The sequence below is a fragment of the Zootoca vivipara genome, chromosome 7 (assembly GCF_965207765.1).
Source record: "Zootoca vivipara chromosome 7, rZooViv2.hap1.1, whole genome shotgun sequence".
NCBI lineage: Eukaryota > Metazoa > Chordata > Lepidosauria > Squamata > Lacertidae > Zootoca > Zootoca vivipara.
In genome coordinates, this window is record NC_142590.1 from 71712618 (window position 1) to 71784706 (window position 72089).

Sequence of the window (72089 nt, forward strand, 5' to 3'; positions counted from 1 at the left end):
TTTTTAATGTAAAGTACACTTGCCAATGTGTTTAATCCATAAAATATGAACTTTTAATGCATCTCTTACATAAAATACATAGTTTTGTTTGCTTTTTGTCCACCAAAAAGGCATTGCAAAATTCAGAGAAGTGTGTGATCCAAGTTGATTTCTGATCCACAGGCACACAGGAGTATCAGACCAAATTCAAAAGCAGACCAAATCCATTCTTCCCTGATTCTTAATCTTAACAGGCACAGCTAGGCAGCTGGGGGGAACCAACTGGGCTCTGTCCCCTTGCCTGATGATTCACACATAGCCTCTAGCCAGTAGCAGGCCACTCCAACCGTGCTCTGTCAGTGCAAGCCATTGAGCTTCCAGCTCAGAAACAGCATGATTCTGAATTCTAGAAGCCGACTTGAACAAGAGAAGACTACCATCTTCATGTTCTGCTTTTAGGTTTCTGAGGTGCTTTTGGCTATTGATACTTGGAAGTGAGGGCGCTAGTAGATGGCTCGAGACCGCAAAATGAGGACATGACAGAAGCCCAAATATCAAATCACCATTGACCCAGCATTTGCTACAGCAACATCTGTTTTTATGGAACACAAACTGGTGAGGTTCTCTCTGAGTAAGGGTGCTTCCAGGTCATGGTTACTTTCAGGTGGGATTCAATCACAAAACAGCAAATTGAAGAGGCACAATTATGAACGATTGGGAGGTCTTGCACAATAAACCCGCGTTCTCCAAAGATGTGACTTTTGCAATAGGGAAAATGATGGCTCGGGAAACCCCAGCCAAATTGGCGGGGTATAAATACTAAAGTTGTTGTTGTTGTTGTTGTTGTTGTTGTTTGTTGTTGAAAGCACTGGAAAGTGTGGTGTAGCACTGGCTTTCATACATCATCATAGCCTTCCTGCAATTGAAACAGAATGAATGCTCAACAAACAGGTAATCCAGAAGCACCTTAAAGGCAGGGAAAATTTGAAAATGCAGAGGCCTCTCATTTCTCTGATGTTCCTCAAGGAGGCCAAGAAAGATCACCTGTCCTCCTTAATATTTCAATCATCTGCAGAGTGCTTTCTTTGGGCAGGCCATCTGGATTCAACCTGACATCAGCCCCAAAAGAAACTTCTATTTTGTTTGCTTAAAAAGCAACACAGTTTGTTTGTTTATTTTTTTAAAAATGCCCAAAAGGAAATTGTAAAGATCTGGTGCATTTGCTCTGGGGAGTATCTTAAATGAGGTGGGGCCAAGTGGATCATCATGACACATGTACACAACTGGTTGCAGATCAAGAAAGTCTAAAGAAGAAGTGAAAGAATATTTTAAACATTGTTTCCCGCTTTCTTTCTTTTCATTCCATCCTTTTAACCCTGTTCTTCACCATATGGATGAAGATAAGATGTCAGAGTTGAGAACTGAATATTCCAGGGAAGTTGAGGCTTCTTTCATGAGATGTAGGGTGAAAATTCATAAACTACCAAGTGAAAGGTAGCCAGTCAGGTGATTGAAAGCACACCACCTCATTCTGGAAGTCCAGGCAGGCAGCAAAAGGAGATTTTCTACTGCCAGAGACATCATACCCCTGAATGCCAGATGCTGCTCTGTTGAACTCATGTCCAGCTTGCAGGCTCCCTACCGGCTTCTAGTTAACCACTGTGAGAATAGGATGCTGGCTTAGATGGGCCAATGGGCTGATCCAACAGGCTTGTCTATAGCATTTTGTTCATATGAGATTTATTACACACAGGGTTAACTCAAGACATTTTGGCACCTGAGGCACACTGCAAAATGATGTCCTGTTCCACCCCCCATCAGAGGACAAGGAGTAACCAAAGATGGACATCAGGCACAAGGAACATCAGTGCCTTCCATTCACTAAGAGGCATTGGGTGGGGGGCTGTTGTCGTGGTGGCAGTCTCCAAGGAGTGCACCACAGCTGTCAATGCCACCATGGCAGCAGCAGCAGTGGGCGATGCATTCATTAGAGGCATAGCCCTGCTGCCCCTGTGGATCCTGCCACCTCATACATTGGGGGGGGGGGTATGGCAGAAGCTGTGCAGAGATTACAGGACAAACAGCTTGATGGGAGCCACTTTACACAAGGAATATGGTGTGTTGAAAAGGGGTTTGCCCTCCTCTCCCAGTCTTTTGTTGTCAGCACAATTCTCCACTCCACTGGCTAGTTTTAAGAGAAAGTTAAAGTGAGTCTGAAGCTGGAGACGATCATTTTTCAAAGAGAAAGAGTTAATGGTTTAAAAAGGAATCACTCCTTGTGGTGGTGCACTCATTCCCTATGCTGGTCAGTTCCCCGGGTTTTTCACTGTCTTACTCTACAACTAGCTTAAAATCATTTTTGTTATTATGTTCAGTGGTTTGTTGTGTGAAAGAGCATAAGAATACTTCTGCTGAATCAGACCAATGGCCCTTCTAGTCCAACATCCTGTTCTCGCAGTGGCCAACTGGGTGCAAGCAGGATGGGACCACATCAGTACTCTTCCCTCCTACAATTTCCAGCAACTGTGCAGGAGGGTTCTCCCCCCCCCCCTACACACCCACACCCAGAATGCACTGTGAACAGACAAACAAGTGAAATATTTCAAACATTCATATGTTGGCTAGTCATGGAAGTGACTTTCGGAAGTGTTCCTGTGATTGAAAATTGTAATATGGCTCGAGCAGAGAGAAAGAAAAGAGGGGAAATTTTCACTTAATGTAGCTGGCTGGTAAAGACAGTCAACCTATCCCTTGATACTGCAGTTCCTGTTCTACCTCATTTACCACCACAATCCTCCATAAACCAAAGGGAGCACAACAAGCCTAATGTAGCATGAGGAGTGAGGCGGGGTTAACTCAGCTGAAGAGATTTACAACAACCCTTGAGAATGGTGGGGTTTAGTAAGTAACACCCCCCTCCTTTCACTGTCACAATCCTCCTCTGTTTTCTCTACTGTGCACGCACACACACACACACACACACACACACACTATTGAGGACACACTTTTAAGTCTTTTGTTTTTCCTCATTAAAAGTGCCAAGATGCATGTCAAATGCCTGAAGCAGTCTCTGGTTTTTATAGTTTTATTATGGTACTATTACGACTTGTCTAATTTCTTTTTATTTTTGTGGCTGGGGTGGGGGGGTGGGGTGGCAGACTTAATGCATCTAGTGCAAGTGTTTATGTCAATCAGAGCTAATCTCTTGGGCATCCATTGATGGGGTGAAATTTTAAAGGAGCATAGCTTAAATTCTCTTTCCCTGTTTCCCAGTGTGAAAAACAAAAATCCAATGTTGGGAGAATCAAACTAATTAATAACCCCTCCTTTATTTGTAACCTGATGCTGAATTGGGCATATATTTAGAGTTGAATTACTAAAATTGAAAAATATTGGTGCATATCTTTTTAATGCAGTTTAATGCTCAGGAGTTACGGGTGGTTTTTGTTTTGTTTTGTTATTGGAATAAGATATAGCATGAGAAGACTCCTGTTGAATCAGATGAGAAAACCATCTAATTCAGTATCGTGTTCCTAACTATGGCCAACCAGATTCATCTGAGAAATCATTGAGCAGGCAACTGAGGCAATAAACTCCCCACATTGCTTGTTCCCAAAGTTTAGTGTAAAGAGAAACTCTGAAAAGGTGGTTCTGTTAGCTATTATGCTTAGTAGACAATGAGAAACTTATCAAAGATGCAACTTGCTTTTTTCTGGATCATGACAAATTTCAGGCCACTCTCACAACTGATGCTTCTTGGAGAATGTTTCTTTCCTCCTCTTAATTAGAACTCCGTCCGTGTTCTTTCTGTATTTTTATTTCAAAATAAAATTCCATGTCACACACCCCAAATACTCATGTAGTGTTTCAACAGTTCAAAGTGTTTCTGGTTCGGGTTCAGAGTAACTGAGTGATTACTTTACTCCTTGCTATCCTGACTGTTGCAAAGAATCTGAGGGAGAGACCCTTCGTGTCACAACTAGACTGGAGGCATAGCTCATGGCAGCAAAAGATAGGGGAATTGATGTGGCTGACCCCTTCTCTGGTTATATTTTCCAGGTAATAAGGACATTTTCCTTTTGGCAAGCTTTTACCTGCTTAGTATCTTTTATCTGCAGTTTCCAACTGTTTTTACGGCCTTTTTTATTTTTGGATTTTGCATTCCTCGGAGCCATAGGATCACATGGATCTCCTTTTCCATGGGCAGAGAGAGAGAGGGCAGGGGATCCCCCCCTGTTAAGAGAGGGGTGAACACATGTCTGCTCCCCACTGTGTTCCAGTGGAGGGTGGCATGGTGGCATTCTAGGATGGACAGGGGAGATTAGGAGTAGAGCCCTCCTAATGCCCTGACACACCCCTGGAAAAGGGATCTCACTGCTCTTGGGACAGACATATGCATTTTCCTTCCCATGGGAACCAATGGGATAGAAAACCTTCGCTTGGTTTTTTAAAGGACGATAGGTGCTTCCTCCCACCCTCCTGACATGAGCTTTGGATCTAACATTTCAAATGCCCTCCTCCCGGGTCTAGTATGATTGCTTTGCTAATGCATTTTTACTTTAATGTGCTCATTATATTAAACTGTTGAAAGCCACTCTGAGCAGTGGATGGTGTTGAGGAGGGTGGAGCAGAAGTTTGTATGTAAATAAAAATAGAACATAAAATAAACAACTGTATATGGTAAAGTCAGTCTAGTTGCCCCTCTTATAGGAGATCGGGAGGGGACTGGGGCTGAGAGAGGAGCTTGATCAAGGCCACCTAGTAAGCTCAAGGCAGAGGTGACATTTGAACCTAATTCATAGTACAATTGACTGTGTTAGCAGGGAAAATGATGCTCAGGTTGATACACATGGGATAAATGTTTTTATAAAAGACCATTCTGAATTCTCCTCTGTCTTCCTTGTATTTGGGATTTAGCACAGTTCAGGCAGTTGAGATCCCCCGCAGTGGAATAATGCTCAGTGTAAGAGAGCTACAGTGTTTTTAAAAGCATTTCCTACATGCAGCGAAGCCAAACCAGGCCCAGTAGCGTGAATTTCCTTTCAAGCAACACTCATTCCTTTAGCACTTGATTATCATTGCCAGACTGAAAACCATAACAAGGAAATCGAGACAGACAGTACATGCAACAAGGCCGGGACCTCAGTTCTGTGACTCATCCTTTTGGAGAGCACTGGCTGCAAATAACAATGGAGCTGCGATGGTACCTCTCTGCACATGGCATGTGAGAGAGGTTCACAGCCAAGAGGCAAGAAGTCTTTCCACTTGGATGGGAACAAGGGAAATGGACCTCCCTGCAAAGCCGGACTGAAGGTCATTTCTCTATCCTTTTTCCGCTGAAGTTCCCTAAGCAGCTGCTCCTGTCCTTCCTTGGCTGACCTTTGGAACACAAAAATCAAGTTGCTTCCTGTTCTTAAAGTCTCAGCACTTGCTGAGTTAGTCAGTCTAGACTGGGTGTGTGCATAAGGTGAATCTGGACCTGGTTCAACCAGGAATATCACATTTTTTTGTTTCCATCAAAAAAAGAAAAAGAAAATAAAAGCTGTCAGTTTTTAAATGTTTAAATGTTCTCTCATGTGAATGCTCAACTACTGTGGCTAGAATATTGTTTTACATGCTAGAAGTGTGTGTGCGCGCGTGTGCATGTGCAGAGGTTATTTGTTTTTAATATCATGATTGAATATTCAAACATTTGTGTCCACATCTGCATTTTGAAGTGGTACAGTCCAGCAAGGGAGCATCATATTGGCCCCTGGCCATGTGCCTTAGCTCGCAGTCTCCATTGGCTAGATTTTTTTTTAAAAACCAACAACCTTGGGATACAGACATTAAGAGGTAAAAGGTAAAGGACCTCTGGACGGTTAAGTCCGGTCAAAGGTGACTATGGGGTTGCAGCACTTATCTCACTTTCAGGCCAAGGGAGCCGGCGTTTGTGTGGACAGGTGGAGTCCCCCAAACCCCAGGCGACCCCTGAGCGGAATAATGACTCAAGACAACTTGCTATGGGATTAAAATTGGCCACAGCTTTATTAAGATTCAGATGTAGTGAGACCTTGGCTCAGGCATTGGGCGTTTATCCTTCCCAGTCCCCAGTTGGGGATCTGGGAGACTTCAGGGTTATCCAGAATGTGTGGGGATTGGGCTGGCTCTGGAGAACATATGTTCAAGCAAAGAACCCGCCCCTCGTTCACTGCTGCTGGAGGGGAGAACAATGACAACCTCTCGGGTTATGGCCAATGCCTTCCCCCAAGACCCCTTTAATGGGGTACCCTGGTATCACCACTGCAAAGGGGGTGTGGGTCACCGCTTCACACCCTCCCCCCATTTAGGAAGATAGACTAAAGGATTCCGCCCAAGGCCTGAAACCGCCAAAGTTGTGATGTTTTGCTATGGGAAAGGCGAAACCTGCCAATGCAGGAAAATGCCTTTCTGGCCCTTCAACAGTGACCTTGACGTAGCAGTGCCTGCGTACTTGTGGAGAAGAGATTAACCTGAAAAAGAAGAATTAATTGAGGGAGTGGAGGGTGGGAGAAGCTCTGGAGCCGACTGCCACTTCCCAGGTAAGCTACACCTTCTGATATGTGGGCAGGGCGGTCCCTCCCCTTACCTGGCCAGTCCCCCTGGCAATGCCTCCCCAGGCAGGATTGGGCAGTTGACTGAGGTAGGTGGAGACCCCCAGATATCCTGCCTGGGGAGGATGAAGGGGAGGTAGCCAGCCTGAACTACCAGGAGCTGCGCTGGGATCCAGAGGACTGCGTGCGATGATGCAAAAGTTGCACCCCATTTGATGTGGGGAGCGGTCATTGTCCACAGACAGCTTTCTGGGTCATGTGGCCAGCATGACTAAACCACTTCTGGTGCAATGGGGCACCGTGATGGAAACCAGAGTGCACAGAAACGCCATTTACCTTCCTGCCAGAGCGGTACCTATTTATCTACTTGCACTTTTTTGGCGAGCTTTCGAACTGCTAGGTTGGCAGGAGCTAGGACAAAGCAATGGGAGCTCACCCCGTTGCAGGGATTCGAACTGCCGACCTTCTGATTTAGACCACAGCACCACCCACACCTATTTGATTGCCTTAATCACAGAAACTTGAAGGCCAATTTATATGATCAAACCAGTGCACTTAAAATGTGGGTCAATCTCACTGTGTCTGTGGGGATTCTTGTATTCAGTTCATGTGGTCATGCTTCACCAGGAGATAGATAGATATATGCTCACTCATCTCACATGTACAAAGTTACCACTTGATATATTCCTTGGGTAGCGTTATTGTGCTGTGGTGAATAAAGGTTGATGCTGGGCATATGGTGGATCAAGCACATGACCACTCAAAAATGTACTGCATTCCGCAGGGATCTTCTCAACCTACATTCTCAACATGCCCAACTTAATTGTGTGAACTGGCCTTTGAGAAATCTGCTTTTCTGTTTTCATTATTAGCGACTTGACAATACGTTGCGCTGCCGGTGTGGGATCCAATCCTCCAGGGCGCATTCCCGATCAAACAGTTCAGATAACACAAAGACTTGTGTGCCGTTGATTTCCCAGGGACACCCTTGAAGTCCTGAAACCTCAGAACTCTCTAAGTACAACACTGCTATGCATGGACACACTTTCTACTAATCTCAGCACATAAACACTCGGGGGCTCCAGACGCTTGGAGAAATAAACACACTGACTCAGTATTAATATTTTATTGCAACACACTAAAGTTAAACCTCGCTGATCCAGAGTGACCTGCAACCACTCAAGAAAATGTTTCTTTTCTTTTTTAAATAATTTAGCTCTTTATGAGGGAACAACATAAAGCGGAAATGGTCCCCTGCATGGCAGACATAATGCAGATAAGCGATGCAGTCTTAGCCCCAGCAAAGTCGCTTGTTTACGGGGATGCTACTTTTAGCGAGTTCATGGAGGACAGCTTGCAAATGTTGGGTTCAGGGATGCAGGGTGCTGTCTTGTATTGCCAAACAACGTGTTTTCTGATGAGTAAGGGGAGAGTATTGCTACACATTTAAAGGGTTTCGTTCAATCAAATATTGCCAGCTTGCCGTTATTAGGGCTAGCTTATAGCAAAAGGAAGTTGGATGCAAATTAATGACCAATATCATTCAAAAACAACACCAAGAATGTTCCTTTGCATGCTCCTTCCTTTCAGCTTGGAGCTGGATCAAAAAATGGGGTTCAGATTCCAAAGGTGCTTTCTCTGTGGCCCACATCCTCTGACCTCAGTGTCTTCCTCCTCCTTTAAGCATTGAGGGAGACTGTCCTTTCACAGATGAAAGGTTTGCTGTATGAACTGCCTTTTTCACAAGCACTGCAGCAGCAGAAGGTGGGTACCTGGTCCCAGAGGACACTGGCCCTCCTTTGACTAGTCACCCCTCCCTCTGAATTTTCACAGGTCCCAAACTGTATATGGCTGTTGACTTGTTCTATTTTTAGAACAATATATTCATATGCTCTCCCTTGTTCATTTTCTACTACCCTGGCTGTAGCTCCTTCTCCCCCTGCTTCCTCTGGTGTTTTTACAATTCCCTCGCTGTAATTGATGGCCTCTCGGTACTTTCCAGCTCTGTCATTCTGGAGCTCTTGCCTAACAAGACACACAACTGGCCATGCAGTGGAAAATATCTCATTTATGTTAATCTCCAGCAGGTTCATTTAGTGCAGCGAACAGCACCAGGGAAAAGAGCTGGATCCAGAGACGGCCCAAGGCATATACTGGCACCATAACAGATATATTAAATGTTACACACATACAAAACTACTGCTTCCCCCAGCACAGAAACTATTTTCCACCAGCTATTTTCCACCAGCAGCAGTCTTTTGCGTGGACAAATGTTTCCTAAGTACTGTGCTTGGATCTTTAATCACTTCTCCTTTACAGCTAAGTAACATCTTGACTTCAGGTTGGCTGGAGCAAAAGGTCAGTTCAATAACCCTCCTACATCATGGAATGTTCACACGGCAACTCTCCATGGTGCATGTGTGGGTTTTTACATTGTGGCATGCAACCAGAAGTGGGTGAAGTAGCTCTCCAAAAATTCAGGTACTCTCTACCCCTACCTCCAATATCTTGGGCCAATCAGATGGGCAGGCAGAAGGAGGCCATAGGTGATTTTAGGGTAGCACAATCACAGGCGACACTGCAACAATCATGTATAATGGAACATGAGAGTCAGGGGGCACCGGATGGAGTTCGTTTGGGCCTCAAGCTCAAAGCAGGTGTCCAATTTAGACAGTTATTTTTTTAGCACTATGCACATATCCCTGTTATTCATATCCCTGTTATTCATGGTGTCCCCAAGGATGGGTTGCATATTCTGGGTGTCTGTCCATATAGACTCTGGGGAATCAGAGACAATGAACAAATCTGAGCCAAAAATTAATGGCGTGGAGATTTGTTTTAACATTGGATTCTAACCTGCAATCTTCCTGTTCCATTGCCTCTTGCTTCTTGTGCTTGACATCTCAGTGAGCCCCAAGCGCTGATTGCTTCAGGCTTCCAGTGTGTTCGCATGAGGCAGTGTTTCCTCTGGTGCTGCCCATAGCAAAATGTATCTGAAGAAATGTGCATGCACACAAAAGCTCATGCCAATAACAAACTTAGTTGGTCTCTAAGGTGCTACTGGAAGGATTTTTTTAATTTTGTTTCACCCATAGCAAAATGTCATTGTAGGCAACCAACCACCTAGCTGGCCCGGAGTAAAAGAAACTGTGAACCTACAAAGAGGGGCATCTACATGGGTGGCTGAACATTTGGAAAAAAGGTGGTGGTCAAAATGTTTCCTATATCCTGTGTTTTGAATGTTCCACATGAAATCAGTGCTAGGCAAACAGTAGCATGAAGGGCATTCCATTATTTGGGGTAAGCAAGACCCCTCTGCCCCGAATTAAACCTCTGTAACTGAGTTTCAACCATTGCTTCATCTTTAAAAGTGAGCCAGTCCTATTCTGGCCCACAGAGAATTTAATGGAATTCAGTGCAAGAAAAAGCAACCAAGGTATGTACATTGTCCACAGCGAAGAACACATAGAAAATTAAAACGTAGGCTCTAGTTGTGATTCTGTGCCAAAGAGTACTTAGCATACGAGTTAATCCAGCCCTGGAGGAATGCAATCCCTTTCCTAAGAGTCTGCATCTGCAACGGTCAGTGGGGATTCTCCACACTGACTTCAGCTGGCATCACATCAGGCCTGAAATGAACTTTGCCTGTAGGAGTGTCTTTTTGAGTCATTCTGGATATAATCATATCACACAGAACACAGAGACATCAAATCTCTATTTGGCTGTGAAAGTACAGAAAGATGCCTCCCGAGTCCAGCTATGCCGGGAGAGTTCCCAACTGATTCTTAGAAATCCTCCAGTGTCTCACCAGTAGTTGGCAGACGCACCAGTTATTTGCACGAACAAATGTTTCCTAAGTAGTGTGGCTTTATCTCTTTAATCTCCTATCCTGTACAGCTAAGTAACATTTGGACATCAAGTTGGCCAAGGTGAAAGGTCAGTCCAATAACCTTTTTGCACCTTCGTGCATCCAGGAGATGAACCTGAAGGGTGAAAAAATGTAGCTTATTCCTGGTAACTGACCTTTGCCACCTCTGGCTTACCTTCCCAGTTTTCTTTGTTCATGTTTTAAATCAGCCCTTTAAATAATTATTTAAATTTCCATTCCTTTGTAATTCATGTTATTTTATTTTGTTTGGTTTTAATGACTGCTAAGCGCTCTGACATATGCACATGAAGAGAGCTACAGAAGTGTACAATACTGATTGATTGATTGATTGATTGATTGATTGATTGATTGCTGGCTGATTGGGGGGTAAGGAAGAAGAGGAAATAGCTTGTTCTAGACTGGGACTGTTCCTATAGTGATGCCACAAGGGGCAGCAGAGAGCACTCATAAGAAGTGTAATGGATAGCAGTAACCTTATTATCAGTACCAAAATTCTAACAGGGTGTTCTTACAACTAGGGAAGAAGAGTAAGTAGAATTTTAATGCAAACTTTTAGGAGTTAGCTAAAATCAGAATGGTGTGGCTTTGATTGTACTTTAGGTTCGTGTAGTGAACACTATTTACACATTGCTCATTTTGGACACAAAGTAAAGTTAAGAGCAGCTGTGCTTCTAAAATTGATTTCTGCTTCTTCATTCAAACCCAGGGAAGGCTCAAAGGAAACTGGATATTTTCATTAACAGTGGAAGCAATTACGGATCATACCACACCAGGCCACTGATATCTCCCAAATGATTTCTGGAAAGGGTAGCTTTTTCTTAAGGGGTGATATGATAGCCATGTTCAAATATATTAAAGGATGTCATATAGAGGAAGGAGAAAGGTTGTTTTCTGCTGCTCCAGAGAAGTGGACACAGAGCAATGGATTCAAACTACGAGAAAGAAGATTCCACCTAAACGTTAGGAAGAACTTCCTGACAGTAAGAGCTGTTCAGCAGTGGAATTTGCTACCAAGGAGTGTGGTGGAGTCTCCTTCTTTGGAGGTCTTTAAGCAGAGGCTTGACAGGCATATGTCAAGAATGCTTTGATGGTGTTTCCTGCTTGGCAAGGGGTTGGACTGGATGGCCCTTGTGGTCTCTTCCAACTCTATGATTCTATGATTCTCTTTTTTTAGATGGAGGATGATTTCACTCTTTCTGCAGTGCTGCTGCTAATTTTTCACTGCTGTCTGATACACAACTCTATCACACATGCAGTTTAGTAGGCCTTAATGGGATGGTGGGGCCTATCACCATATCCACAGCCCTGCAGGCAGATTGGTTTGGGTTCAATGCTTTCACGTGGCTGTAGCAGGCCTCCACTGTGTTCTCATTGAATAGCTACGCTGATTATCTCTGAACGTCTGCATTCACTTGTGATCCTTCCAGACCTGTTAAGCGTAACAGTATTTGCACCTTTCCCCAGAATGAGGTGTCTTTTTTTATAGGCATGCATGTAGATCTGAAATGAGGGTGAGGATTAGAATAATGGCTGTTAATGTCACAAAGACACAGATGTTTTCTTTAGGCAGGAGAAAGCTGGACTATAGTATTCTTTCAAGGAGGAAGGGTCTTCATTCCAGGAGAAAGCTTACTGATTATGATACTGAATCCGATGCTATCACTCCTGCCAGCACAAGTAAGGTAGTTCAGGAGAAACAGGAGGCAGACAGGCTAGCAGAAATGTGGGCCATTATTATACAATATGTGTGTGAGTCTGTTCCGTCCTTGTAACAACATGCCCTTTTTAACCCCAACCCTCACTAGCTCGCTGCCTTGCATGATTCTGCTGTTTCTATACAGCAGAAACGCACTGCAATGCAAATATTTCGAAGGGGAAATCATAGATGCCAAAGCAAGTAACCTCTCTTAGCATATGTCAGGTACACAAACCCAAGAAGGAGCACAGCATGTGTAAACCGGCGAGACAAAGCAGTGCAGCATCAGAACCAGAGCAGAAAAAGTAGCCAAGCAGCATAAGCGACAGAAACAAAGCCAACGCTTCAGCTTCAGCCAGTGTACATAACCAAGGGAGTACCTGCTATTCCCGCCCCCTCTTAACGTTTGAAGTCGGTGCACTTATTGCAGGGCTGGGAAACTCTGTCTCCCAAGGGCCACTCCCAAGGGCCACCTTCCCTTCTGGGGTGGTGGACAGATGAGAAAGTGGGCGGAGCGAGTAATGTAAATTTACCTTTGTATAACAGGCTAGTTTGTGCGCGCGCGCGCACACACACACACACACACACACACACACACACACAGAGATCCTAATCCTTCCAGGAGAGCCAGTGTGGTGTAGTGGTTAAGAGCGGTAGACCCGTAATCTGGGGAACCGGGTTCGTGTCTCTGCTCCTCCACATGCAGCTGCTGGGTGACCTTGCGCTAGTCACACTTCTTGGAAGTCTCTCAGCCCCACCCACCTCACAGAGTGTTTGTTGTGGGGGAGGAAGGGAAAGGAGAATGTTAACCGCTTTGAGACTACTTGGGGTAGTGATAAAACGGGATATTAAATCCAAACTCCTCTCCTCCTCCTCCTCCTCCTCCTCCTCCTCCTTCTTCTTCTTTTTCTGCTGCTTCCAGACAAGCAAGAGGAATTATCAGAATTAAAGGACAAACTCCAGCCAGGCTAAAGCATTCCAAAAGAGTGCAAAGCAGGGTCTGGAGAGGGGTGTGGTCTGGGGAGATGGGGTGTGGCTGGGAACAGTCCCAAAGGCCAGACGGAAAGGCCTCGAGGGCCACCCCCCTATCCTCCAAGCCTTGAGGTTTCCCATCCTTGATTTATTGTCTGTTTTCCGTGCAATGGATGACCTTATTTCCTTTGCCGTAAATGTACCCCTGAGAGTGCTAGTTTTTTGTGCAAGCAACAACCTAAGAAACCTATTGTCCTTGCCTCAATTGTAGCTGTGGTTCCCCCAGGCCCTCCACCCACTTACCCACCCACATGCCTTTGGGCCAACTGTAGCGTAGACCTTTGTTGCAAAGGCTGCACATGCCTTTGTGCCTGGAGAAAGCTGATTACATATACTCCAGTACGGTTGCCAGATTTTGCAAGCGGGTGGATGGGGGGAGCTTCTGCATTCCAGGCAGTAGGGAATGGAGTCCTCCTCCCACCAGCCCGATCCCTTTCCTGCTACTCCTCCACCCCAATTGCAGCTAAATGGTAGGCTTGTTCTTCTCACAGGGGTCCCCTCTCCCTTTGTAAACATAAAATTCCTTAAACAAATATGGCAAGAGACATATATTTTTAAAGGCCTGTGTTTATTAAAAGAGAGCAAGCCAATCCTTGTGTTTATGTGCAGTAGGGTGTGTCAACTTCAGAGCCAACCTCGCTAATGAAATTCATGTGTTTCCACCTTCCAGCTGTAAGGGGGAAGGAAGGGAGAAGGAGAAGAAGGAGAAGGAGAACCCCTAACAAACCCCCAACATTATGTGGTTATGTGACAAGCTGGAAGGTTTCTGTCGTCATTTTGCTCAGAAAGCATCAGGGGGAAGAGATGGAGAAGCGAAGCAGGGCTTGGAGAAGTAAGTGAACTAGAGCAACAGAGGGAAATATTCTCCTCTTCAATTAGAGTAATTAAAAAGTAGTAAAAATAAGCCACCCGAGAGGGAGTCTAGCCAAAACACAGCCTTAATGCACAGTTATGGTTTCGAAGAGTCTGCTGTGGGGCCTCCACCACGTGTTGGCACAAGTCCCTTGCGTCTGCCTCTGACATTAAACAGACACCACCGCAAGAATAAGGACGGGGCAGCGGTTGGATCTCGCGCAGGTATGCAGCCTAACCAAAAGCGGAGCAGCTGAGGCGTGCAGCGTTCATCGCAGAGGCCTGCCAAATGCCACTTACTTTACTGAGGCATTGTAGCGCCAAGCTGAAGTTGCAGCCACATCAAGTATTTTCAAGGAATGGTTTTGGAGGCCCTCTTCAACTCAGAGGAGCTGACTGCAGGAGAGTATGAAAACCCCTTTTGAGTGCCCCAGCACCCTCACCTCAAATATTTTGATAGCTAAGGCTTAGGGGTATAAGTGTATCTCCGTGGGGGTGAAAGAAGAATCCAGTCCTTGCTCATTTTCAGTCAAAGCATATGCTAGTTCGAAATTGCCCACTGCCCAGCACTGAGACACAGCTACAAATAAGTGCATGTGTGTGTAGCTGTGTAGTTTGTCTGTATATAATCAGCCAAGCTAGTTTCAAAGTTTCTGCTCTCCTGAATAGGCGCTAATTGCCACCTTTCCATGCTCGCTCTTACATCAGTGGGAATTTGTGAGAAGAAATAATTGTGAGTGAAATTCTGTCGATAAATGTCTCCAGGGTTCTGCTACCCACCAGAGTCTTGTGGGTTCCTCCATAAAGGCCTAGGACACACTATATTGTTCTGGATGATGTTGGTTCCATATAGAGAAACTATGTCACACACTGCCTAAATCACATGGTTTAAAAATCTCTAAATGCTACTGCTACACATAAAGCATTGGAGATATTCGGCCTCAAGTCAGTTTAATGATCCCAAGATCACTTGTGCAGCACTGCCAATGCAACCAGCACTGGCTCCAGATCTCAAGTTGAGGCCATGTGTCCCAATTTAACACACGGCAGTCCTCTTTTTGAAGGGCTGTCCAGTCCAAACCCAGTTTAAAAATAAACAACCATAAGCAGGGGGGAAAGGTACCCAGAAGTTTCTCATCAACTGTTAGCATGTGAATGGCAGACTGAACAGGCACAAAGACATGGTAAGAGGTATAGTGTTTCTATTTTAAGTTATAGTAATTATTTCTAGATTTGCATCTATCCATGTAAATTAGCACATGCCAAATTTTATGCAAACCTTTGACCTCTATTGTCTTCTTCTTTTGAAGATGTGTAAAGGGCTACTCTAATTTGAACCCGAGTTCAGTCTTGCAGTATATGAAGGGGAAATATAATGTCCAGTCTGAAGAGTGCTCTCTCCTTCCTTCTGAATATTGATCTATTACTTGCAAAACAGTAATTCCAAGTTACAGGCAGCACCTCCCAGACTTTGGTATCTTGTTTTAGAAAGTAAGGAATGGCTTAGTGCATGCTGAAATCCTGCATTTTTCTAATGGTTTACAAATACGCTAACAACATTGCTGGTTTCTTTTATAGGCAAGAAAAGGGCAGTTCCATTGACTGTAGATTTGCTGGGGAGGTGGGACATTACCCCGAACCTTATATGCCTGGACTTCTTTTAGTTCCCTCTTCTACACATGCACTTTCTCTCTTCACTTCCATTTGTTAGTCTTGCTCTTAAACTTTAGAACATCCTCTCTGAAGGATGTGCTATACACTGTGTAGTGCTACATATAGGCTACCATGAATTTTGAACATTTTCTGGAATAACTATCCATCTAGACTAGGTATCTAAGCAGGATACCAAAGCTATATGCTTCTGAATACCAGTTGCTGGAAACCACAGGAGGGGAGAGCACTTAGTGCTTGGTTCCTCCTTGCAGATTTCACACAGGCATCTTGGTGGACACTGTGACAGTATGCTGGACTAGATGGGCCATTGGCCTGATCCAGCAGGCTCTTCTTATGTCTGTCTGTCTGTCTGTCTGTCTGTCTGTCTGTCTGTCTGTCTATCACCTGTCTTCTTCTTCTTCTTTGGCAATCACTCATAGCTGAGTAAGATTGTCTTCCATAAACACGATTGTGGAGGCCAATTCTGGATCCACACGTCCTTTCACAGTGGGAACATTGGTTTCCAGGCGGGAGTTGATCACGGTGTGGATTTGCCAAGCGTGCCTTCCTCTTAGCATGTTTCTCCCTTGCGTCCTGAGATCGAGTTTCTTCAAAGCCCATGACAGCTTTGCTAAAGGCTGTTCTCCAACTGGAGCGCTCGCAGGCCAGGGTTTCCCAGTTGTCAGTGTTTATACTACAATTTTAAAGATTTGCCTTGAGACAGTCTTTAAACCTCTTTTGTTGACCATCTATATCTATCTATCTATCTATCTATCTATCTATCTATCTATCTATCTATCTATCATCTATCTATCATCTATCTATCTATCTATCTATCTATCTATCTATCTATCTATCATCATCTATCTATCTATCTCATCTAAAATTATGTTCAGGGGAGGGGGGAAACAAATTGATTCCCCACTGAATATCTGTCATATGCATAATTTTCTCTTTTCTTACCTAGTTCTCATTGAGACAAGGACATGAGATAAAATAAATATTAGCCTTGCATAGTTGACCTTTCCAATTTATTATTAGAGACTTTAAAATATACTAACTGTCTTATTTGTATTATTTGCAGCTTGGAAAATATGCAGGCCCCCCTAGACTCCTGCAAGAAGCTGAATGGCCATGCAGCCACTAAATATTAATTCTTGATTGCTTTATAAATAGATCACATTTGATGCTTGTTTAGCTTGAGCGAGAGCACAGAAGGGCAGCAGAGTTCAGAAGCAAGAGGTACAGAGCATGGTTCAGATGGAAAACTAACATGATCTCTTCAAGTGTTGTTACCTTTATTCGCTCTCTGTATTCAAACTTGCTAGGAAAACCGTAATTGTGGATGGGTCTATATTGTGTGCACATTACCCAGCATAGCTGCCAAGTTATCCCTTTTTTAAAGGGATTTTCCCTTATGCTGAATAGGCTTCCTCGCGAGAAAAGGGAAAACTTGGCAGCTATGTTACCCAGAGATATAAACATGCTCCATAAGTTTCAACGAATTATTATTGAGCTTAGTGGCTCAAGGTAGTTAGTTGTTAAAATGGCATCCCAAAATTCTCCATGCTATTTGTAGGTGGTGAAATTGTGTGATTGGGGTGGGGGTGGGGATTTAATTGAATATTCTTTAGAGCAGGCACCCCCAAACTGCGGCCCTCCAGATGTTTTGGCCTACAACTCCCATGATCCCTAGCTAACAGGACCGGTGGTCGGGGAAGATGGGAATTGTAGTCCAAAACATCTGAAGGGCCGAAGTTTGGGGATGCCTGCTTTAGAGGCAGAAATTTCCAACAGATTGCGTGAGGGTGAAAACAACAACAAAAAACCTCAGAACATTTACAGTATGTGACATCACAGCCCGGAGAGTCCTCCCCAGAGAAGAGCTAGGAGGATATGGTCTCACACCAGACCTGGGAAAGGCTCCGTCTATGGGCAAGGGTCCAGGATCATGTGACAAGGCTGAAAAAGGACTGTCCACACCCAAGGAAAGTTCAGCTTATGACATAGAGGCCAAATGGGTTCAAAGCCCCAGGGAAAGGTGTCACCGTAAATGCCTGATGGAAACCTGTCCCATCCAAAGAAGTGCCTGACTACAGGTAGAAGGGATGGGAGCCTGAATTTGGGGTGTGGTTCCAGAAGCGCCAACAAAAAGCCCCCCAGTACTTGGCTGGAATAGCTGCTGATGCAGCTCTGTACACTGTCTATGTACCAGCTCTGTGCCATGCCTATTATTGGATCCCCTGCCTATGCCAAATGTAGCCTTGAACTTATCTGACTTTGCTTCTCACCTGACTCTTTGTTATGGACTTTGCATGCTTGAACTGGCACTTGGACCAGCCCTGGGTACTGCTTTGGTTGTTTCCCCAATGGTGGTGCTCCTGACAAGGCTCCTGTTTACTCTGTGAGAATAATAGGACAGCAGAAGAGAAAATCCAATGAGTAACTTAATGGTTAATTCTGTTCTCAGTGTCAGTCAACTACCCAAGAGGGTGTGTGGGTGTGGGTGTTGCTTAGCATGAAGCTCATTGAGATAACACACGCTTCGATTGGCTGTGTAGTTCTGAGGGAGTTTTTCCTCTGTATGTTTGGTTAATTATCTCTGTGCTATGTGCAAGGCCTGTTCATTATTCACTGGATTGTTCAGCTTCTTCAGTAATCAAGGCATTTCCCTCTGGGCTCCATTTGTGTTTTGTAAGTAACTTTTTTTATTTAACAATGTGTGCAACAACACTCTTCTGCTCATGTTCCCCAGGAACTGGTATCCCAAGGCACATTGTCTCTGATGCTGCAGGTAATATATAGTCACAATGACTAGTAACCATTGAATTTGTCTAATCCCAAGAGCATATATATATATATATATATAGAGAGAGAGAGAGAGAGAGAGAGAGAGAGCAATATTATTGCTAAAGCAACCCTTTTTCTTTTTAAGGCAAGGAGATTTGTGCCTTTGGCATGTGAGTTAAAGCAATAGCTTTTCAAGGAACAATAAAACCTGTGAGTTGGCCAGAAATACAGCTGCTTCTGAAGCATTATCACATGTGTTCTGAGACATGGAAAGGAGAGGGAGAATGTTCTCTCTAAGTGCTCCCTTGCCTCCATTGATCTGTTTCAATTGTGTGACCACTCAAACTAACAATTTCACCTTTGGCTGGCTGAGTACTGTATTGGCTTCTGCTCTGTGCTCCGAATTCGCTGCCCACTGACCGGTGATGAGGGTGTGCATCTGGCGCTGGGAGAGGCTGCAGCGCATTAATTGCTGCAAACTCATTATAATGCATATTTATTTTATATCGGCTGTAGGGCTCTCTGCTTGGAAAGTGCAGCAGCAGTATGCCAAAGGCTGGCATGCGATCGTGGGATAATTGAGCAATTAACTTATGCCACCCCTTCAGTATAAACGTGGCCTTTCTCCATCGCTGTAGAAACAGCAGTCATCAAATCACTTATCCTGGAGCACCCTCTTCAACTGTGCCAGAGCAAGTGGTTTGAGGATTACAGCCAAGTTTCAAATATTTCCAAGCACTTCATGTTCAGTCTTAACAGGAGAGCTGCTCCCGCCTCTCCTTGGTGCTTTCTCCAACTTCCAAGTGCATTTAGCTGCTTAATAGCTATTAACACACAATGGTAGTGGGGGTGGGGTGGGGAGAAGACTATTGGTTTCTACGATGGGGGAGCTGTATCGGTGCATTTGATAAGGAGTCTAAATTAAACCAGAGGAGAAGAGCTATAATATTTAAAAATGGCAAGCAAAATAATATATAATTTACAGAAAATGACAGGGTAATGTCAAGGCTATTTTTAAATTGACAGTAAATTAGAATTCACAGAAACCCTCCAATAGGTTTAGCAGATGGCCTGGATCCTCAAATCCAAAACCCACACACTTCATTTCCTAGTACGCTAAGAACAAAATAATAGTAGGCAGCCTTTTGTAACTTGGGCTGAGATTTCAGAACATTTCGTGCTATTAAACTACACAGAAGTTAACTTTTTAGCTAGACTGCAGTGTGCTGGGTTTATAAAACTGGCTTCCAGTGTAGTCTAACTGGTTGGGAAAAGTAATGCGGTCTTTGGAACAACCATTAGTTACATCCATTGCATCAAAGGTTGAGAAGAAAGGTGGTAAAATTTAACTCTTTGAGACAATTGAATTTTTCATCATGATCATCAAGGCACTTCTACCAGAAAGAGCTGGTGTTGGTTTTAGAACTTATTATTGTAATATACTATGATATTTAATTTCAGAAGCACGTCTTTCCTGCATTTTTCAGCAAGAACCAAAAAATGGATATAAAGGGGGGGGGTGATCAAGGACTCAGCCAAGACCTGGTGGGATTGTTAAATTTTAGTCTTCAGTTTGAAGGTGGCAACAATTGTCTAAAAGAGCATGGCGGATGGAATATCCAACCTCTACTCTTCTCTTCTCCTGTCATGAGATCATCCTAAACACTTCACAGTATAAGACACCCTTTGGCAATCTCCAGTTTGCTATATTGAATGCTCAACAAGCATGTGGGTACCCCTGAAATGTTTAAGACATAAGCAGTAAGAGGTTAAAAATAGCCTTTCACTCTTGGCAGTGAAGGTTAAACTTTTTTTCTTCACCATAGGCACCAACTCTATGGGTCTGAGGACAGCTCAGCTCCCACCACAAGGTATGCAGGGGCGGGGCTGAGTTCTCCCAATCTTGAGGCGCCAGGCCCTGCTAGGCCTCACCGTGATGGCGGAGGCTTGCGGCTTCCTCCCTATGTCTCTGTGTTGCACATGTTATGTCACACACACACAACCCCCCACCCCCTTGTAACAGTGAACTCGGTACCACTGCTCTGCATGGAGATGGAGTAATGAGAAAAGCTTTATTTGGGTGACTATGATTGCTAGGCAAGCTTGACCTTGAAATCCTTGAAATGCATGCATACACACACACACACACACACACACACACACACACACACACACGTAAATTTTGAACATGAGCACTGAGGCAGCCTCTTAAGTGTTCACAGAAGTATGCATGAAGGAAACAAGCTTTGGTAGCTGTACCTCCATTGTGATACCACACATGCTGGCCACACGCTCAAGCCAACATGCAGTTGCCTGAGTCGGAAGGTGTTCACCTTCACTGCATGCAACATTCACATCCTCATCATGGAAACCATTCATGTGGTGATGAATGGACCTTTCAAACCCAGTTGGTTGTGCATTGGCTTAGGAGTGTGGCCAGTCTAAAGAGGGCAGAGCTAACTCCCACATGCCCCATTCACATGTAGTACCACAAATCCCTGAAGAAAGCATATGCCTATCGGCAATCAGACAGGAAAGTGTGCACCAGTGGTGGAAGCACTGCTTTTCTGGTAAGTCTTATATAAACAGTTTGGACCTAGAGTCCCATATGTGCATCTTACCTCCTCCCTGAAAGGGGGGACTGGGATTGTGTGTGCCTCTTCTCTGGAACTGGTTCCCTCGGGCTGCAGATGAAGGGAATGCAGCAAAAGGCAAAATGAAGCAGTGTGAGGGTAGATGTGGCAAAGGTGTGCCTGTATTAGAGCAGTGTTGGACAGCGGCAACCAACGGGGTGCATTCCAGATGTTGCTGGACTCCAGCTCCCACAAAATCCAGCCAGCATGGCCTTCTATTCCAACAACATCTGGTGGGCACCAGGTTGTCTCTTCCTGATGTAGATGTAAGCAATTTATAACTTGAGCAGGAACACGGAATATCTAGTTTAAAGCCTGGAGGAGGTGTGAGATTTCGCAAAAACCGAGAAACACTGCTCTGTGTTCATATTTCAAGGGAATTGTCCTATTCCAACTTCACTTGCAGTTATGATTCCCATTTGCAAAGAGATACATCCAATAAGCCACACACACATATGTGGGCTGCTTTGGATAGTGACAGAAACCTGGCTTCTCAGCATATGTGGGCTTCTCCATACTTTAGGAGGGCTGTAGCGAGAGTTGCCTGGAGAATGCTGATTCCACTCCTGCTTTATCCTTTTATTTTGGTTGGCTGGCTGGGATTGTTTTCACTCTCTGCCAGGTGCAGAGTTGAATGGCAGGCCACACTCAATAGCTTCTCTTTTGCAAATCCACCCACGGTACAGATTTCTGTGTTTATCACACTTGGTGACATGTAGCTTGAAGAATTCCCCACCACCACCCCAGTCTCCTTAGCTGAGTGTTTCTTTCAAAGTGAATGTGGTTGCAGTTGGGGGAATTTAGGTGGACGAGTTTGAAAGTAGAGGATGGAAAAGTCAAGAACAGTTATCCAGAACTTTGTAGACAGCAAGAAGGGGAGAGCTGCTTCCAAAATCCTGCGCTACAACGTATAATGTTATAGACCCAGGTGGCGCTGTGGGCTAAACCACAGAGTCTAGGGCTTGCTGATCAGAAGGTCGGCGGTTTGAATCCCTGCGATGGGGTGAGCTCCAGTTGCTCAGTCCCAGCTCCTGCCCACCTAGCAGTTCGAAAGCACAACAAGTGCAAGTAGATAAATAGGGACCGCTCCGGCGGGAAGGTAAACAGCATTTCCATGCGCTGCTCTGGATCGCCAGAAGCAGCTTTGTCATGCTGGCCACATGACCCGGAAGCTGTCTGCAGACAAACACTGGCTCCCTCGGCTTATAGAGCGAGATGAGCGCCGCAACCCCAGAGTTGGACACAACTGGACCTGATGGTCAGGGCCCCTTTTCCTTTACCTTTATGTAATAAGTGAAAAAAGAGGCATTTCACTGCATTGGCAAAGACAAAAAGAGTCTTGATTTTTTTGTATAAAATGAAAGCCACGTTAGTCTTCTCTAATAATGAGGTGTTTAATGACACCTTGACACTAACTGTTAATAATGTTGTGAGTTGGTGGTGGGGTCAGGGTGGGAGGGAAGGCTGTATTTCTGAGTTTTTCCCAATTCCTGGATCCAGAATTTCTGGAATAGCCAGTAAGTTTATTGGTAATAATTCATGTATGGCCGTTAAGATAAAACAGGAAGTGGTTCTGTGCCACTTCCTCAGTTGTCTGTTAGTTAGAAAGACCAACAGCTGAGGTGTGCAAACTAGAAGCTAGAAGCTACAGGCTGGGCAGCTGAGAGACAGAGCCATGCCTGATTTCTGCTTGAATCCAAGGCTGTGACTATGGGAGAAGCAAGAACTTATTGGAGTGTTAATGCTGTGAGCCCCTCCATCGTAGGCTCAGGTTGTTTATATGAGTAAATATATCATACAAGAAATACATCAGATATCATAAAGACACCAGTCTCTTATTCCAAGGAAACTGAACCCTGGGTAAGTGCCTGGAACTTCTTCAAGTTAGAACCTCTCACATATCAGACACTGGCCAGGTTCGAAGCATGTAACCAAGCCACATTCCTTGCACAAAAAAAGGCAGGCTCTATGGCCAAGGTCAGTGGTGTCCCCACAGTAACTCTATTCAAGAATATGTGGAGACATGGTGAGGCAATTGCTCTTTAAAGAGCAGGCGGAAGGCCTCCTCTCAGAATCTCAACAATGAGCACTGCAGTGCAGAGATTAGGGAGATAGAGCATTTCTTTTTAAAGATGAAGAGTAAAAGGCAGCATTTCCCTCCACCCTACTGCAGAGCTGGTATTGATATTAAATGATGTTTTCCCAACATTGCAATCATGTTTGCTTTGTTCCAGGAAACTCTGACTTCTTAATCTTCACAGATCATTCTGTGAAAAGTGAAAAGCAATGTTGCCCTTCCACCCCCCGCCATCCCAGCGGTGTGTCTTTGTAGAGCATGGAGAGACAGCAGCATGAGATAGCTGTGTGTGTGTGTGCCTGTGTGTGAGAGAGAATGGAAAAGAAGAATGGACATTGTGTTTCTGTGAGTGTGCCTCCATGTGATGGTGTGGAAGAGAGAGAGTTGTGTGCCTCCATATAAGATGGGTTTGGGGCATGTGGGGAGAGTGTGCATGGTATGTATGAATGGTAAATGTGTGTGTGTGTGTGTGTGTGTGTGTTGTCTGTGCCCTGGGTAAGCACATATTGGGCATGCCCGCCATTGCCATGTGGCCCTCAGTGGGGTGGCTGACCATCAATGTGGCCCTTTGTCACAAAGCTCCCAAATTATGGTTGTTGAGCCTAAAAAAGAAAAATGAGGAGGCTGATTAGTGTAATATTGGTTTATAACAGCATGGTATATATTACATAAAGGGTTACTTACATTTTTCCTAGTCCGGCCCTCCATTTACTGAGCAATATGATATAGTTCAGCAAAAGACTTTAATACACACAAACACAGAAACATTATGTCTCTAGCCCTCTGCTTTTGATTATGCATTGCATCACAGGTGAAATTTGGGTTAAAGATAATTGTAAATATGGTATTGATATTAAATGATGTTTTCCCAACATTGCAATAATGCTTGTTTTGTTTGCTGGAGAGTTTATTACTTTCTGATCAATAGTGTGTGAGATTTGTGAGGGAAATTAGCATGGTGAATATCAATTAGGAGGAAAATCAATGGCATTCAGACAAATAAGTGACTTGAAAAAGTCCCATAGGCATGCACATACTCTCAGAGATTCTTTAAAGCAAAATGCATTTCATTTTGAATTCCAGAATGGGGCGGGGAAGGGAAAAGAGAATGATATTGAATGGGAAGGGAACAGCCGCTGATGGAGCTACAAATGTACAGCTAGGGGAATGTATTACTACTTAGTGTTTCTAATTACTTCAATGCATGGCTCCTTTTCTCTCTCTACTTCAGGGATAGCTTCTCTGTTTCAGGGGGCTGATCTTGGGATCCAATCTCAGAGACCAGTGGTAGCCAATACAGCACCCTCCATGGTTGCTAGGGTATAATTCCCACCATCCCTGACCATTGGCCAAAGCTAAGGTTAGGGCTGATGAGAGCTGCTATCTAATACCACATGGAGGCATCACATTGGCTGCCCCCATCACAGAGACCCACTTTTTAACAGGGTGGTTGTTAAGTCACACCAATTGGTCTCTCCAGTTGGTCCATGCTGGCTGGGACTGATGCAATTTGGATTCCCAATAACAGCTGCAAGTTCTCCAGCTCTGCTCTAGGAATTGAAGCTTGAGACAGAGAAAAGTGTGCCTCCTGGTATGGCATACTGTCTTAAGACCTGCATGCCCCATAGTTCTTTAGGGCCTGCTGGACAGGAAGGAGGTGACAGCATGGTGTGGATTTTGATTGGTAGCAGGGAAAAACATAATAATAAATCAGGAACAATGAGATCTCATGGATATGACTTATAGGAGCCATTAAACAATTTAGGCCTCTGATAATCAAAACACTGATCCTGGACCATAAAGACTGAAGTCATTCTTCAAAATTTGCAGCTCTCTGAATTTTGTAGTTCATTTCTCCAGAAAAATATTGTGTATAAAAATGCACACACTAGTGTAAAGTGTGCAATAAGTGCATATATTAGTGAAAGCAACATACAAAAATGTATTATAGTAGAGAAACTTGCTGAACAGAAGTGTGTATATTAGAATAAATTCCATATAAAATGCTAGAGAATTTTGTACAGTACTAAAATGCTGATGAATTTTCATGACAACTTGTTTTAGTAAAAAAAAAAAAAAAGCAAAATGATCTCAAAATGTGAAGAACAGATCTTGATTGGAAAAATGAGAATCTGAGAAAAACCAAAATTGACAGATTCACCCATTACTAGTCTGAAAGACACTTTATATATGCAATTTATATATGCAATGTCATACTTTCTTGCCTATCTACAGATACAACTCAGCAAACCACAACGGTGCTGAAACAAAGGGAAGTAAAAACAGCTCAAGGATCCCAATCAATCCCAAATGTTTCAAAACAGAAACTATATTTGTGTGTGTGTCAGTTGTTCAAAAAAGGCAATGGTGTGTGTGTGTGTGTGTGTGTGTGTGTGTGTGTGTGTGTTGAAACAAATTTGTTGTGTGTTGAAACAAGTTTCTAATCACTAAGTAAGTTTATGGCTGTTTGTTTTTAATCTCTCAGTCTCAAGAACTGGTGCACTTCTAGACCTGCCTCTTTGACATAGTGACCAAGTTGGTTTTCCTTCTGTAGATCCATGCTGTAGTCCTAACAGCTTGGATGTTGGTTGTTAATAGTGAATTTTTCAATGTCTCTAATCTCACAGGTGTATCAGCTGGGCTTCACACTCAGCCAGCGGATGGGTCTCACACCCCTCAATGTGCAATGGTCCACATGCACCAATGTGTGACATCCCCCAGTACTCTGTTTGCCTCTGGTAGTCATCAAACTCAGAAATAGGCTGTGCATACACCATACATTGAATGTACATTTTAAACCCCACCCCCCCAAAAGAATCATAGTAACTGTATTTTATTCCTCACAGAGTTACAGTTCTTAGCACCCTTAAATACTACAGTTCCTGGGATTGGGTGTTGTTGTTGTTTAGTCGTGTCCAACTCTTCGTGACCCCAAGGACCAGAGCACGCCAGGCACTCCTGTCTTGCACTGCCTCCCGCAGTTTGGTCAAACCCATGTTCGTAGCTTCAAGAACACTGTCCAGCCATCTCGTCCTCTCTCGTCCCCTTCTCCTTGTGCCCTCCATCTTTCCCAACATCAGGGTCTTTTCCAGGGAGTCTTCTCTTCTCATGAGGTGACCAATGAGGATTGGGTACATGGACTTTTAATGTATGGTGGATACACAGCCAATGTTTCTTCAGTGTAGTTCCTGCAAAGCAGGGATGGGGAGCCTTTGACTCTCTGAATGTTGCTGGATTGCACCTCCCACCCTCCCTGACCATTGGCAATGCTGGCTGGGGCTGATGAGAGCTGGATGCTGACAGCACATGCTGTAGAAGAAAGAAGAAGCCCATCCTTTGCTTATAGCTCATATAGAGGTTTGTGTTCCGGTTATTCGTGGCATTTGAAAAGCTCTCCTGCAGTCCTGTTCTGGAATCAATGTTTAGAATAATAGCCCTGCTTGCCTCTGAATTGAGCTGGTTAATAACCATTGCTGGGGAAATCAATCAGTTCTATGATATCTTATTACTTACGCTAATTTAATCACAGGGAATGGATCATTGCCTCAGTTCAGAGGGCAGAATCTGTGTGGGTGGGTGGAAGGGTAAGGAGAAAGAGGAAGCAGGGGAGTGAAGACTCCATCAGTTGGAGGGCAATATTGACAAATGAAAGATAAAAGGAGTTGGCTGTGGGCAGAGGGGAGAGGCAGAGGGGCGGGGGAGAGAAGGATATTTCCCACCATTGCACTATATTGTTACAGTCAGATATTTCCCTCTTTTCTGTTTGTCTCAGCTTAGCTTTAGTTCTTGAAAAAAAAGCATTGGAAGATTATGAAAGATAATAGGCTGCTGAGGACTGAAGTTGCCCATTTTTCAATCAGCCACTGTAGCTGTGTCTCTAACAGCAGTTTGAGCAGGTGATCGTGTTTAGTTAGGAAAGCTTCACCTGCTGATTTCTGCTGGTGAAACCTTGGCTAAAGGGACAGAAGCAGAGCAGCAGGCTGTTGTTGTATGTTGGCTGGTTGGCAACCTTTTTGTGGGCTTGTCTCTTTGCACATGACACAATAGGAAGGATGGCGGGGAAGAGACTTTCATCATCACTACTGGTACTGAATTTAATATATGTATCTGTTCAATAGATACTAGCTAGTAGCCACAATCCAAAGAAACACATCTTGTGTTTCTGCTGCTGTTTTCACTGGTTAGTTTCATGGTTTTATTTTAATCTTCCATTGTACCTGTTTTAATTTTGTGACCTACCCTAGAACCATTTCATGATGCCTGGGCTCCAAGTATAAATAGTAAATATTTTACTTATATAACATAATTTATTATACTTAGAGTACAGTCATACCTCAGAAGTGGAACAGAATCCATTCCAGAAGTTAGTTCGACTTCCAAAATGCTCAGAAACCAAGGCGCAGCTTCCAGAAGCCACAGAACCCGCATCAGAGGTTCGGGTTCCAAAGAATATTTGCAAACTGGAACACTCACTTCTGGGTTTGTGGCATTCGGGAGCCAAAACATTTGACTCACAAGGTGTTTGACTGTGAACCTTTCTCAAACTAGATGGTTATTTTTAAAAACTTCAAAAACATTGCGAGAAGCATTGACAACTCATGAGTAAAAGTGGCCTGGCCTGTTATTGTGCATTGAATAGCATATTTGGCAATCACAGAGTGGCCAGATGCAAGAAAGGAGAGGACTCCCATACCTTTCAGAGCTGGGTAAAGGCAAAGGGACTCCTGACTGTTAGGTCCAGTCGCAGACGACTCTGGGGTTGCGGCACTCATCTCGCTTTACTGGCTGAGGGAGCCAGCGTACAGCTTCCAGGTCATGTGGCCAGCATGACTGAGCCGCTTCTGGCGAACGCCATTTACCTTCCCGCCAGAGTGGTACCTATTTATCTACTTGCACTTCCAGGGCCGGCTCTAGGCCCGGATCCGGTGGCACGGGGGCCTTGGGGCCAAGGGCTCCCTCCCTCCCTCCTCCTCCTCCCCCTTCCCTGGGCCACACGCTTGCTTGTTTGCTGGCCTGGCAGTAGGAACTCGGAGCAAGTCCTGCCACCGCTTCTTAGCTAGGAGGAGGATGCCGGTGTCGCTGCTGCTGCCGCAGCAGTAAGACGGCCACAGCCAGCAGTGAGCCCCCTTGGGCGCCTGCCTTGAGCGCGCCACTCTCCCTGGGCCCGGCGCAATCCGGAGGGAGGAGCGAGCAAGCGGCAGCCCGCAACACAGCCACCGCATCTCCGAGGACATGAGGGCAAGAGCCCGCGCCCAGGCAGGTGGGTTCGGGTGCCAAAGAAAAAGAACCTCGCCAGAGACAGAAGCGACCTCCCTTGGAAGGTGAAAGGCAGGGGGCTGCTTGGGGGATGGGGGCTAAACTGAAACCCCCACCCCCCAACCGCGCTGCCACCCTGGGCTCGAAGCACATGTTGCTGCTCCAGTCCCCACCCACACATCCCAAGAGACCACCAGTAAAATAAAATTTAAAAAGAGTCGCTGGGGATGGGGGTGCTTGGAAATGCGTGGAACCTCTTAGTTTGGCAATGAAGCCAAAGAAAACGTGTGCGCGCACACACACAAAAATAGGAAAGCGCTGCCTTCCCGGCAAGAAGCAGCCACCCCTCCGCCCCCAAAGACAGCCCTCTGACACAAACACCAGGCCGGCCAGGGCGGGGTGGGCTGTGTGCCTCATTCCTTTCAGGAGGACGCAGCAGGTGGTTGAGCGAGTCAGGGCTTTCGGGGCTGCTGGGCGGGCCGCGAAGGCATCCTCCGGGTGCAGAGGGTGGGGGGACCCCCGTGGGTGTGGGGGGCGCCCGAGGGATCCCTGCACCATGGCGCCACTGAAGCGTAAGATGGCCCTGTGCACTTCATGCTTTCAAACTGCTAGGTTGGCAGGAGCAGGGACCAAACAACAGGAGCTACCAAAAATCCCTCCTAACAACTGTGTAGAATTCTTTTCTAACCAACTCTGCATTACAAGGATGTCTGCAAATGTGACATGAAGATTGGCAACACTAACCCTACCATGTGGGACTCCCTTGCAGACCGCCGCTGTGCCTGGAGGCAGACAGCCAGGCTGTGTATCAGATAGAACAGGCATCCCCAAACTTTGGCCCTCCAGATGTTTTGGACTACAATTCCCATAATCCCTGACCACTGGTCCTGTTAGCTAGGGATCATGGGAGTTGTAGGCCAAAACATCTGAAGGGCCGCAGTTTGGGGATGCCTGAGATAGAATTATTATTATTATTATTATTATTATTATTATTATTATTATTATTATTTGTACCCCGCCCATCCGGCTGGATCTCCCCAGCCACTCTGGGCGGGGAAAATAAACACCACGATGCATCTGTAATAGCAAAACTGGGCGCCTTCATCTTCCCCAACTGCAACAAAACATGTCTCTCCCATATTGGTCTCTACAGTTACAGCTTTCCCACAGTTTGACTTTATCCCCAAAGGCACATTCTTCCATTGTCTCCTGAGGTCGACGGATGCCAACAAATGCAATTGGAGGAGGAAGCAGTAGCAAGGGCAGAGGGTGAAGAAAGAGCTGTGAGTAGATGGACCCTTTTTTTAATCCTTTGGACCCCTTGGAAAACTCAACAGCCCTGCTGCATCCGGAACTGGGGGGGGGGAGAGTGCAGCTGATTGGGACACAGGTGTGGGCAGCCTGAGGAAATACCAGCTACCTTGCAATTTTGCCAAAAAAGCTACCCTAATAGAGCGAACATTAGGGTGATGTCTGCTGTTTCCAAGAACTCTTCTTGTTGTGAGACTTTATGGGTTAGCTGAGAGTTTGTTTAGACACAGAGTCAGAACCCAGAGGCTGAGAGGGAGGAAAATGAATTGATATTGATTTGTATATTTTAGTAGCTTTGTATAAGTGTAGCGTTTTTATATGTCATTTTTGTTTTTGTTTTAAAAAAGTTGCCTGTTATTGCTTCAGTTTTCTGTACCCTGCTTAGAGATGTTTCTAATATACTAAGCAGGATAGAAATTACACAATTAATCAATCACCTACTGAAGATACAGGACCACCTGTCCTCTTCTGCATCTAGCCCCTGTACGGAATTAGCCCATGAAGTTTTTCATGGCATGAAGATAAATGAGAAGTTTAACCTGCTCATTGCTGCAAAGTGAGCAGCTACAAAGCCAGATTCAAAAGTTGGCAACCCTGTTGGGAGATGTTTGAGGAGTATTATCTGCTCAGCCATGAAATATGTTGGGTCCTATTGCTTGGCACAGGATTACAAACCCATTAAGCTTCTCTGAGTTTCAACCCCCCCCCCCAACACACCCTTGGACTGCAGCACATATGAAGGAGCAGACAGCACTGTTTTTAAAAAAATAAATCTTAGGACTTGGGACATCTTGCTGCAAGCAGATGCTATATGGAAGCTCCTCTGGAAGCTTCCATATAGCACCTGCAAATGCAAAGGAACAAGATCTCTCCTCCTTGGAGATGGGAGACATTGCGAATGGGAGCCGCTTCCCGCGCTAAGTAGGGGGGCGTGTTTTCGGCCCCCTGCTCCAGCCTATCACTTCTGCCGCGCCAAGCCTCTCAGCGGGCCAATAGGGCCAGCGGGGGTGGGGGTGGGTTTGACTACATTTAGGCCGGCGCAGCAGCGTTCAAATCCTCTTTCTGCTGCTGCACCACATCGGATCTCCTGCCCACCCTCCCTTTAGGTCTTCCCTTTGTGTTGTTTGCTTTGAGCTTGCTATGGACTTCGGTTGGTTGCCTTGGTTGCCCAAGGGGCCTGGTAGGAGTTTTTTTTATCCATTTGGCTAATTGGCACTGGCCTCTTGGTTTTTTCGCCTACCTCGTAGCAATTCGTCACAGTTTTTTGGGTATTGGCATTGGAATGTGTATTGGTCTTGTGTGTTTGGGGACTGGTTGTGGCCATCATTCAACCCTCCTCTTTTAGGGGTATCCCGTTAAAGGGATCCGGCGGTCGTGGATCCCGTCCAATGCCCTGCTGGTGGCTAGGGCCATGGCACGACCCCCGGTGACATCAGGGGAAGCTTCCAGTTGTGTTTGCATCAACAGGCTCCTCCCACTGGGTGTTAACCTTATATGACTCCCCGCTGAGCGGGGTGGATTCATGCTTGCTCGTGTGTCCAATGCCTAAGCCAATACCTCTCACTTGCTCTAACCAATAAAGTTGTGGCCTTATTTTACCCATTAACCTAAATTCATGTGTCACTGTGTCTTTTATTTCTCGCGGGGGGTAGGTCCTCAAATTGCAATTACTCTTAAGTCATTGTAGTCTCTAGACCCTATTAACTCCCCCTTTCAAAACAGAAAAAATTGATACCCCAAAGCTAAACAGCTGTGGAAAAATAAAACTGCTGCAAAAGGAGGAAGCAGAGAAAATCAATGAAGATAACTTGCTTAAGGAGTCCAACCTGCTCTGCATAGCTCAGAGTACTTCTCCAAAGGAAGTGGTTTTGAGAGGGGAGAGTGTCTTTCATTCGAATTCTGCTGCTGTTGTTTACCTCCTCCCGCCCATTGCAACCATCAAAGGAAACTTTTTCAAGAGTGATTCTACGGAGCTGAGCAAAGCATGTCCTTGTGCTCCTGTGCCTTGCCTGGGCTATAGGCCAGGACTCTTTGATCCCTCTCATTTGGTTGTTGTTTCTTTATTATTTTGCTGACACCTTGAAGCCTTTGTTTTCTCTGCTCCCCCTTTGCTTTGTACTGGTTTTGCAGTCATAAAGAGCTGTAACAACTTTGATGTCGTTAACCCTTGACTGATCTGCTTCTGTCTTACTCCTATAAAAGGCCTATCCTTTATTTTAGTGTGCTGCCAGGCATTTTGACTTCTCTCTCTTTGTAAATGTGGGCCTTTGAATGGCCTGAAAGCATAAAATACTTATTAGCTCATTTGCAAGGTTACCTCCCGGCTATGTTGCAAACTTAGATACAGTGGTACCTCGGTTTATGAACACAATTGGTTCCGGCAGTCTGTTCATAAACTGAAGCGTTCATAAACTGAAGCGTTCATAAACTGAAGCGAACTTTCCCATTGAAAGTAATGGAAAGTGGATTAATCTGTTCCAGACGGTCCGCGGAGTACTTAAACTGAAGCGTTCATAAACTGAAGCGAACTTTCCCATTGAAAGTAATGGAAAGTGGATTAATCCATTCCAGACGGGTCCGCGGAGTACTCAACCTGAATCGTACTTAACCCGAAGCATGGGTGTAATTGGTTCCGGAAGTCTGTTCATAAACTGAAGCGAACTTTCCCATTGAAAGTAATGGAAAGTGGATTAATCCATTCCAGACGGGTCCGCGGAGTACTCAACCCGAAGCGTACTTAACCCGATGCATGGGTGTAATTGGTTCCGGAAGTCTGTTCATAAACTGAAGCGAACTTTCCCATTGAAAGTAATGGAAAGTGAATTAATCTGTTCCAGATGGGTCCGCGGCGTTCGTAAACTGAAAATTCATAAACCAAGCTGTTCATAAACCGAGGTTCCACTGTACTTTATCTCCCCCTACAATGGCCCTTACACGAACATGTGGGGGCCTGGTGCATTAAGTTTTTTTATTTTTACATACTCTGAGGAAAAAGAAGCAGGACTAAACATTCATACTTGAGTGGGGGTACCTGTAGTGCTCCAGAAATTGTTGGGCTCCAGCTCCCATTAGCTCCAGGCGACGTGGTCAGGGGTGATGGGAACTGGAACCCAACAACATATTTAGCAATACAGTGGTACCTCAGTTTACGAACTTAATCCGTTGCAGAAGTCCGTTCTAAACCGAGGCACGCTTTCCCTAATGAGGCTTCCCACCACCAGTGCCCTTCCACTGTTCGGATTCCGTTCTTAGACTGAGGTAAAGTTCTCAAACCAAGACACTATTTCCGGTTTTGCGGAGTTTGTAAACCAAATCGTTCTTAAACCAGACTGTTCTTAAACTGAGGTACCAATGTATTGCTTTGCATAAATTTGCATATTAGGCAAAGATGCATATAACCAAATGCATATTAGAAGTTCACTGATGAATTGTCTTAAGACTTTTTAGAATAATTTTTCACAAACTGATGTGGTAATGTGGAAAACTGAATTTGAGATTCGAAAAATGAGAAACTGAGGGGAAACAAAATTTATAGATTCACCCACCTCTACCTCCAACCCTCCGGACTCTAGAGCAGATTTTCAGGGATCTGCAGGGGAAAGAATAAAGGGCAAGAAATGCCAATACAATTGTTTCCCATGAGTGGGACATTTTGTGAGCACATTCACATGACCTCTGGATCCAGTGCAGCCCATTGCATACATGTCAAATTTTATTTTGGTCAGTAGGAGCCCTGGAAAAATGGTATAGGAACTTTCCTGCTGTATCTTTTAAATATGCTGTGATGTTTCAAGTGGCAGGTCCTGCCCACTACCCAATCCGAAGTTGAAGAGAATAGACAGGGCTTCTTATTTGTGTTGGGCAACAACACTTTCTTCAGATATACCGTACTCTATTCAACTATAATAAGAGTTCAAAATAGCAAATGCTCAGATCTTTTCCTGCCTGTTTTTCCTTGGAAATTCTGTTTTTAAAAGCTGAAAGGATACTTTTGCATTTATTTTCTTAAAAAGGGTTTCACTGTGGTGAAAAAAAAATGCTCTACGTGTCCATGTACCACTTGGATAGGATATGAGAACAGGGGTGGGGGGGGGAGGCCTTGATGATAAAATTGCTCTATAGCACAACAGAAACAATAAAAGTAGTGCTAGTAAAACTCCATCAAAAATTCAGGATTCTGTAAGTCTCCAACAAGTAATCAATGGACTGATACAAATCAGCTTTCGGCAGCTCTGAATTGCTCTCCTAAATAGCCCTGTTATTAGGTATTCATTTTACATTTCCAATAAGCTTCCACTCTGCACTTAAAGCTGCCTCTACTCTCCCTAAAGGAAGGGAATTGAGGCTGTGTTGTTTGTGAGAAGGATTTGGAGTTGAGTTTTCAAAAGCAGAGAGCCTTGGGACAGTGTAAATCATATGCCAATTTTCTCCCAAAGAAATCAAGGGTCTTTGCCACCTGAGCTCCAATTGATCACTGGAGCTAGGCTTTTAAACCCTCCAAAAAGTTCCAAGAGAACACGTGGGCAGCTTGACTTTAATGCTAACTTATTAGCAAGTTTGTTAAGATCACAACACAACTAACAGAGGGCCTAGCGCTCTCTGACACTTGTGATTATCAACAGGATGGCGTCCCCAGGTTGTCCTACTTTTTACCAGCTGCTTTATTGCCAGCACAATTTCTTCTTTTAACTGAAGGCATTAGTCCTCCAGAAGATCTTCCCAACTCATTCATGTCCAGCCTTCCAATGTGCCATGTGCCAAACACAACTATGTGGTGTTGTTTTTCTCAGAGCTTTTTGGAACATCTTGACCCTAGATTCTCTCTCTACTAGAACCCAGTTAAAACTATGATACTGATTGATGTGAAATGTCCCAGAACCGGCAAGAGTGAGGTATACAAACACAGAGCTGAAGGACATCCCACTTGTAAAGTCTCCACAGGAGGACAAATGCTTGGAGTCTATTGTTGAAGAAGATTGCTTTTCATCAAGATGACAGGGTGCAGCTGCTTTGTCTTCTTGGAAGCTGTTCCATTTCCTCTTGGACACAAACTCCCCAGGGGGTTCCTGCACACTGATCTGACATCGATAGCTGTGCTGACTTAAGGCCAAGCAACATGCTTTCCAATTAATGGAGGTTCCCCCCCCCCGCCCCATAATTATGACAAATGTGTCTGTCTATTGTCAGTGACATCAACGAAGCCAGAGCAGTAAGAACCAGTCCGGCAGGAGACTGTCATTGTTAGCCAGAGTGATGGATGAGAATGACTTCTGGGTAGTAGCTAGCTACGGTATATTGCAAGCTCAGTAGGGCTAGGGCTAGTGCAGAGCCTAGGGAAAGAGGGGTGAGTGAGGAGGGAATGAGCCTGGCCTTTTTGTATTTGAAGAGCTGACACCTAGACAGAAAGCAGAATCTGTCAGTTTTGGGGTTGAGTAGGAGCTACATTTCCTATTCCTTTTTGATAAAGTGAGTTGATGTTTTACAGCAGTATTCCAGCTGCATGAAGTGGTGGGTTTCCATGGGTCTTTTTATTTAAAAAAATGTTGGGCTGTGTTCACACCCAATATACTTGAAGAATATACATGACATTTGGTCCCTTAAAATGCTCATACATGCATAGGTTGCTTAGACATGTGGTCACCCCCAGCCATAAACACAGCTTACAAGGAATAGCATGGGTTGGACAGCCCACAAGCATAGCTTTCCATGGTATGTGAAGGGATGTCCAGAGCAAAATAGGACATGTCCTACTTTACACAATCCTCTGTTTGAACTCTGCTTGAGGGTCTGCCCAGCCAAGGAAAGAGAACATATAGCTGCGGTCTATATCACTGAGCCTCTTGGGACTGCTGGTCAAAGGTTGGCAGTTCAAATTGGTGCAATGGGGTGAGCTCCCATGGCTCTGTCCCAGCTCCCGCCAACCTAGCAGTTCAAAAGCACACCAGTGCAAGTAGATAAATAAGTACCACTGTAGTGGGAAGGTAAATGGCATTTCCGTGTGCCCTGGGTGTGTGCACCAGTAGCGATTTATTCATGCTGGCCACATGACCCGGAAAGCTGTCCGTGGACAAATGCCAGCTCCCTTGGCCTGAAAAGTGAGATGAGCTCCACACCCCATTGTCGCCTTTGACTGGACTTAACTGTCCAGGAGTCCTTTACCTTTTTTACCTACTTAGAGAGCAAACTGAGCAGTCGCACAAGTCACCTGATTACTTTTACATCTCACCATTGTGTGAATTTCTATTTAAGATACAGTAATTCTTTCAAAAAATGAGCTGATCCCTAACAACAACAACAACAACAACAACAACAACAACAACAACAACAACAACAACAATTTATACCATGCCTATCTGGCTAGGTTTCCCCAGTCACTCTGGGCAGCTTCCAACAAAATATTAATAAACTACAATAAAACATCAGACATTAAAAACTTCCCTAAACAGGGCTGCCTTCAGATGACTTACAGGCTGAATGATGGGGGTGGAGACGCTCCTTCAGGAATACTGAATATAAATTAGAATATGCCAAGTTTATGTAAATACAGTATGTGACTTCCCTTGTCCTCTTTTTTGGTGTTGTATAAGTGGCCAGCCTTTCTCAGGAATATCTCTCACATTTACTAAATAAGGACCATGTGGGTATCTTACCTGTGCCTTTTCAAATTTTACTTGACTAGGCCTCCCATTTTACCCGATTGGAGTTGGAGTCCTCATAAAAAGCAACAACTGTAGGGCCACAGTTTAGATTCATCTGCCTTCCATCATGGTTTATATATTTTAAAACCAATATTAAACTATTGATTGTCATATAAAGTAACACACCACTTGGATAATGTTATAATAATCCCCCAATTGCTGATAATGCACAAATAAAACAAAACCAGACCAAAAAGTTCACTCTAAGGCTGGATCTATGAACACTTTAGCATTTAAAGACACTTAATAGTTAAAAAAACACACCAAACCACTATTTCTGACTTCCTGGTTTTGCCTGAGGAGAAGCAGGAAGTTCCATAAATCACAGAAAGATACTTCTGGCAAGATTACTAGGCTCCTTTTGCTTACGTTTGGCATTTGGATTGCCTGGAAAAGGTTCAGAGAAGAACCGGGAATTGTAACCTTCTCCAAGCCTAGTTTGAACTTTCAGCCACAAAAGGTTGAAACTGTAACTGCTATAAATGACTTGGAGGCCTCCTCTAGCTCCTTTTCACCCACGTATGAAGAACAAAATATGAGTGGTTTATATTTGAGTTGAACATAGTACAGTACTCCTGAAACAGTCCAGGAGAAGGGGGGGGGGAGGAAAGGCGGGGGGAGAACTAGGTAGACCCAAACAAAGCACAAACAGTTGTTGCAAGCTTCTTTAACATTCTGCCAACAAAACCCATATCTGACCTGTATCACTTTCTGGTTTTTGCAAGGCTAATGAATTGTTTTCTAACAGAGTTCATTGTTTGTGCACCAATAGTCTCCTGGGCTGAGATTGGCAACTATCAAGTTTTTGAAATATATAGTGTAACGTAAGCAAAGTTTCTAGATCCTCAGGGTGGATCCTTTGTTCTAGAAAATGTTTTATTGAAATACATGAGTTTACCCTAACAAAACTTTCTGAGTTAATGTAACACACACACAGAGAGAGAGAGAGAGAGAGAGAGAGAGAGAGACAGAGAGACAGAGAGAGAGAGACAGAGAGAGAGAGAGAGAGAGAGGAGCCATATATATGAAAATGATATTTTGTTATGGAAAATGCCAGATCAAATGTGTCTTTCAAATGAGCATGTAGAAAGGATAGGAACATTGCTTTTGCACCTCTCGTGCTGTCCTTCACTTATTGTTTTTAAAAAATGAAGTCAAGCTAGACTGCAACATCAATTTGAATTATATTTGTACCACTAGTTTTTGTTTCGGAATGATAAATATTTTTCCCGGTTTGAAACCAAAGCCCCGGGTTCTAGTTTCAACATTTCCAAATTCAATGTGAGAGCATTCCCCATGTTTCGGGTTTTAGAAGCCCCCATTTTTTCATTACAATTCAGATTGGAAAGCAATGGTGCTTTCCACGGGGTTCTGAACAGACTGCATGCATGGATTATGTGTGGATAGTTTAATCCAGAGGTGCGGAACCCTTTTCAGCCCGAGGGCAGCATTGTCCAATGACCTTTCAGGAGCTGCATTATAGAGGTCAGTGGGCCCAGAGGGAAAAGTAGACATAGCAACAAATTTGACTCTTCTCTTTGTTCAGCAGCACTCCCATCTCTCATATTCAAAAATTGCATCAAAATTTCACCGGTTTGCAAGTTAAACACACAAAGTGTGTGTGTGTGTGTGTGTGTGTGTGTGTGTGTGTGCATTTCAAGGATTTGCCATTTAAATGCTACTATCCAAACTGCAACCAATTCATCTTCCAGTCACATCTCCTCCTCTTCTAACTAGCAAAAATCAGGTTCCCCTCCCACTCTCCCTTCTGCTCTACACACAAACCACATCAAAATTTCAATGGTTTTAGTTGCTTCAAGTTACTTGTGCTTGTGGTGACGTTTTGTGCTGTTTGCTTGCCTGTGATGGTTTCTGTGAAGTTCCCCACTACTTCCTTGATTTGGAAGGGACGTGTGAGTGTCAATGGGATCCAAAGTGGTGATGATCAGTGTGTCTTCCAGAGGTGACAGATGTCCAAGGGAGCAGGAAGACTGGACAAGAATGCTTCACAGCAGCCATTAAAAATATGGTAGGAGGTTGGTGGGCCTGTTCTGCCCTTCAGGCTTCATGTCCGCTTTCCCAGTTTTAATCACTAGGTGGTACTGGACTTAATTACTAGGTGGTACTGGAGTAATGATTTTCTTGTTATATTCCTTCTGAAAGAAGACAATAACCCGATCTGCATATCTGAAGTCATGACATAGGTTGCTTTTCTCCTAGCAAAACTGAGTTCAAGTGCTACACCATGAGCACATATTGTACATGAGAACAAAGGAACATAGGAAGCTGCCTTATACTGAATCAAGCCATTAATCTATCTAGCCCAGCACTGGCTTTTCTGAGTTTCAGGTAGGAGTCTTTCCCAAGCCTACCTGGAGATGCTGGGGATTTTGAACCTGGGTCCTTTTGCATGCACAACAGATGCTCTACAATTGCCCTTGACTGGTTGAATGCAGAAGAGTGGGGCGGAGGTGGCACATCAGCGATGAAGGCTCAGAGTGAGGGGATTGGTGGTGGGATGAGAATGAGGGGTCAGCGGAAGGAGAGAGAGCAGACAGGGAGGAGGAGGTATTGGAAGCTGCAGAGGTAACATGGTTTAGTGAGCAGGAAGAGACTGTGGCAGAGAGCAGTCCAGAATCAGAGGCAGAAGTGGAGGCTGAAGAGGAGGGGGGCAGAGGCGCAGATGAGGCAGGCTGCTGATGAAGCCAGGGGTTCTCCCCCTCTTGCTGTGACCAACTCCCACCCACCCACCCACCCACCCCCGGTCACCCAGAACCCTCAAAGGTATGAAGACAGCAGAGCAGAGTCAGGCAAAATGAATGAACCTCAGATTGCTTGAGAAGGAACCAAAGAAGGAGGGCACTTAGAGAGCTGTGGGAAGGCAGGGGAATCCAGTCCTCACAACTGCCTCATTAGGGCAAGGTCCGTTGGGAATAGTTGCTGTGCTTACTAGGCCTGAGCTGTTTTGTTTCTTTGAATAAAGAGTTAACTTTGTTGACACCTTGTGGGTTATTGCTGACTTGCTCCTGACAGCAACAATACAGTCCATCTCCAGAATTTCCCAAGTTACACATCCACCCATTTGAAAGGGGTTCAAAAGCATGCTGGCTAAGCAGCAATCTTGAAGTATGGTGAAGAATTCAGAAGATTACTTTACCAGGGGCATGAATTGTCTACCCTAGATTTACTTGACCCACCTGATGTGCCACAAGTGGTTGTGTGAATCAGTCATTTCACTGGGACTAGCATAGCAACAACCCTCTCATAAGTAACACTGTACATAAAATTCTTGGCTAAGGAAGTAGACAGACAATAGGGTCTAGTACCTGTCACACACCTTGACTTGTTGAGTGCTAACACAGCCCGGGGGATCCGAAAGCTGTCATTACAAGACATTAGCATGAGAAAAGGAGCACCCCTTCTGTTTTGGCATGTCATACCCCGGTGACAGGGAGCACAAATACAGTCAGGAGCATAGAACAGTGTGACTCAGTGTTGCCTTTGACAGTGTTGGGCACCAAAACTGTCACTCTTTTGACATGGGCCCGCCCTCCCCACTACCCACGCTGGTGTTCGAAAAACAGCAGCTCGCCCACCACTTTCATTTCCACACAATGTGTCAATAATTACTTGTCAGGGCTTTTGCTCATAGACCTAGGAAAGGTGAATAAATGCTCATTATGCTGGGGGAAGTGGGGAGGGGGGAGAGAGAGAACTGTTGCGAGCTTTACTATAAATCTTGTGTTACAAATGCTCACAATAGGGGCTATTGACACAGCAGCAAACACTCGCATTAACTTGTAAAGTCATGCTGCCGTAAGAGGGTTTGACAAACTAACTTGCAGATGAGGAGTTTGCTGACCTGTTCCTTGCCTGCCTTGCCAACCAAACTAGGCCATGTCTGTAGTAAAATCCAGGAGGAAGTGGCTGCTGGTGACATCCTTATCTCCTGCTGTGTAGGAGCTTTGGAAAAAATTCTTCCCAAAATGTAATGGTGCAACAAGAACAAAGTAGAGGAACAACTCAGGACTGGTCTTCAAACTTAAGACAGGAGTAGAGAAATACATAAACTCAAGATAAGCTTCTTCCTTTTTTATGGAAGAGGCTGTCCTAGCAGAAATTTGGTGCTGAAATGGCCTTGGCAATCGCTTAATATCTGGCACTTATCTCATAAATTACAAGGTCACAATTCAGCACAGAGTAAAGCGGCCTTAAGCCCCTTCATTTTCTGCCCACAGAATTGACAGTGGAAGTTCCCCTCTCCAGGACTTCCCTGTGCCGCAGTGCCTCAGTGGCAACAAAAGTTCCCTATAATAACAGCAACTTATTGCTCTGGTGGTTGAGTTTGGAAATTGTTGGTTAAGGGAAAACATTTCACACGCGTCAAGATTTTCTCAGGAACCGTGAGAACAAAAAATGAAAACAGAACAACTTGGGCATCTGAGACACATCCTGGCTTCCGAGGGTCAAACTGGACATAGCTTGGTCAGCTGTGACTGTTGTTCATGTGTCTTTTCCATTCACATATATAGTGGGTTTCAAGGGGTCTAATTTTTTACATAAAAAGGGATATAAAGGTGAGGGGAATGGAACACATAACCTAGCACCTTAGCAGCCTCTGACACATCTCCCAAAGTACCACTCACCCACCTGGCTCTTACACCTGAAAACAGTTGGACTGGGAGAAAATGTTGTGAAGTGATGTGCTGTGGAAAAATAAGAGCAAGGAGGGTTGAGCTTGTGTCATCTGAGTATTCCCTTTTGACATAATAGTCAAACTCCACATCCTGTTTTAATAAGGGTGTTGGAGAATTCCAACACAATCAGAAATGGGAATGAAAATTGGAATGGAATAAATCCAGTGACTATAATTGACATTCACTGTTGTTGCTGCATTCAGTCTGCAAATGATATATAATTTATTATGGTCGCGTCTCTACCATTGGCATTGTGTTTCCTTTGCATTGAAATGAATGGAGTAGAATAATATAATGGCAGTTTAAATTATTTATTTTAAATATAAATATAAATTATTAATTAATTAATTAATTAATTACATAAAGTACATAAGTTCTGCCACAGCAGATAGCGAGAGAAATAACATAGCTGTTGGTGGAAGATGAACTGCAGTGGAACAGAACCAGTTCTGCATGAAATAAACACAAGGTGGAATGAAAAACTTTGTGTTTGTACATCCTTATGTGTGAAGGAGGAACTCTCATAATAAATGACAAACCTAGCCATCTAGTTTGGCTCTCAGAGCCAACTTTCAGTTTTCCAGGATGACTAGGTGTCTGCATATCTGTTAATATAACATTAACAGTCAAAGCCAAGATAAAACAAAGTAAACACAAAATATGACAGGAATGTGAGAAATTCAACAGCATGGAACTACCAATAGGAACAGCAAACCACAAATGCCAAATTCAGAGTCTCCAAAGCTGAAAAGCACTTCCTTTGCCCTGCATCTAAAGATCTGTAGAAAGGGGGTGGGAATGAACCTTCCTTAACACCTGCCCTACCACCGAGAAAACATGTCCTGGGTAGCCCTTTGCCATAACACTGATAAAAGACGGACCTCCAAGGATGCTAAAACTTATTCCTTCATCTTTTATGAATAGGCTCCTAACACCACAGTCCTGCATAATGTAAATGGGTGAGGAACCTCAGAGCCATGCAACCTTCCAGACCTCCCTATCTTGTAGACAGATTGAACTCTGCCCAGATCAGCAGCCCTCATTGGCCGTGCTTCGTAATTCAAGTGTTTCAACTGGCTGGAATGTGTCCATAAACTCTGAAAATGCCTCTTGCTTGTCTGGATGGAGGATAGAGAGCTCTCTCTCTCTCTCTCTCTCTCTCTCTCTCTCTCTCTCTCTCTCTCTCTCTCTCTCTCTCTCGTAACTAGCATACTTTACAAAGATGGAATTTACATTCATTACTCTATGCACTCCCCCCCCCCACTGGCATGTGGCCCTTGGAAGGTTGTCCAGAGTGGAATGTGGCCCTCATTCTGAAAAGGGTCCCCAACCCCCTGCTATGAATGTTTGTTCAGAAGTAAGTTTTTCTATGTTCATTGGGACTTACTCTCTGGTAACTGTGCATGGGGAAGCAACCGTAGTCTGCAATCCTATTTGCACACCATGGGTAATTAGTGGCACTTGCATCTGAGTAGACTGGGGTAGGCTTGGGCTATGTTTGTGGCTACAGGTGCCATTTTTTGCAAAAGTAATCAAATTTATTGAATAAGGCCGCACCAGTATAAAAGGTCATTTTGCTACCCCCAGCAACAATATTGAAGAGAGTGGCTACCATTTGGCTTTTGCTGTGTGTTACTGGCTCTTGTATTTTTTATATAGGCATATAGTCAATGACTGCACAGGGAATAAAAGGAAAGAGTTGAGTGATTTGCAACATTTAGTATCCACTTCTGGTTTTTAAAAACTTATTCTCTTTTGCCTATGGTTCTATTGCCTTTTCACAGTTCCTTGCTGTTGCCTTTTACTTGTTTAACTCACGCTGATTTACTTTTTGATTGCCATTTTGTAGGTATTCCCCAATGTTTGTTTTAAACCCCATCCTATTTTCTGGCTTGTTTTCTTTTCCCCATTCACATTAAACACACACACACGCCCTCCCTGCTTCAACTTTCATTCAGCCCAGCCAGTATAAACGTAGCAAATTTCACATTTCATGTTTGTCCTTAGCCAGTTTCCAATGCATTTCATTTTCCAGTGGTAATGTAATCCCTTAAACTCAAGCACTATTCATTATATATATATATATATATATATATATATATATATATATATATATATATATTGTTTAAATTGTAATTTGGGGTGCATATTCTGAATGTCCTTAAGTTTTGGAAACAGCTTATTTTAACAAAACCTAAACATTGGCCCCATATCACTGGATAATATTGCCTTAGCCAAGCCTAACACTGTTTGGCAAGTAAACCTCCCACTGTGTTGGCATAATAATGATTTATGTACAACATGCCATGGCTTAAGCTATGATTGTGTAAACTTGTGTGGAAACCACAAGTTTAAATCACACACATTTACAAGGTATTTGTTTTTGTAAATGTTCATTTAAACCGAACAGCAACATTATCAGAGGCAATGCACTGAAGCCACATATTCACAACTGCTGCTCTCTTTACCAGAGCCAATTTTGTACCCAAGATGTTGCCAAGCCACATCTGGATTGGATCTGGAGTCAAGCCATAGCTCTAGTCCATGTGTGTGCCATGTCCTGCCGTCTTTGCCATTTCTTCCTCCAACTGGCATTTCTTAGTGGAATGGCAACTGAAAAGAGTTATATAAATTGCAATTTTCCTGCAGCCCATTTGCCAGTGAGAATCTTGGTTCGAAGTAGTGAACACGTCTGCTCTTCTCTGTCGGTACTTAATTAAGCAGAGGATTGTGCAATCCAGAATATCGACACATGCATGTAGCTTATTTTCTGTGTTTTTATTTCAACAATTTGTATACTGCTTAAGCACAGTCATCTCAAAGTGGTGTATAGGAGACCCAATACAATGAGATCAAAAATAGGTAACATTATAAATTTAGAATTCAGTTAGAAAGGTTGCTGGAATAAATTTTTGTTGTTGAGAGCTGCCCAGAGTGGATGGGGCAATCCACTCAGATGGGCATCATCATCATCAATGAATCTATGGGGGGGGGGGAGTCTTCAGTAAGCACAGGAAATTCACCAGAGAGGGTCCTGTCTGACCTCAGCTAGAAGGGAGTTCTACAAAATTGGGTCCAGAATATTGACTGCATGGCTCCTTATAGAGATGAGCTGTGCATCTGAGGGGGCAACTAACAGTGACTCTCCCAAATACATCAGTCTATGGAATCAGGAAGAGCCTGAGATATCCTGGGCCCAAGTTCTTCAGGACATTGTTAATTAATACCAGAGACTTGAACCTGGCCTGATAGTATTGGAGTGCAAGTTTTTGAATTTTAAGCAGAAATATGGTAGATACAAAAGAGGAAAAATGATTTACCAGGGACAAGGACTAGAAAATAGGGACTGTCCCTAGTAATAATGAAATTTTCAACGTATGGAATCTTATTTACATGGAGACAAAATAATATTGTGAAAAGCATGTGGGCTGAGACTTGTTCAGAAGACCAACAATGAGAAGTGAATGCAGCTGGTTCCCCATGAATGGCATCTTGGAAGTCTTGCTTGAAGGCTGTAGACAGAGAGGTCATCCTGACTGTGAGGATTTGAAAAGCAATGGGAAACGATACCATAAGCACAAATGCTTCAAGGTGTTCCTTGAGCCTGTCAACAGTGTTAACTGCTGCTTTTCTTCACTGCAAACCGTTGGACATTTCCTGCAATGAGCAGTCATTTGTAAATGTTATGGCGAACAGAAACGGAAATGAAGACTCAATTTCCTACAAAGCTCAAATTCAGTTTAAACCATGGTGCGTCACTTCCATTTATACAGCGGAGGTTAACATGATACTATATGTAATAGAAGTAAATCAACTTGATGGATAAATGAATTAAATACAGCATTCAGACTGCTTTAATTATTTAAATGTTTGGGGTGGTCTTTAGCATTGTATCACACCATTATGGCATGCAGCATATCATTTATTACTAGAAGTGAACTCAAGAGTGGAGTTATGATTTGGTTATCTTTTATTAATATTTATTTAAAATATTTCTGGATCATTCTGGTTCCAGGACGATTCAAAACAATAAAATACATATTAAAAACCAGTTATAGTAATAATCACAATTAAATCACATCAAATTTCATCCCACTGAATGTTAACCTTACGTTTGGTATTAACTATTATTATTATTTACATTTATTTATTTATTTCTACAAAAAAGGTCTCAAATTGACCCATAAAACACAAACAGCATAAACAACCAGCTAAAACCCAGATACAAAAAGATACAAGATCCAATAAACAAAATCCCTGAAGTGCTCATCCAACAATACTATAAACAGGTCAATTCTTTTTCATACCATTTGAGCACCACAAAAAGTCTGAAAGCATACCAGTGTGTGATTCAGATAAGCTACCCAAAGCCTGGGCCAACAGAACATCTTAACATGCTACCTGAAAACTGACTGTGATGGTGCCCAGTGTGTTTTCCTGAGTAGAGTGCTCCACAAATGCTCTCCCCAGCAAATGATTGTGTGAACAAAAAGGTAGGGATGGGGGAGAAATTATATTCAGCTCACATTTAAAGGTGAACTCACCTGAATCATAGAATTGTACAGTTGGAAGTGACCCCAAGAGTCATCTAGTCCACCACACTGCAATGCGGGAATCTCAATTGAAACATCCATGACAGATGACCGACCAACCTTTGCTTAAAAACCTCCAAGGAAGGAGAATTCACCACCTTCGAGGGAGTCCATTCCCCTGTTGAACAGCTCTTATTGTCAGAAAGTTCTCCCTGATGTTTAGTCAGTACAGTCATACCTCATGTTCCGTCCGCTTCAGGTTGCATCTTTTCATCTTGTGAACGCAGCAAACCCAGAAGTGTTTACTTCCGGGTTTCGCCACGTGCACATGTGCAGAAGCGCTCCTCTGGTTGCGGACTTTTCGGGGTGCAAACGGCACCCTGGAATGGATTGTGTCCGCAACAAGAGGTACCACTGTATCTCCTTTCTTGTAACTTGAAGTCATTGATTCGAGTCCTTCCCTCCAGAGTTGGAGAAAACATCTTCCATGTGACAGCCCTTTCAATATTTGAACATGACTATCCTATCTCCTCTCAGTCTCCCCTTATACAGCCTAAACATCCAACTCTCTCAACCATTCTCCATAAGGCTTGTTTTCCAAACCCTTGAACACCTTGGCTGCCCTCCTCTGCACACGTTCCAACTTATCAATATCCTTCTTAAATTGTGGTGTCCAGAACTGGACACAGTACTCCAGGTGTGGTTTGATCAAGGCAGAATAAAGCAGTACTATTACTACCCTTGATCCAGGTTAGAATAACATTTGTGGTTGTTGTTTTCTGCTGCACCACACTGTTGACTTATGTTAAGCTTGAGGTATACTACGACCCCTAGGTGCTTTTCAGATTTATTATGGTCAAACCAGGTTTCCCCCATCTAATATTTGTGCAGCTAGTTCTTCCTGCCTATGTGCAGAACCTTACATTTGTCCCTGCTGAAATTCATTATATTAGTTTTTGTTCAGGTCTCCAATATGTTAAGGCCATTGTGAATCCTATTCCTGTCTTCTGTGGTACCATCTACCCTTCTCACTGTAGATTTGATGAGCATCCTCTCAATTCCTTCCCACCGAACAACACCACATCCAGAACAGAACCCTGTGGCACCCCACTTATCAATTTCCCCCCAAGATGATGAGGAACCATTAGTTCTTTGGGTTCAATCAGTCAACCAACTACAAATCATGCTTTCCAAAAGAAGATGTGAACCAAAACACACAAATCCTTTGAAATCTGCACTTCTCTGAATTTTGCAATACAGTTTTCCAGCCAAGTAAGGTGTAAAAAAAATTGTGTATACTAGGGTAAAGTGTGCATATTATTTAGATAAGATACAAAAATGCATTATAAGGAAATCCTTACATCTTACATGGGAATTTGGTTCCAAGGGCAACAATTATGCACAAATATTAGGTATACCAAAATTGTGTTACACTTGGAGCTACCCCATCACTAGCCAGCCTCCCTTCTATAAAGAGAGTGAGCATTCCTACCATGAGCAGAGCCAGCACGTTAAGCTGGCTTTGCCTGAGAAGCAAGGCTAAGAGCTTAAAAGGTCTTTTGTGCTGAATAACCTCAAGCAGACATGGCACGAAACCAGCTTTTAAGCTCTTGGCCTTGATTCCTGTGCAAAGTCTGCTGGGTGCACCCTACATGCAGCACAGTGGTGCTGGGAGTGGTTGGGATGCTCCAAGGAGATCTTGCACAAAGTCAGGCTGTCCCACAAGATCTTGCAAGGGCATCCCCACTACTGCTGTGGCCGACACACTATGTTTGTTTATTTGTTTGTTTGTTTGTTTGTAACTAGGAAAGTAGCTGTTATTGACACCACTTGCGACTTGGTCTGCCCTGTGCTAGGACTGCTTTTTAAATGAAGTGAGTGTATGCCGTGATCCTGTATGTGTGTGTTTAGGCTGACTTTCCCTTGTCTATCTGAATTAGATGTTGTCAATCCAAATCATGCTGTGGGCCTGAACTGGAGAAGGGCTGCAAAAGCACATCAAAGCTGCTGTCCTCCTGGTTCAATTTCAGGAGTGTTCCTCCATTGACTTCGATGGGAATAAGTGCATGTTGCTGGGAGCAGAACTCTGCGGTTATATAAATGCACATTGTTAACACTAATGGACATGTGTTTGAGAACTGGCAGAGTGAAAACATGTGGAAGCAGGGGGGCAGGGGAGCAGATCTCCAGTTCATCATGGATGTGTGAACTTGGCCCGAAGTTCCTAGATCTCCATGGTCATCAATCTAGTGCTGTTGCATGTGAATAAAAACAGGAAGAATAAAGAACAAGACTGGGAGAGATGGGCTGGAGGAGAACCATAATCCCCTCTTAGTTTTCATCAGCATTAGCATCCTATGAGTCAGTAGCACATGACTGAGTCCTTGGAGTCCATCTGCAGAACCAGGATGATAAGCAGAACATGTTGTTGCCCTGAGAAGGGGATGCTTTCAGCATCTTTCCTGCCCTTATCTCTTCTTATTTATGGCTCCACTGGGAGAAGAATGACCTTCTATCTTTTTCCATGGTGGGTAGATTTTGTTTTGAAAACACCCTCTTCAGAACTGACTCCACAGCCAATCTTGGTCTAGTTTATAGAGTCTTAACTTGTCAGAACTACAGCCGAATGTGCAATGCAAACTTGCTGTTGTTGTTTAACTTTCAAAGAGATGATGAGTCCCACAACCCTGAAAGAGTTGGTTAACCTCTCCATTGCTTGATATTTTATGTGTTTTGTTGTTCTGTGAACATGTTTGTCCAAGTTAGTTCTAACCACCATGGAAACAAAAACCACAAGTTTTTAAAGCACTGTCTTTGAGGCATGCCGTTGATTTAAGGAGCTGTGTGTGTTTATAAGGTTATTTCGGAACAAAGCTTTAGGCTGAAGGGGGATACACACACACACACACACACACACACACACACAGAGAGAGAGAGAGAGAGAGAGAGAGAGAGAGAGAGAGAGAGAGAGAGAGAGAGAGAATTTGTGCAGAAATGTGCAGAATTATCAACTGGTGCAACTGGTGCAATGCTGACATAAAGTGTGTTGGTTTGGAGAGAAAGAAAGAGAGATATTTGCCTAGACAAAGAGGGTCTGGGAAGGTTTCTATAAGTATGAACAGATACCCCAACATAAAAGTTAACAAGAGAATACAGTGTGTGAACCCTTCACCCCCTCTCTCAGTTCTTTCCCATCTACCGTCACCCAGGAATACCAATCATTTCTGACCTGAGAAGGGGGTTAAATGAAAATACGTGTGGAGGGATGGGTAGCAGCACTGTGGCTTGTAAAGCCAGGGTTCCCAATAGTATGGGATGAGTCTTCTGAGCACAATGGATCAGTGCACATTTTATTATGAGGCTGGACCAGCCATTGGGTGGGGTGAGGATGCCACCTCAAGCGGCAGAAACCCCCAAGGCAGCACTCCTGGTACCCTGCCTGCCTTGCCACCTCCACCAATGGCAGAGAAGCAGCACCAGCATTTGGGGTGAAATAGTGTCCATTTGGGCTGATATCCAACTCAAAATCAGCATGATCTCACCAAAAATCAGCACCTATGGCAGTGGCACTTCTTAGAGGTTTTTTTTTTTAATGTATTTGTGGAGTATGAATTGATTCAACAAAATAATAAATTTCTTTTTGCTTTTTTAAAAAAGGGCTTCTACTTAAGAGGATTGTTTTATTCCACTATGTAACTTTCCGTTTTTTTGTTGTTACTTGTTTTGCAGAAGGGAGTTCTATCTTGTCGGTGTCAGCTCTTATTCAAACTGTATGCAGCTAGGAAAAAGGCAGAGGTGATTATTCTGCACTTTGGGAACAATTGAGAGCAAATTGAAGCAAACCAAGATAATAGCTGGAACACATGGTGCTCCTTTCACCTGTGCTGCTCCATCGTCTCTCCCCCACCGCCAAATGGGACCCAAGAGCTTTGAAATCTCAATGCATTTTGCCTGATCAGACTCTTCACGTACATATATAAATGCATGTGGTTCAGTTTGTGTTCCACACAAAAGGAGGCAAGGTAGAAATGTTTCATTTAATTAAAATTGATTTTAAAATTCCCTTGATCAATATCAAGTTAAAATTCATCCCTGCAGCAACAGGAATGGCAAATCTCTGATGGAGATTTTAAGGGTGGCACTTTTGGTGTTTAGGAGTGAATTCAGGGGTTGGGTGGGCCCTTTTTCTTTGGCTCAAGGAGCCATGCTGTTTGGTAGGAATGCCACCAAAATTGTGCTTCACACACAATGTTATTCTGTAGGCTGTGCTGTTACGAGTAGAATTTCCTTATATTACCTAAGTAATTTTCCAGGGATTTATATGTTAAGCGCGTTCTCCAATAAGGGAGAGCGCGGGTTGCGGAAGGGTTAAAAGACATCTCCTGGGTTGGGGGTGGTGTCGGATGAGAGGGAGTGTGTGTGATAGGATCCTTTTGGGTTGCTGGGGTAAAAAGCATGTAGCCAATTTTGATTGACAGAAAGTAACCCTTAAAACCTCAACATCCAGCAGTTAGTTTCGCTTTTGCAAAGTGCTTTGGATCTCCCTCGCACCACCTTTTTCTAATGGTTTTTTAGCTTGACATTGCTTTGCCTTTCATGGGGCCGCTTGCTTTGCAAGGGCCCAGTAGGAATTTTGCCATTTGGCTGATTGGCTGTTGCCATTGGTTTTTGCCTACTGCTTAGCAAATCGTCACAACTTGTTAGGTTGGCGGTTAGGCATTGGTTAATAATTCTGGTTGGTGGAGGGGTTTGGCATGGAGGTGCCTTCCCCTCAGTAAAATGCTGCTCCACATAGAAGTATTCCGTTAAAGGAATCCTGGGGCTCCGGGGCTCTAGTCCATACACCCCCGCAACGGGCGGGGCTGGGGCCATTACAGAGCACGAGCCTTGGGGAACATTTCTGGTTGAGGGGAGAGTGCCTGGACACAGCTACCGGTACCTCCTCTCCCATGGGGTGTTTACTTGACTTCCCTATACGGCTAGGGAAGTTGGAGCTGATCTGTCCCAGGCGGGGGACATATGGATTAGCCTAAGCCAACACTCACATTTAATTGTATTTAAATAAAGTTGTGGCCAAATTAATGCCAAAACCCAAACTAAAATTCTGTGTGTGGTGTGAGTTATTCCGGGGGGGGGGGGGGTGTCTGGCAACCTCGATACGCAAACAACAAGACATTGAAATAGCATTTCTGCCTAGCAAACACAGCCCAGCGTGGAGCTTCTTCCTTACGGTGTAATCCTACATCACTCTATATATGTTTTCCCTTCCAGCAGGATGTAGACCACAAGGAAGTGACTCTGAGTGTGTGTGTGTGTGTGTGTGTGTGTGTAGCTGACATAATTGATTAATCTAACTGATTAATCTGTTTTCACCTTCACCGATTGCAAATGGTATTTGGATAGGACATTTTTTGGAAGGCTTTACCAGCATTTGAAAGGTTTCTTGTCTCACAGCAGCCATACAATGCAGGCAAGATGTCATTCTAATCCTGAAATAACAAATGAATAATTTTGAGTTTTGGCAAAGGCTAATATTTTTGCTTGCTTGGGGTGTTGCATCAGCTTGATAACCGTACCAGGAACAGAAGAGGATCCACCTGACTCCCTTGACGTAATCTGGCAGAGACGCTACAAATTCCTCGGGTGCGAAAGTGTTGCCATTACTCACAGTGCTACACATTTTTATTAGGCCCCGGCTAGAAGATATAACTGACACTCTTTTGATCATGAAGCTTCACAGTGTCGCCTGTTGGCCTGTCTCCTGTTCAGTCAAGCATGGATCCACTCCGCCAAGGATTTGTTCATAAATTGCTGCCCTCCATGTTTTACATAACTTACTTTCTTATTTCAGTACAGCTGAATGCAATTTATGGGGAAAGAAAAAGATACAAAGTGTTTGAATACAATGTGTAGTTCTGATCACAGTTACCTTGCATGATGTTGTTTTAACCTTTGCCACAGTCTCCTTAAATTAAAATGTATTAGTTTTTTTTAATTCCTTCTTTTCTTTTCTTTTCTTTTCTTTTCTTTTCTTTTCACCTTTCCAGTGGGAAATGGCTAATGAATGCACAGAAGGTTTTCACTTCATTCTACTTTAAATGTTGAAATAAGACATTTTTGTGCCAGAACAGTGGCTAGGCTATGGGCCCAAGAACTCAATGCAGAACCACTTGGTTTGTGCTGCATAGTTGTATATTTTATGGGGTTCTATTGTTGAACTTGTTTGTATTTCAATATAACTTTTTATTTTTACACTAGCTGGCCCTGCCATGTATTGCTGTGGCTCAGCCTTCAGACTCCCCTCACCTACAGAGTCCCTCTGTTTTACGTGTGTTATGTTTACACAGGCACATCGCTATGACTCCCCCCACCCTGTTCCAACCCATTACCTATCCCGCCCCCTCCTCCCCCCATCCCCCACGCAGGCAAGCCCCCACCTCCACTCAGCCTAGTCTGGAAAGTGGCCTAGTCTGCAAAGCCGAGCCGATATGCTGTGGAGAGGGAAGCTTTCTTAGGTGCAGTACCAGTGTAGCCATCGCTAGAGGGCGCTGGTTTGCAACCTCTCCTGTGCTCCCAACATGCACTTTTGTATGATTTGTGAGTTCTGAAACACAGGGTTTGGGAGTTTTTACCTGGTGTAGGTGACACATCTGTCTTAGCAAACATTCCTATAGCCTTCGGACATTCGCATGTGATGCTGTGTCAACATTTCACCTCAATCGGTCAAGCGGTTTTGGTGAAAAGTGGAAACACACCCACATGCCCAGTTTACATTTATATCTATATCTATATCATCTATATCTATATCATCTATATCATCTCTATCTCTATCTATCATCTATCTATCTATCTATCTATCTATCTATCTATCTATCTATCATCTATCGTGTGACGTTAACTTGTTCTAAGCTGCCCTGAGAAGTACATTGATGGGCTTGGACTTTTTATATACATTAATTTTAGAAAGATTCAAAAAATGCATGAGCAGACATTTGGGCTAGCCTCCCTGATGTGCCATCAACATCTCTGCCATCAACATCTCTGTGTTGCATGCTTGTGAAAATGAAGCTTAAGAGCTCACACACAGATGTGTGTATTTTCCATACAAAGGCGATCGTGTTTGGACCAGGGTCCAAACCTGCACAGAGAAGGGTATATTGGTATGCTCAGGTGCAACTTTCATGCAAACAGTGAGGGTGTGTTCAAAAGATGCGTTGGGAACACAGCCACATGACCAGAATTTCGTGGGCAGCTGTTCAACCATTTCAGACTTAAGGCAAGTGTCTGTGTAAAAAATATGGCATGACCTTTAGCAAAAGACAGTTTCTTGCATCTTGAAAATAAAAATAACAATAACCAGCAGATTCTAAACACAAATGAGTTCACTTGGTGAAAAAGAAAGAAAGGGTGATCTGTAAGATGTCCAACACTACCTGGTTGGTGCAAGAGGATGTCAGAAATGGGCATTTGCTGTGGCAGTAAGTCTGGCAAAAGGCCCAATGCCCCACCAGTGCCTCCATTATTACAGTACTAGTATAAATTGTCCAATAAAATCAAAGGTGGCATAAGAAAAGGCTTTTCCTCTCCTAGCTAAGAGGATTGCCTTTCCAGTGGCCCCTGGAGCAAATGCTGTCAGGCTGGATCAAAAATATGTTGGAGGCAGAGAAGAAGAGCAGTAGTAGTAGTAGTAGTAGTAGTTTGGATTTGATATCCCGCTTTATCACCACCCGAAGGAGTCTCAAAGCGGCTAACATTCTCCTTTCCCTTCCTCCCCCACAACAAACACTCTGTGAGGTGAGTGGGGCTGAAAGACTTCAAAGAAGTGTGACTAGCCCAAGGACACCCAGCAGCTGCATGTGGAGGAGTGGAGACGTGAACCTGGTTCACCAGATTACGAGTCTACCACTCTTAACCACTACACCACACTGGCTCTCTGTAGAGGTCTGTAGTCTGCTCCAAGTTATCATGGATGAAGTTTGACAAAGAGAAGGAACAAAGTATGAAACCAGTCAGGCTCCTCGGTTACTTCATCAAATTCCAGGGTTTGGCTTGTTCATACTAAGAACACAGGAAACTGCCTTATACTGAGTCAGACCCATTGGCCCATGTATCTCACTATTATCTGCACTGTCTGGCAGCAACTCTCCAGGGTTTAAGACTGGAAACATTCCCAGTCTACCTTGAGATGCTAGGAATTGAACCTGGACCTTCTTCATGGGCAACAGATGCTCTACCACTGAACAATGGTCTTTCCCTTTCTATAGTTTTTCTGAAGCTGTGAGGAAAATACCCAGTATGCAAGGACTAAGTGGGTGTTTGGTTGCTTCTTCACTCATCTGTCCTGTTGTCTCAATTGAAATTGAATTGCCGGTGCTTATTATTTATCTTGCAGATCCTGCGTTAGTCCATTCCAACAGAGAACACAGCAAATGCTTATGCTCTGCCCCATGGCTTTTCATGTGAACCCAAATCATTTCAGCTTGTGGTAGCATTCAGCTATGGCAAAATGTGCCCCATGTAATTTAGTGATCAGGAACCCCCCACCCCAGATGCTGTCCTAAGAGCACGACTGTAAAGAGTTGAACAATGCCGTCTTTTTATGTGAGACTGAGGCACTGGTTAAACCAAAAATAGGAGCAGTGCCAGTTGAGTCATCAATGCACCACTTCCTGAGTCACAGATTTTGTCCCAGTTACTACATGGAAATTAACCTCAAATTACAATCCATTGACAAGGCCTGGTAGTGATTTACTGAATATAGGTTTTGAACATTAAGACATTCCTCTTTTGAGAATGACAAAAATCTGCATTCTCTCCCACTAGCCCTGCATTTTAAGTGTACCTCCCTGACCTTATGCATCTGGCTAGAATGAAACTCCACAACAGAATTATCACTAGGTATTGTTCATCTTGGAGCCTATCTTGACACAACTTACCAAATGGTTGATGAGATGGGAAATAATTACTTTTATTTGAGCAGTTCTGCTACACACATGCACAGGGTGTGACTCTCCATTGAAATGAACATGGTCATGCTTCATTTTGTGTTCTGGACTGAGGCGCCAGTTTATTTCCTTGCAGGAGGGTAATGCTTGCAGCTTGGCATATAGGATTTGTATCCAATATCATTGTCATAATAAGCCTTATGGCACCGGAGTCTTGCATGGTCACTGGGTCTCTGGAGGTCTGCTGTTGGGAGTTCTTTTGTGGCTTCTTCTTGGCTCTCCTGACCCCTGTGGGCACCCGTGGGCAGGAGAGAGGTTGAAAAAGTTCCTCCCCTGCATCCAAAATCAATACCTTTTAGAAAGAAATGAGAGAGAATGCATGAAAGCCACTAACCAACTTTTCCACGAAGTTAGGCGGCTTCCAAAAGTGCCTCTTTTGAAGTTCTGCTTCCCCTAATTCTGAGGGGTCTGGAACTCAATGGCCCACCCACATCTGCCCTGCTGCACGCTCCCTAGGACTGGGTAGAGTGCCTCAGGAGAGACACTCCTGTGAGGATGTGGGTGGGCCGCAGCAGCATTTTGAGAATGTCTTTCAGATCCTGGAAACATGATTCCACAAGCCAGCTGAGGAAGCCCATGGAGCACCCTGCCTGCCCTCAATGGAAAGTGGGCTTGTTGAAGGTTTCCTGTCTGAAACTTGGCTTGAGAAAAGAAAGAAATGGTGGAAAGGGGGGGGGATAAAAACATTCACTCTTGTAGCTGGAGTGAAGTGTGCTTCTTCCTCAGCTCTTCTCCAAGTGAATGAGAAACTGTTCTGGAGGAGGTGTACTGCAAAGCATCATTTCCTCTTCATGTGAGCAAATCATTCATTGACTCAGCATGAGGCCAGACCAATAGGATAGTTTTTAAGGCTCTCTTGAAGCCTTTTCCAGTTCTATTGCAAAGTGCTTATATCTCAACCTTTCTCTAATTGGTATTCTACAACTTTTTTAAGAAAGGGAAGGGCTGTGTTTGTAGTTGTAGTAGTAGTAGTAGTAGTAGTAGTAGTAGTAGTAGTAGTATACCATCACAGCTGTCCATGGAGCCACAGGTTAATTCTGTGTCCAGGGCGGCTGTCTATCAGCTCCATCTGGTACGCAGGCTGAGACCCTACCTGCCCACAGACTGTCTCACCAGAGTGGTGCATGCTCTAGTTATCTCCCGCTTGGACTACTGCAATGCGCTCTACGTGGGACTACCTTTGAAGGTGACCCGGAAACTGCAATTAATCCAGAATGCGGCAGCTAGACTGGTGACTGGGAGTGGCCGCCAAGACCACATAACACTGGTCCTAAGAGACCTACATTGGCTCCCAGTACGTTTCCGAGCACAATTCAAAGTGTTGGTGCTCACCTTTAAAGCCCTAAATGGCCTCGGTCCTGTATACCTGAAGGAGCGTCTCCACCCCCATCATTTAGCCCAGACACTGAGATCCAGCACCGAGGGCCTTCTGGCGGTTCCCTCACTACAAGAAGCAAAGCTACAGGGAACCAGGCAGAGGGCCTTTTTGGTAGTGGCGCCCGCCCTGTGGAACGCCCTCCCATCGGAGGTCAAGGAGATAAACAACTACCTGACATTTAGAAAACACCTAAAGGCAGCCCTGTTTAGGGAAGTTTTTAATCTGTGATATTTTAATGTATTTTAATCTTTGTTGGAAGCTGCCCAGAGTGGTGGGGGAAACCCAGCCTGATGGGCGGGGTATAAATAAATAAATAAAATAATAATAATAATAATAATAATAATAATAATAATAATACCCTGCCCATCTGGCTACCCAGCCACTCTGCGCAATTTAGAGCATATCTAAAAACATAATAAAAACATCAAGCATTAAAAACCTCCTGGTACAGGGCTGCCTTCAGAAGTCTTCTAAAAATTATGTAATTCTTTATCTCCTTGACATCTGAAGGGAGGGCATTCCACAGGGAAGGTGCCACTCCCAAGAAGGCCCTCTGCCTGGTTCCCTGTAACTTCACTTCTCACAGCAAGGGAGCCAGCAAAAGACCCTCAGAGGAGGAGCTCAGAATCCAGGCTGAACGATGGGGATGGAGATGCTCCGCCTCCTCCAGGTATCCTTGGCAGAGGCCATTTAGAGTTTTAAAGGTCAGCAGCCACACTTTGAATTGTGCTTGGAAATGTACTGGGAGCGAGTGAAGTGTCTTCTAGAACAGCTATAGACCATGAAGAGCAGTACAGTACAGGCCCTATTTGGGGGTGCTCTGAGAAAAAGGACTTGCTACTTTACAAACTTGGGTTAACATCTGAGGACTGCTTTTTTTTACTTGGAATTCCAACTTAACCTTCCTCTTTGAGCTCCGCAAGCAAATCACGTCCTCGCATCCACTTTAAATAAAGGAAGGTATGTGGACTCCGGAATCTGGCACCCTTATTTACTGCATCACATGTCAAGGTGAGAGGGGCCTCTTCATGATGGTGTGCTCCTAAGGGGCATGCACTTCTGCTGTTTGAGAATCACACGATGGAGAAGACAAACTATGGAGAAGACAAACGATGGAGAAGACAAACGAATGGTTCACGTGGTGCAATGAAGATGGGCACAGCTAGGCAGTGGACACAAGGGAGTTAAGTTGTGGTTGGTGGGGGCGATGAGCAGCAATATCCAATGGCTTTTCTTGAGAGGTACAGACAGTAGCTGCCCATGTGGTGGAATGTAACCATTCACTGTTGTTGCTTGCCTAGATAGGAGGGGGGGCATTGGCAAGGTCAGAACTAAGTGGCTGCACCAGTGGAAGTGCCAGATTGGCAGTGGAAGCCCTGCTGCTGTAACCATGTGGTCCCAACCTCCCTGCAGCTCCACCTGCATCTAAGTAAGCAGCAGCAATGCTAGTGGCATTTTTCCATCTCCGCCGTATCAAGCAGTTGGTCCCTTACCTCTCTCGCCCTGATCTGGCCACAGTGATCCATGCGACGGTCACCTCCAGGCTTGATTATTGTAACTCGCTCTACGCGGGGCTGCCCTCGAAGCTGACCCAGAAACTCCAGCATGTGCAGAATGCCGTGGTGAGGCTCCTTACGGGGTCCCGGCTGCGGGATCACATTCATCCAGTGCTTTACCAGCTGCACAGGCTCCCGGTGGAGTACGGGATCAGGTTTAAGGTGCTGGTTTTGACCTTTAAAGCCCTATGCGGCTTGGGACCCTCGTACCTACGGGACCGCCTCTCCTGGTATGCCCTGCGGAGGACCTTAAGGTCCACAAATAACAATATTCTGGAGATCCCGAGCCATAAGGTGGCTAGATTGGCCTCTACTAGGGCCAGGGCCTTTTCAGTATTGGCCCCAACTTGGTGGACCGCTCTTTCACAGGAGACCAGGGCCCTGCGGGATTTGTCATACACTTTTTAAAATAAAAATAGTAATAACCTCCCTCCCTGATACTACATGCATTTCTTGCTAAAGTTATACCTAATCAAGTAAAATGTGGTGACCTAGTGTGGTGTAGTGGTTAGAGTGTTGGACTAGGACCCGAGAGACCAGGGTTCAAATCCTTACTTAGCCATGGAGCACACTGAGTGGCTTTGGGCCTGTCATTGTCTCTCAGCCTACCCTACCTCACAGGGTTGTTATGGTTAAATGAGGAGTGTGAGAACCATGCACCCCACCTTGAGCTCCTTAGAGGAAAAGGTGGGATATAAATGCAATAAAATGAATGAATGAATGAATGAATGAATAAATAAATAAATAAATAAATAAAGATAAACAACGTGAAAGATACATACTGCTGAGGAGCTCTATATGCAAGTTAACACAGCCCACTGAAAACAATCTCATAGGCATGCTTCACTGAAAGCCCAAGGCTGAAGGTTCATGATTCTGTAACCTCACTGAAGCTAAGCAGGTCTGCATGGTTTCTACTTTGATGGAAACACTTTGCCTGCCACTGACTTCATGGAACAGAGCTTGCATGCAGAAGGTACAAGAATCTATCCCCTAAATCTCCAAGTGACGGGATCTAAGAACCCGGGTTGCTGCTGCCAGTCAGTGTAGAGAATGCTAAGCTAGATGGACCTTTGTATAAGGCCGCTTCTTAGCTCTCCCTACCTTGACCATTGCGAAGCCCACTAAAGCACCACAGAGACTCACATGTTTTCTTCCATCGAAAATGTTTGTTTGACCCTTTTGTAACCTTTGCCTTGGCGCATGTAGCCTTCTGGCATAAGGTCACACAACAGTGAGGGGGTGGGCGGGTGGTGGTGGTGGGAGAGAAAACCTTTAGACATCTGTTCTGGTTCCTCGGCCAAAATCTGGAGGGAAGACTGTGCCAGTTCGGCAGCCGTTCCTACAGCTTTGCAGTCAGCTTGTGCACTGTGCCAGCGTTAATAATGTGGACTTCCTGCTGTGGGGCTGGCACTGGCAGCTTCCTAATTAGAATCTTCTAAAAGTGGTGGAGACTGAACTGGTCATTTCCCCTGCTTCCCCCCCCCCCCAATTTTGGCATAATGTTTCATTAGTATTTTTGTTTTGGCCTTGGGTAGAGGAGGAGACTGGGGTTTTTATTTTGTCTTTCAAATGCGCAGAGGGAGAGAGCAGGATTAAATGATCCAAGGACTTAATAGGTTGAACTATTACAAAGGCCAACTCGCCTTGGGGGTGCATAGATATGACTGCTTGAATTTCACAGCTCGTACATTTCCCTGAAAATGCTTGGCAGCAAGATCTCTACACCCAAACAGGCCACATAGAGTAGACCACACCTGCTGAGTGTGTGTTCCACAAGCAAGGAGCAAAATTGTAAGCAAGGCCTACCATAGCTTAGGAGTGAGACCTATTGATCTCAGCAGAACTTACCCCTTCAGTAAACAAAGAATAACAGAATCATAGAGTTGTAGAGTTGGAAGACGGCAAGACTCATCTAGTCCAACTCCCTGCAATGCAGGAATCTCAACTAAAGCATCCATGACAGATGACCATCCAAAAACCTCCAAGGAAGGAGAGTTCACAACCTCCTTAAGGAGTCAGAATCTCCTTTCTTGTTAACTTAAATCCATTGGTTTGGGTCCTACCCTCTGGAGCAGGAGAAAACAAGCTTGCTCCATCTTCCATGTGACAGCCCTTGAGATAGTTGAAAATGGCTATCATATCCCCACCTCAGATATGCAGATGACACAACCTTGATGGCAGAAAGCGAGGAAGAATTAAAGAACCTTTTAATGAGGGTGAAAGAGGAGAGCGCAAAATATGGTCTGAAGCTCAACATCAAAAAAACCACGACGACAGAGGACGAGATGGTTGGACAGTGTTCTTGAAGGTACGAACATGAGTTTGACCAAACTGTGGGAGGCAGTGGAAGACTCTGGTGCTCTGGTCCATGGGGTCACGAAGAGTCGGACACGACTAAACGACTGAACAACAACAAATCATATCTCCCCTCAGTCTCCTCTTTTCCAGGCTAAGCATATCTAGCTCCCTCAACCATTCCTCATAAGCCTTGGTTTCCAGACCCTTGATCATCTCGGTCCCCCTCCTCTGCACACATTCCAGCTTGCCAATATCCTTCTTAAATTGTGGCACGCAGAACTGGACACAGTACTGCAGGTGTTGTCTGAGCAAGGCAGAACAAAGTGGGACTATTACATCCCTTGACTGGGACACTATACTTCTGTTGATCCAGCCTAGAATAGCGTTAGCTTTTTCTGCTGCTGCATCACACTGTTGAGTCATGTTAAGCTTGTGGTCTACTAAGACCCCTAGATGCTTTTCACATGTACTACTGGCATGCCAGATTTTCCCCATTTTATATTTGTGCAGCTGGTTCTTCCTGCCTTAGATCAAGCTAGTTGTTTTTTTAAAAAATATCCAGATGATGGTTTGGTCCAGAGCCCTGTGTTAATTTCTTATACTGTATATTAAAGGGAGTGGGATTTTAATGTGGTGTGTCATACACAGAGATAATTACAAAGTAGATTACTGAAAATTAGTGTAACCAATGCATGTGCATTTAGTTGCAAAATGGGTTTTGAACTCAACTTTGTGTATTCAGTGCCCACTAATACAGTTTTCTGGGTCCCGTACAAAAGTTGAACTCCCTCTGACTCCAGGGCCAAAATCCAAGTTTTCCATCTTAACTGGCATGTGTGTATTGCTGATCAGTAACCCCATGTTCGGCCTCTAGCTGGGGAAATGGAAATAGCCAGCTATTGGCAATCTTCCTCACCCTTTTCCTTAAATAGAAGTCCTTGGCATTGTCATGCTTTCTGACTGGTAATGCATTGTGATTGATATTACAGACTGTGTCCAAAGTGCAGAATAATACGAGTCTTCTAGCTGGCATGTTCTTTTCACAGAAGCATATGGAATTCAATTGACTAGCTGTCAGGGTAAGGGGAACTGCTACCTCTTGATACTTCCCATAAGTCAGGAAATACAATGTAATCATTAAGCTATTTCAGTATGTGGCTGTTTGACTCTCATAAAGTAAGGTAACACTGACTTTATTTCCCTAGTCATCTGCTAATGAAGGGTATTATACATATTGTATGCCTGTGTACATAACTGCAGAATGTCCCTCTCAAGTTACATTACCTGACAGGGGAGAAAAACATGAGTTCCCCCCTCAAGGCAGCAAATAAGTCACTTGTTCCAAACCTTCTGGTACCTGTGCAATATCTCCAGTTTGACCTCTGCTGTATTCATCATGGCACATTATGAAGACAAAGTCATTTACACTGAGATTTGGTGCAAGTCGCCTGCATGTGAAGTTACTCGATGCTGAATCATGAAAGCATTAGGGAAGGATGGGAATGAGAACTGTGATATTGCCACCAAGTCCTATTATGAGACAAGTTGTTCTGGTCTGAGTTATTTGTTCCTGTCATTTTCAAATAACTCAAGTTTTATTTTAGGTAACTCCTCCCAAATATTGATTTTATATATTTGAGAGTTGTTGACCTGTTTCTTTCTTTCTTTCTTTCTTTCTTTCTTTCTTTCTTTCTTTCTTTCTTTCTTTCTTTCTTTCTTCTTCTTCTTCTTCTTCTTCTTCTTCTTCTTCTTCTTCTTCTTCTTCTTCTTCTTCTTCCTCTTCCTCTTCCTCTTCTTCTTCTTCTTCTTCTTCTTCTTCTTCTTCTTCTTCTTCTTCTTCTTCTTCTTCTTCTTCTTCTTCTTCTTCCTCTTCTTTTATCAGCATCGTAACATGGTTTCTCAAGGCAGGAAACAATATGAAAAACAAAATAGACATTACACCTCCCAACTAAGGCTCTGTTGAAAACTCCTGTTGGAGCACTTTTGGCAAATTTGAGAGAGGGAAGATGTATGTAAACCATCCCTGCCTTAGATTTTTCCACTGCCATCATGTTTCATAATCCTGCTTCCGACCAATGGATATTTGGTCACTGGTAGAGGATACCCTCTCTCCAAATTGCCCTTAGAAGGACAGATCCTGAAGCTGAGGCTACAATACTTTGACCACCTCATGAGAAGAGAAGACTCCCTGAAAAAGACCCTGATGTTGGGAAAGATGGAGGGCACAAGGAGAAGGCGACGACAGAGGACGAGATGGTTGGACAGTGTTCTCGAAGCTACCAGCATGAGTTTGACCAAACTGCGGGAGGCAGTGGAAGACAGGAGTGCCTGGCGTGGTATGGTCCATGGGGTCATGAAGAGTCAGACACGACTAAACGACTAAACAACAACAACAACTGCCCTCACACAATGACAGCTTAATGGCAATGCTAAGTCATGGTGCCTTCTCTGTGATGTCCCCACCAGGTGAGGGATAGAGTGGGGATGAACATGTTTCTCCTTCATACCCACCCACCATTCCCATGTGTTGATGGTTGAACTTTTCTACTTGAACAGGCTCCCTTTGTAATTTAGGACACTGGACCTGCAATTTCAGTAACCACTGGACCTGTACATGGTGAAACTTCTCAAGTAGCAAAGTCTCCCTGTTGCATAATTCAACCCCCAACACATGGGTTGAATATGAGATTGAATGGGAGCCAATGGGCTCATACAATGGTAATCTTGATGTGGAGAGAATGGCTAAAGTGGGCGTGATTGACATTATGAATAGCACTGTCTTTCAGCCAGATCATCTGCAATGTAAGAACAAAGCTTCCTACCCTCTCAGAAAAATCCTAGGTGGAAAAGAAATGGCAGCCAACCAAAATTTCAGGAAGCACCAAGAGGGAGGACATCATGCTTTCACATTCTGCTAAAATGTTAGCCCCATCCTCATGCCACGAGGAAAATGTGGTGAGGTTGGGGGGAAGCACTTCAGTTCACGCCAGGAACAAGGAATAAAAACTGCATCCTTCACAATTAAGAACACAAGAACAAATGGATAACCTTCTGGGTCAGTCCTGTTGTCCAATTAGTCCCGCATCCTGGTCTCACAGTCACTGATCAGATGCTGGTCGGAAACCAGCAAGCAGTATTTGAGCAAAAGAGCACTCTCCTCTCCTGGGGTTTCCAACAACTAGTATCCAAAAGCATTATTGCTCCAACCATGGAGGCAGAGGCTAGCCAATTCCATAAGACATGGAGGTGACAATCCAATCCTTGGCCCCAGCCTCCCACCAATCTGCCTCCCACTTATGCAGCTGTATGCAGGAATGTCATCTACTGTCAATCTTTTGTCAGCAACCTTTCCATGCACATTAAACTGTGCTTGTATAGAACTACTGTATATGCACCCAGTAGTGTGCTCAGGGCAAGGGCTGAATCAGGCCCTTGATCTTTCACTCAAATGCAAACCCCTCCCCCCATTATTTATTTTAGTAGGCTGAGAAGTAATCTTCTAGGGTAAGGGATTGTGCGGGAAATGCCAGTTAATGGTTAGCAGCGTCTTCAAAAAGACATTTTGTTTTCTTTGGTCCCTTTCCATTTTTCTGAGATTTATTTTCTATTCCTTATCTGGACTGTCCTTGGAAACTAAGTGAAGAAATGCAAAACATACTAATATAGTAACTGATTTACTGAGTCATATGAATGATCCATCCACTCCATCTTGTCTACAGCAGTAACCAGTTCTGAGAGCATTAGGGGTTTTTTTGTTTCTAAAATAAAATATAAAACAGCACAGGCAAGCTAAATCTCTGTTCAGGCTTTTGAGATGTTGGCCTCCTATATCACTAGTTTATTTTAAGGGCATTTTTGGAAAACAGATGCATGCCCTGGCTATTTTAAGGCATTTGCCATATTCAGTGAAAGTGCCCTTCGTCAAGATCCATATGTTGTCTTTAGTTTTAGGAAAGTCTTCTCTAACCTGGTGTTTTGAGCGGGGAACAGGGCTAAGCTGAATATAGCTCAAACCAACTAGCCCCATCTGCTGGTGTCCAGGTGCACGGAGTGGATGCCTGCAGGGAAATAGCTTTCCCAAGTAGGTACAATGGTAGGTACAAAAGTTTCTATGCAACCTGGACCCCTGATCGTGCAAGTTCCAGATTGCACACAGGGCTTCGTGTGTAAAGGTGTGCATGCTAAGACTCCCTCCGTGCAAATTTCAGTGTGTGCTACACTGGGGGCAAAGCCAGTCAGCACAGCTTCAGTCTCCCCCTACCCCAGGCATCCCCAAACTGCGGCCCTCCAGATGTTTTGGCCTACAACTCCCATGATCCCTAGCTAACAGGACCAGTGGTTGGGGAAGATGGGAATTGTAGTCCAAAACATCTGGAGGGCCAAAGTTTGGGGATGCCTGCCCTACCCCATGCATTGGCGAGGTCTTCTTCTGAAAAGAGTCATTTCTATTGGGGCAGCAAATGCAGTGCCCTCCATATTTTGCTGGACCACATTCCCTGGATCTCTGGCTTTGTTTTGATTGTGGTTCCAGCACCGTGTTGTCTACCTGTGGATTTTTTATAGTACTTTCAAATGTTCAAAGTGTCGCACACTTTGGTTGCCTAGTTATAATCCTTACAACAACATTTTAAATTAGGGGTTCCGGTTTCCGCCGGCAGGAATGGCGGACCTGTTTTCCATCCCTCTGACCTTCGTGAGGAATTTGGCGGTTGCTAGGGGAGTAAATGGCAACCCCCTACCCTCTCCGGGGGTTACGGAGAGGGGCCGCTGGCCCGCGATGCCCCCAGACCCACTCCGACTGTTTATGGAGTGGGGGGAGCTTGGGCTGAAAAGCACTTACGAGGGCCAGGACTCCCGGACGCTAATCTGCATGGCGGGGATTTCCATGGTTAAAGAAGATAATTAGGCTTAAATCTATGGACATACTTCAGAAGGAGGGGAAGAAGCGCTGTTTACTGCTGAGAAATTTATGCTGCTGAGGGAGAGGAGTCAAAGGCTGTATATCATCTGGAAGAAGGATTGATGGGGATGGAGCGATAAGGGAATTGAGTTTTTTTTATTTTTCTTCATATGAGTTACTTCGTACCTTCCCAGACGCGATGTCCTGGCTTGTTTGGAGTGAAAGAGAAGCAAAAGACTGTGTGAGTTGAACTTTATAAACTGTTGTTACTGAGCATATTTTTTAAAGATGTGGAGTTGCCGATGAGAAAAGCCCCCCCCCCCTAGTCGGACGGAAGGAGTCCTGGACGCGTTCGGAGGATTTATGAGCTGTGACGCACTTTGAATTGGAGCAGCGACCTGAAGCTAAGTTCAGCTATAGGGCAAGGAGATCCATTAATTTACCAAGAGTTTATGGTTTGATGTTTGGGTCTTCTGCCTGGAAAAGCTGTAAATTTTATAAAGATCGTTAATCTTCATGGCTATGAGAGAAAACAAAAGTGATTTGAGCTTTTTAAGATGGCGCTGCTTCGACGCAACAGGGAGCTCCAGACTAAGAAGATTTATGGGGAGGCTGGACTGATTAACCCACACAGGAGAAAGAACATTTGTGAAACCTTGTTTGATATTTATCTCAGCAGCTGGGAAACAATCGGTTGAAAGTGGAAAACATCTATGTGACTGTAAGGGGAAGATCTGGATTATTATGAACTTGGAGGACGATTTGAACTTTAGAAAAAAGACGGCAGTGGACGGTTGCGAGGAATCCCCAACTTCTTGAAGCATGGGAACCCAAATAAAAAAATTCTTTAGACGATTTGGCATAACATTCGGTTTGATTGATATATATATGTGTATAATTTGAAATAATGAATGTGATATAATTGGTTTTAATTGGAAAATTAATAAAAATATTTTTTTAAAAAAACAACATTTTAAATTAGTTAGTCTTGTCACCCCACAAATTGCAACATGGAGGTGAGATTTGAAATGGGGACTCAGCCTTTTAGCTACTGACGGTGCTAGCTCTCATAGGCAACTTCATAGCCTAACAAATGACACACTTTTCTGCTTTGCACAGAAGCAATTGGTTCTTCTTAGCAGGGTTCATTGTCAATGGTTAAGACGTTGGACTGCAACTCCCATCAGCCTCAAGCAGCATGGTCAGTGGTCAGGGATGGTGGTAGCTGTAATGCAACAATGTCTTGATGGCTTTGCATTGGCTTTTCCTGATTGCCAAACAAAAGTCCTGGAGCAGAGAATGCACAGGCCAAGGTCTCCTGTCCACCAACATCTGTTCAACTGCAAATGCAAGTTCCTGCTCCTGTGGATGGAACTCATTATCATATTTACCTTTTGATTTGAATAGCATTCATTTCTAAGCAAGGGGCTAAAGCTGCAATCCTAACCCCACTTACCTGGGAATAAGTCCCATTAAAATCAATGGACTTACTTCTGAATTGTAATGGCAAGGCTTGCAGGCTAAGTTATAGTGAGAGATGCATTGCTGCTGCTCTGAAGACAGCAGCCAGCATCTCCTTCCTATCCCTACCCTAGAATATCCACTGTTATAAAATGGACAATGCTATGTCATCAGGCCCTGAGTTTCTTGCCCCTCTTCAACTGTCAATTGCAGGAGTGGGGAAACCTGATCACATCATGTCACACCTTTTGCATTACTAGACGTTACCATGGAGAAAAGAGGATGAGCTGAGATGTCAGTATTCATGCAATGAGCAAAACATAGAGTTTGGGTCCATTTAGCCTTAAGTGCCTATCCTAAAGCATTCTGAGCAGAGCATTAAGCTTTGAATTTTCAAGCCGGTTTCTCCCCAAAGAAGGAGTGATCACCATGCGTGCCAGGGAAGATACTATCTTTTCAGCCATTCTCAGCCTTCCTGTCAACATTTCAATGATCACACATCCCTGCCTTCTAACCAGACTGCTCTCGCATGGCAGATACTAAGAGAGCTACAAGAAGCCACCTCTAACAGGGAAGCAGCAGGCATATAACATATGCTAGATATCTGTGGGCAGTCAAGGCTGATGAAGCGTAAGAGAGGGGCTGTGGTAGGAAAGGGGCAAGGACTCTCTGCTAGCTGGCTGGATGCCATATCTTAGGCTATGTTAACAGCTTGTTGATGTTCCCTGTAGGGCTTGTGGGTCAAATCCATAGGTCAAGGGAATGAGGGAACAGCATTTGTTATGGATGTGGAAGGTAAATAAAGTTAGATAAATGTAACAGGCACAGGACAAAAGAGAAGATCCAGGCTGAAGAGGGGCAAGAGGAAGGACATTCAACTCCAGACTTTATCTTATCTGGGAACAGCCATATGTCCAGTGTCTACCTGGGTTTCTGCTCACACTGTGTTGAAACTCACTGTACTAATTAAAAGCAAACTTGCCCAATGGCACAAGATGTTGGGCAGCAGCTGATTCATGACCTAGTCAAAGCCACAGGGAAGAGGGAAGAGGATTTTCTTTTGAGCCAGGATCCACGGGCATATGGCTGACCACGTGTTTCAGGGATAGATCCATATGCTCCACTTCAGAGCCCATATGCTCTGAGTAGTCCTTTTGCCACAATGTGCCAGTGACCCTTGTTCTCCTTTGCCTGCAATTACCGTTGCTCATGCTGTGTAAACGATAATGGAGGAAGATGATGAAATACTACAATTCAATACATACCCTTGCTTTCTTTTTAAACAAACTAAAATTCCCCTGGTCAAGGTAGCTCGCATTATTGTGATCTCCCTTTTATGCAGAGGCAGAGAAGAGATCTACTTTGCGGCAGATGACAGGCCAGTCTAGTTTCTTATTTTGCTAGTTGTTCAACTGCTATCTGCACATTAAGGAGAATGAGTGTCTTTCATTGGTTCTGACCACTTAACAAGCAAATATAGAAAGCCTCCACATTGTCTGAATCCAGATTTAAACACTCTGGGTATCTAGAATACTAGTACCCAACCCACTCTTTAAAGAGAGTCAGGGTTGCCAAAGCAACAAAATTTTCTTGGCCCAGGGAAATTGGCCCAGTGTTTCATTATATACCTTTAGGCACCAGGTGAAAATGTTTCTCTTCAACCAGGCCTTTGGCTAGTTAACACCCTATGCTGTCTTAAATGTGTATGTGGGAGGGGATGGGGGTTATTGTTTTGTTTTTGTTTCTATTATGTATTTTGTGGTTTTGCCTTGTATTCTTATGTTGTGAAATACCCTGAGATCTTCAACTGAAGAGTGGTATATCAATGTAATGAATTAGTAAAGCAAGTGGTTGGTTCAATACCTTTTGCTATCGGATATCCTGGTCAAGACGGTGGCCCCATTCTATGTACTTCAACACTGGAGCCAAGGCATGGTTCTCCACTTAGGCTGGGGGAGAAATTCATATCAGTTCACATTTAAAAGCCAGCCTACCTAATTTGCATTTCCTGAAACAATACAAAAAGTGAATTTCACCTTTCCCTGAAATTCTCCAACTAGGTAATGTGTACAAAAATGCATATACTCTGGCATATAAATGCACATGATGGTGAAAATAACATACAACTTTTTTGCCTGTATTAGGCGAAAAATACTTTGCTACTTCAACCCATCAATAGCTATCAGTGGCTACTAGCCATGAGGGCAATGCCCTGCCTTCACTGTCAGAGGCAGTACTGTGTGCCTCTGAATGCCAGTTGCTGGGAATCCCAAGTGTGGAGAGTGTTATTGCAGTCAGGCCCTTCCCACAGGCCTCTGGTTGACCCCTCTGAGGACAAGATGCTGAACTAGATGGGCCTTTGGTCTGATCCAGCAGGCCTCTCCCTATATTTTCATGCTCATCACTCATACCTCTTTGCTAATTCCAAGTACGGAAAATGTGATCCCTTCTGCCGTGCTTTCATCTCCTGCAGTGTCAGGCCTTCAGCGCCGTGAAAAATGGGCTCGCATCCTACTGTGAATTTAAATACTCCCAACCTAGGGATAAATGGATCTCATGGCTCATTTATCTTTCAGCCTTTAATTAATAGTGGTTAATTGTAGTTATGAACTGTGGCATTCCAGTCTCTGTCAACCATACATTTTATTTAATATATTCTCATGAAGATGGCATTAGCTTGTAGGAGAATATTGTTGAAAACAACCGGTCGTCCACAAAACTGTATTCTCTCTGTTTAAATGGCTTCGGGTGGAAAATGGAATCGATGCGTATTTTCAAAACTTGTAGAAAAAGATGGGAATCTGGGCTAGTTGTAGAGTAAGACAGGCAATAAGTTTTTTTGGTGGGGGTTTGTAACAGTGAAAAACCCGGGGAACTGACCAGCATAGGGAATGAGTGCACCTACCACAAGGAGTGATTCCTTTTTAAACCATTAACTCTTTGAAAAATGATCGTCTCCCTACGGGCGATGCGCCATGCCCCTGTGGAGCGATGCACCACTCCCCAAAATGCATGCCCCGCCCCCACCTGCTCTCCGCTCCTGGTGGCGGAGCATGAAGCTACGCCACTGACACAACTACACAAAGCTTCTGATCATGTGCAACACCTATGCACATTCCAAAGGGCTTAAACACTGGTCTGCAGGGCAAGTGGGTTTCCTTTTCAACCAGGAAGAATGCAGTACTAAACCTCCAGTCAACAGCCAGTAGTGACTCAGGCCAAATAAACGATGACTTCTGGTTTAAAAAGCTATTGATTGACTCTCGAGTGCTAACCACATATTCATAGTCTAAGCTGCCCGTACTGGGCTTGCAGATTTTCATGTTATCTTCAGCCACATATACTTGGCCTTTTAACCTGCACAACACAATGGCTGAATGTGCACACCAATACAGTACAGTATTGCTCAAATTGTAGCAGGGATTAGTAGGATGTCTTGAAATGGAGACACTCCCAGGATGCCCACCATTCAAATTTCTCTCAGATTTGGAGTTCTGAATGAACTGCCTAGTTTCCAAAATGGAAATGGTGCACTGTGAATTCTCCAAACTTCATAATGCAGGGCAAATAAGTAAGGGCTTAATGTGTTCATATGCAGATTACATTAAAAATTTGTGTGTGCAGAATACACGGTGGCACACCTGCAGTCATGTGCCTTGATGCCAAGGCACTGGCCAAGATGCAAAACTGGAGTGATTGTACATATGGCTGATTGAATATTCTGTCTGTGTGCTGTTTCCCCAATTCCCAGGAGTGCATGTGTGCAGCAATGAAAGGATCGATCTATTTCCGGTTTGTCTCCATTACACAGGGGTCCATTCAAAAGTTCACTCTTTCCTTTTTCTGCATTTTAAACACACACACACACACAAATGTGTGTTTTGTTGCATAATCAATCAATCAATCAATCAATTATACCTTTTGCATATATATATAGCAAAGCAATATTACAGGCAATTTCATTTTTATGTGCATTTAACCTGAAAATGTGCATTTTAATGCATTTCATCCTAAAATGTGCATTCTTGTAGGCTTTTAAACATTTTTTAAAAAAATGCATGTTGGTATGAGGTTTTTTGTGCTAAGACACGTATCACAAAATTCAGAGAAATGTGAAACTCCCAAAGAGGAGTGTAATGCAATCCATGTATTAGTCTGGGAAGTGCAAATCAAGTTAGTATGCTTTAAAAATGCAGCCTGAATGAAATCCTTGAGCAAATTTTTACGAACTCCAATGCGTGCATCAGTAAAACACCACATGAAAGGAAGCTTGATGGAAATACAAGGATTATCACATCAATATTCTTCTCTTTTTTTGGCAGTGTTTGTAGCTGTGTTCATATGCACATATATCAATAATGCAGAGGCAGAAAAATGCATATAAACTTAAATCTGTGACAAACGATGTGTGCTTTAATCCTGAGATTAATTTTAGAAGTTCTGTTAATTAATCTGTGCAACACATGGTGCAGTGAGCCAGAGACACAATAAAGGAAGTGTTCTTGCCACTTCATTTTTGCTGTTGAAAAAAACAATAGAAAAACATCCACCCGCAAACTGCTATTGCTATAGTACTTGAATTATGAAAAAATGTAGCACTTGAAATTTTTGGCTCCACCAGATTGGCTCCACCGGTACACTCACACAGCCCCAGCACCACCACCGCCCTGATTCATCACCATCAACACAAGCAACCATAGCTGCCAAGTTATCCCTTTTTTAAAGGGATTTTCCATTATGCTGAATAGGCTTCCTCGCGAGAAAAGGGAAAACTTGGCAGCTATGCAAGCAACAGCAACACCATTGTTAGCGGGGGTGGACAAATCAGTCAATTTTGGTTCTCTATGTTTCTTTTTCCCCCAACCTTGACTTTAGTTTTCTACATTTCCACAAATGCACCAGCATTTCAGTTCAAACGTCTCCTTATAAACACATTTTGTATATATGTTTGTATATACTTATACAGCCGTACCTCTGGTTACGAATGCTTCTGGTTATGCACACTTCGGGTTAGAAGCACCGCTAACCCGGAAGTAGCTGCTCCTGGTTGTGAACTTTGCCCTGGGATGCGAGCGGAAATTGCATGCTGGAGGCGAGTAACCCCCATTAGCAAACGCGCCTCAGGATAAGAACGGTTTCAGCTACTGTATTTGTATATACCTAAAATACATATAGGGACCCAGGTGGTGCTGTGGGTTAAACCACAGAGTCTAGGGCTTGCTGATCAGAAGGTCGGCGGTTTGAATCCCTGCAATGGGGTGAGCTCCCGTTGCTCGGTCCCAGCTCCTGTCCCACCTAGCAGTTCAAAAGCACATCAAAGTGCAAGTAGATAAATAGGGACTGCTCCGGCGGGAAGGTAAACGGCGTTTCCGTGCGCTGCTCTGGTTCCCCAGAAGCAGTTTTGTCATGCTGGCCACATGACCCGGAAGCTGTCTGCGGACAAACGCCGGCTCCCTCGGCCTATAGAGCAAGATGAGCGCCGCAACCCCAGAGTCGGACACGACTGGACCTGATGGTCAGGGGCCCCTTTACCTTTTTAAAATACATATATTTGCAAGCAATTTTCACCAATATAGTGCATTTTTGATCAAAAATGTACTATATTGCACATTATATTAGCACATTATTTTAACTAATAAATGTGCTTTTGTGCATATCCCCCCACCCTTACTTATGCATTTTTGTACATACTATTTTGGGGAGAATTGCATTGCAAAATTCAGTCAAGTGCGAATTTCAAGGGATAATTGCATTTCAATTCACATATTGGTTTGAGAAGAGTGGATGAGGCAGTTTCTCACTAAAATGAAACACTTGACAT